General features: G+C 61.5%; 2 protein-coding genes across 2 annotated transcripts; both read left to right on the forward strand.

Moving 5' to 3' along the window:
- Positions 1–15,116: 15,116 nt before the first annotated feature.
- On the forward strand, positions 15,117–39,337 carry LOC142077094 (uncharacterized). The gene is made up of 18 exons (XM_075139286.1): positions 15,117–15,278; positions 17,226–17,285; positions 19,206–19,262; positions 19,503–19,598; positions 22,209–22,265; positions 23,469–23,534; positions 24,420–24,515; positions 26,628–26,693; positions 27,408–27,457; positions 27,548–27,707; positions 28,662–28,766; positions 29,253–29,384; positions 29,631–29,741; positions 30,081–30,146; positions 32,250–32,327; positions 34,344–34,670; positions 37,992–38,084; positions 39,311–39,337. Exons 1-18 carry the CDS (start codon positions 15,117–15,119, stop codon positions 39,335–39,337), a joined length of 1,809 nt encoding a protein of 602 aa, XP_074995387.1.
- Positions 39,338–39,767: 430 nt separating this feature from the next.
- On the forward strand, positions 39,768–57,201 carry LOC142077095 (uncharacterized). The gene is made up of 24 exons (XM_075139287.1): positions 39,768–39,887; positions 40,320–40,376; positions 40,935–41,153; positions 42,429–42,482; positions 42,864–43,001; positions 44,075–44,132; positions 44,422–44,507; positions 44,854–44,861; positions 45,287–45,365; positions 45,745–45,752; positions 45,797–45,857; positions 47,547–47,594; positions 48,423–48,489; positions 48,565–48,620; positions 50,052–50,099; positions 50,850–50,897; positions 53,103–53,150; positions 54,921–55,092; positions 55,195–55,431; positions 55,580–55,768; positions 56,282–56,400; positions 56,499–56,557; positions 56,869–57,017; positions 57,128–57,201. The coding sequence occupies exons 1-24, from the start codon at positions 39,768–39,770 to the stop codon at positions 57,199–57,201; spliced, it is 2,202 nt and encodes a 733-aa protein (XP_074995388.1).
- The last annotated feature ends 14,888 nt before the right edge of the window (positions 57,202–72,089 follow it).

Below are 72,089 nucleotides of genomic sequence, written 5' to 3' on the forward strand. Positions count from 1 at the left end.
TAAAATTAGTGGTTTATTGAACTATAAAACGCTGTTGTAAACAGCCGTGCAGGGAGGGTGGGCTCCAGTGGATTTCTTGGAGAATCCCAGCCCCCAATGTCCACCCTGGGTCAGACCCAGGGGGCAGGGACCCTGCCCATGACACATCCCCCCCCCTCAGTTGCCCGGATGTGCCGTGGTACCTGACATCTGGTGGCCACTGCCAGACCCACACCAGTCAATTGGGGCTGGGTGTGGGGCTGGGGCTGGGGCTGACCTTCCTCATCTTCCTCATCCTTTGCATCGTCCTCACCATCTGCTGGTGCCAGGTGAAAGGGTTGGGGGGGGGATCCATGGGGGGAAAGTTGGGGTTGGCACCAAGCTGGGCTGCCCTCAGATGCACCCCTTCACCCAAACTTGGGGGGCAGCAGCTTTTCCCCATGGGAGTGGGAGGGTTCAACTCCTTAACCCCAGCAAGGGCTGAGACCCCAACGCTGGAGCCCACAAGCTCCAGCATCTCCACCCCCTTCCCCACACCAGTCCCCCCCCACAAGACCCGTGGGCTCACCAGTTCCCGTCTCCACAGCATGACCAGTGAGGAGAGCAGCTGGCTGGGCAGCGGGCGCAACGCCCATGCCACCGGCGTCTACCACGTGAATGGCAGAGGCTGCGCACCCCAGCAAGGTGAGACCCATTGGGGGGGGTGGGGGGCAAAACCTTCCCCTTAGCGGGGAGACCCCCACCCTTGCCAGACCCTCACCCTCCTTCCTCTTCCAGGCCCCCATGGACTGGAAGCCCTACAAGCTTCCTACAAGCCCAACGCTGAGGTGGCAGCACCCACCACACCGGTAGGTGCCCGGGCAGTGCCGGTGCCGCAGCCGGCACCCGTGGATGCCGGGGGGGGGACCCCCCATCCTCACTGCTCCCTCCCCTCTTTGCAGGTGCTGGCAGAAGGTGAAGCATCCCTGTGACTCCAAAAATAGGTGGTGGAGGGTGGTCAAGGCTTCCTTGGTGCCCCACACCGGGCAGGACCCTTGGCACGGGGCGGGGGGCAGCGACCGAAGATCTCGGCCCCTCCGGAGAGGAGAGGTGGGGAATGCCCCCCCCCCGCCCCCAGCATTTCTCATTTTTGGGGCAAAAGTAGGTGGGGTGCGGTTGCCGTGTGAGAGAGGAGGGGTCCCCCCGTGGTCCTGGGGGGCTCCTCGCTGGAGAGGACATCCCTGGGGCTCAATCCAGCCTCACCTGAGCCAGATAATCCTTATCCTGGTGGAAATTACATTGAGTAACATATTTATTTCACCTCTTGAAAAATAACTTGGAAAGACGGGGCTGGGAGGGGGAGAGGGAGGGGAATTCCCGAAGGCAGGTGCCAACGCTGCCGACACACGTGGGGGTCAAGATTTGGGTCTTGGGGGTCCCGGTTGGGGTCTTGGGGGTCGAGATCAGTGTCTTGGGGATCACGGTTGGGGTTTTGGGGGTGAAGGGTTGGGTTTTTGGAGGGGGATTCCCAGGGCCGTGCCACTGGCCAGGGCTGGAAATGAAATCAGGAAGACCCAAGCGTGACCGGAGGAGGAAGAAATTCTACAGAACACTTGTTTGCAAAACACCGGTGGGGAGGAACACCCGGCCGACACCTGCCTGTCCAGAAATACAACACAAATTTATCCCCGGCCACGACAAAATATCATCCTTCCTGCCCGGCATCTCCTCACCCCTCTCGCCACCCCCGGTGCCATGCGGAGAGACTCCGGGTGTTTGTTTTCTGGGTGGGAAAGGGCCCTTCCCCGGTCACTGGTGTGCGTGGGGGGGGTTGGGAAAAGCGGGAGGAGGGGGGGCAAGAATTTGTGGGTAGGTCTTGGGTTGGGGGGGTTGCAGGGGGTCCCCATATTCCCCACTGCTGCTGTGCAATGGGTAGCACTGGGGTGCTGCCCGTACCCATTTCGGGGGGATGCTGAGCCCCCCCCCCCAGCCCGGGGGTTGGCTTTGGCTTCACCCCCGCTCCCCCCCCCTTGAGGAAACGATACCCAACGATGTCGCACCGGTCTCAACGGACACGAGCGGTTTTGGGAGAGCCTTGGCAACTCAACCGCCGCGGTTCATCAAACGGGGTGCGCGGTTCCATCCCTGCCCACCGCGGGGCAAAGGTCTCCTCTTGCCGCTTCTTGCCGGCGCTCTGCCTGCTCCGAGCGCAGTTCGGGCTCTGGAATGCTGCCGGCGTGAGATCGGGAAGGGAAGATGAAGATTTCCATCTTTCCTCTCCCCTTCTTCCTCCTCCTCCTCCCCACAGGCAGAATGAGTGAGTAGGGCTGAGGGGGGGGCTTTCCATGGGTGTTTTGGGGGGGTGCCACAAGGTGGGACGGGAGGTGCCGTCTCCTTCTGGGTTTCTCCATGGGGTGCCCCTGTGAAGGGGCAGCTTCACCCCCCACCCCCCTCCATCCCCTGGCCAAAAAAAACCCCTATCTCCAAGCTCCCATCCCACCCCAGCCACGGGGGTCCACGGGGATGGGTCAGGGGTCCAAGCCAGCCCCCACCATGGGCTGGTGTCCCCAGACGGGTGAAGAATGTCAATGAAGAGCCAACAGGCTGAAAAGACGGGGGTTTTTGAAACAGCACGGCTTTTTTTGGGGGTTTGGGGTTTTTTTGGTTGTTGTTTGGGCGTTCTTTTTTTAATTTGGGTTTTTGGTTTTGGGATTTTTTGAGCTAAAACCAGCTCGATCAAGCTGGGGAATTTTCCAGGGCAAATTTCCTGAGAAAAAAAACTTGATTTGAAGGACACCATCACCATGGTGGGGAGAGGGTCTCCCCATTGCCCTCCCCCCCGTGCCGGGATGACCCATGCTCGATCGAGCGATAACAGCTCAAGGCTGTCACCATCCTTCACCCCCACCCCGGCACGCGCCCCCGGTCCCATGGGGGCACCAGCCCGCACCCCGCTATCGGTGACATGGGCTTCCTTGCACCGCACGTGCTGCCCAACCGTGTGAACCCTTGGGAAAGGAAAGTCTGGGAGGTGCCAGGGGAAAGGAAAGGCCACGGATAAAGTCCAAGTGCATGAGGATCAGCAGTAAACAAAACTTGTTCTGATAAGGGCTTCTTGGCCTGGGGCGCTTTGGGGTGGGAACTGCTGGTGGGATGGGACTGGGGTCACCACCCGAACCTCGGGGATACACAGCACCCATGGCAGCAGTGGATCCAGAGGGAGAAAGAGGAGGAGGAAGTTCTCCCTCTCCCCAGCCCCGAGGAACCCTGTCCTACAGCAACCACTACACACGCCCCACCCTCAACTCCTTCACAGCAACCCCTCAACTCTCTGCGAGAGCTTCTGAAAACACAACACCCACACACACACCCAACACACCCACCAGGTGGTCTCCAAACCCACCAGCTCCAATATGGCCATCAACACCATGGCACCCACCACAGACACCAGAACCTCTGCTCTCTCCACAGCCTATGCCGCGTCTGCAACCTCAACGGCCAACAGCACCTTCACAAGCACTACGCCCACCAGCAGACCTGCAACCACCATGCTCACTGGCACCTCTGCAACTACCACGGCCATCAGCACCTCTGCAACGACCACGGCCAGCGGCACCTTCACAGGCACTACGGCCACCAACAGCCCTGTAACCACCATGCCCACAGCCACCTCTGCAACAACCATGGCCAGCAGCACCTCTGCAAATATCGTGAGCTCCATCACCTCTGCAACCACCGTGGCAACCGGCACCTCTGCACCCACCATGACCACCAACCCCTTAACAAGCTTTAGAACCACCAGCAGGCCAGCAACCACAACGCCCACCAGCGCCTCTGCACCCACCACAGCCACCAGCAACTCTGCACATACCATGAGCACCAGCACCTCTCCAACGACCACGGCCACCAGCACCTCTGCACCCACCATGCCCACCGGCACCTTCACAAGCACTACGCCCACCAGCAGCCCTGCAACCCCCATGCCTACCGGCACCTCTGCAACGACCACGGCCAGCAGCACCTCTGCAAGCACCACGGCCACCAGCACCTTCACAAGCACTATGGCCACCAGCAGCCCTGCAACCACCATGCCCACAGGCACCTCTGCAACGGCTACGGACACCAGCGCCTCTGCACCCACCACAGCCACCAGTATCTCTGCACATACCATGAGCACCAGCAGCTCTGCAACGACCACAGGCACCAGCACCTCTACACCTACCATGCCCACCAGCACCTTCACAAGCATTAGAACCACCAGCAGCCCTGCAACCTCCATGCCCACCAGCGCCTCTGCACCCACCACAGCCACCAGCGTCACTGCACATACCATGAGCACCAGCACCTCTCCAATTACCACAGTCACCAGCACCTCTGCAGCCACCATGCCCACCAGCACCTCTGCAGCCACCATGCCCAGCAGCACCTTAACAAGCATTAGAACCACCAACAGCCCTGCAACCACCGTGCCCAGAGAAACCTCTGCAACGACCACGGACAGCAGCACCTCTGCAACGACCACGGCCAGCAGCACCTCTGCAAGCATCACGGCCACCAGCACCTTCACAAGCACTACGCCCACCAGCAGCCCTCCAACCACCATGCCCACCGGCACCTCTGCAACGACCACGGCCACCAGCGCTTCTGCAGAGACCACGGCCAGCGGCACCTTCACAAGCACTATGGCCACCAGCAGCCCTGCAACAACCATGCCCACAGGCACCTCTGCAACCACTATGGGGACTGGCACCTCTGCACCCACCATGCCCACCAGCACCTTCACAAGCACTATGGCCACCAACAGCCCTGTAACCACCATGCCCACAGCCACCTCTGCAACAACCATGGCCAGCAGCACCTCTGCAAATATCGTGAGCTCCAGCACCTCTGCAACCACCGTGGCAACCGGCACCTCTGCACCCACCATGACCACCAACCCCTTAACAAGCTTTAGAACTACCAGCAGGCCAGCAACCACAACGCCCACCAGCGCCTCTGCACCCACCACAGCCACCAGCAACTCTGCACATACCATGAGCACCAGCACCTCTCCAATTACCACAGCCACCAGCACCTCTGTACCCACCATGCCCACCAGCACCTCTGCACCCACCATGCGCACCAGCACCTTAACAAGCATTAGAACCACCAACAGCCCTGCAACCACCATGCCCACTGGCACCTCTGCAATGACCACGGCCAGCAGCACCTCTGCAACGACCAAGGCCAGCAGCACCTCTGCAAGCATCACGGCCACCAGCACCTTCACAAGCACTACGCCCAACAGCAGCCCTCCAACCACCATGCGCACAGGCACCTCTGCAACGGCTACGGACACCAGCGCTTCTGCACCCACCACAGCCACCAGCATCTCTGCAGATACCATGAGCACCAGCACCTCTCCAATGACCACAGCCACCAGCACTTCTACACCCACCATGCCCACCAGCACCTCTGAACCCACCATGCCCACAGGCACCTCTGGAACGACCATGGCCAGCAGCACCTCTGCAGCGACCACGGCCACCAACAGCCCTGCAACCACAAACCCCACCGGCACCTCTGCAACGGCCACGGACACCAGCGCCTCTGCACCCACCACGGCCACCAGCACCTCTGCACCCACCATGCCCACCAGCACCTTCACAAGCACTACGCCCACCAGCAGCCCTGCAACCTCCATGCCCACCAGCGCCTCTGCACCCACCACAGCCACCAGCATCTCTGCACATACCATGAGCACCAGCACCTCTCCAATTACCACAGCCACCAGCACCTCTGCACCCACCATGCCCACCAGCACCTCTTCACCCACCATGCCCACCAGCACCTTAACAAGCATTAGAACCACCAACAGCCCTGCAACCCCCATGCCCACTGGCACCTCTGCAACGACCACGGCCACCAGCGTTTCTGCGGAGACCACGGCCAGCAGCACCTCTGCAAGCATCACGGCCACCAGCACCTTCACAAGCACTATGGCCACCAGCAGCCCTGCAACCACCATGCGCACAGGCACCTCTGCAACGGCTACGGCCACCAGCGCTTCTGCACCCACCACAGCCACCAGCATCTCTGCAGATACCATGAGCACCAGCACCTCTCCAACGACCACGGCCACCAGCACCCCTGCAACCACCATGCCCACAGGCACATCTACAACGGCCACGGACACCAGCGCCTCTGCAACGACCACGGCCACCAACAGCCCTGCAACCACAAAGCCCACCAGTGCCTCTGCAACGGTCACGGCCAGCAGCACCCCTGCACCCACCACAGCCACCAGCATCACTGCACATACCATGAGCACCAGCACCTCTCCAACGACCACGGCCACCAGCACCTCTGCACCCACCATGCCCACCAGCACCCCTGCAACCACCATGGGCACGAGCACCTCTGCTAGCACCACGGCCACCAGCACCTCTGCACCCACCATGCCCACCAGCACCTTAACAAGCATTAGAACCACCAGCAGCCCTGCAACCTCTATGCTCACCAGCGCCTCTGCACCCACCACAGCCACCAGCATCTCTGCACATACCATGAGCACCAGCACCTCTCCAACGACCACGGCCACCAGCACCTCTGCACCCACCGTGCCCAGCAGCACCTTAACAAGCATTAGAACCACCAACAGCCCTGCAACCACCGTGCCCAGAGAAACCTCTGCAACGACCACGGCCAGCAGCACCTCTGCAACGACCACGGCCAGCAGCACCTCTGCAACGACCACGGCCAGCAGCACCTCTGCAAGCATCACGGCCACCAGCACCTTCACAAGCACTACGCCCACCAGCAGCCCTGCAACCACCATGCCCAACGGCACCTCTGCAACGACCACGGCCACCAGCGCTTCTGCAGAGACCACGGCCAGCGGCACCTTCACAAGCACTATGGCCACCAGCAGCCCTGCAACAACCATGCCCACAGCCACCTCTGCAACAACCATGGCCAGCAGCACCTCTGCAAATATCGTGAGCTCCAGCACCTCTGCAACCACCGTGGCAACCGGCACCTCTGCACCCACCATGACCACCAACCCCTTAACAAGCTTTAGAACCACCAGCAGGCCAGCAACCACAATGCCCACCAGCACCTATGCACCCACCATGCCCACCAGCACCTCTGCACCCACCATGCCCAGCAGCACCTTAACAAGCATTAGAACCACCAACAGCCCTGCAACCACCATGCCCACAGACACCTCTGCAACGACCACGGCCAGCAGCACCTCTGCAAGCATCACGGCCACCAGCACCTTCACAAGCACTGTGCCCACCAGCAGCCCTGCAACCCCCATGCCCACAGGCACCTCTGCAACGTCCACGGCCATCAGCACCTCTGCAACGACCACGGCCAGTGGCACCTTCACAAGCACTATGGCCACCAGCAGCCCTGCAACCACCATGCCCACAGCCACCTCTGCAACCCCTATGGGGACTAGCACCTCTGCATCCACCATGCCCACCAGCACCTTCACAAGCACTATGGCCACCAACAGACCTGTAACCACCATGCCCACAGCCACCTCTGCAACGACCATGGCCAGCAGCACCTCTGCAAATATCGTGAGCTCCAGCACCTCTGCAACCACCGTGGCAACCGGCACCTCTGCACCCACCATGACCACCAGCACCTCTGCACCCACCATGCCCACAGGCACCTCTGCAACGACCATGGCCAGCAGCACCTCTGCAGTGACCACGGCCACCAACAGCCCTGCAACCACAAAGCCCACAGGCACCTCTGCAACGACCATGGACAGCAGCACCTCTGCAGCGACCACGGCCACCAGCAGCTTCACAAGCACTGTGGGCACCAGCAGCCCTGCAACCACCATGCCCACAGGCACCTCTACAACCACTATGGGCACTGGCACCGCTGAAAGCACCACGGCCACCAGCACCTCTGCACCCACCATACCCACCAGTACATTCACAAGCACCGTGCCCACCAGCAGCCCTGCAACCTCCATGCCCACAGGCACCTCTGCAATGACCACGGCCAGCAGCACCACTGCAGCCACCACAGCCACCAGCATCTCTGCACATACCATGAGCACCAGCACCTCTCCAACGACCACCGCCACCAGCACCTCTGCACCCACCATGCCCACCAGCACCCCTGCAACCACCATGAGCACGAGCAGCTCAGAAAGCACCACGGCCACCAGCACCTCTGCACCCACCAAGCCCACCAGCACCTTCACAAGCGCTACGCCCACCAGCAGCTCTGCAACCTCCATGCCCACCAGCACCTCTGCACCCACCACAGCCACCAGCATCACTGCACATACCATGAGCACCAAGACCTCTCCAATTACCACAGCCACCAGCACCTCTGCACCCACCATGCCCACCAGCACCTTAACAAGCATTAGAACCACCAACAGCCCTGCAACCCCCATGCCCACAGACACCTCTGCAACGACCACGGCCACCAGCGCTTCTGCAGAGACCACGGCCAGCAGCATCTCTGCAAGCATCACGGCCACCGGCACCTTCACAAGCACTACGCCCACCAGCAGCCCTGCAACCACCATGCGCACAGACACCTCTGCAACGGCTACGGCCACCAGCGCTTCTGCTCCCACCACAGCCACCAGCATCTCTGCAGATACCATGAGCACCAGCACCTCTCCAACGACCACGGCCACCAGCACCCCTGTAACCACCATGCCCACCGGCACCTCTGCAACGGCCACGGCCACCAGCACCTCTGCATCCACGGTGTCCACAAGACCCTTAACAAGCATTACACCCACCAGCAGCCCTGCAACCACCATGCCCACCGGCACCTCTGCAACGACCACGGCCACCAGCGCTTCTGCAGGGACCACGGCCAGCAGCACCTTCACAAGCACTACGCGCACCAGCAGCCCTGCAACCACCATGCTCACTGGCACCTCTGCAACTACCACGGCCATCAGCACCTCTGCAACGACCACGGCCAGCGGCACCTTCACAGGCACTACGGCCACCAACAGCCCTGCAACCACCATGCCCACAGCCACCTCTGCAACAACCATGGCCAGCAGCACCTCTGCAAATATCGTGAGCTCCATCACCTCTGCAACCACCGTGGCAACCGGCACCTCTGCACCCACCATGACCACCAACCCCTTAACAAGCTTTAGAACCACCAGCAGGCCAGCAACCACAATGCCCACCAGCGCCTCTGCACCCACCACCGCCACCAGCATCTCTGCACATACCATGAGCACCAGCACCTCTCCAATTACCACAGCCACCAGCACCTCTGCACCCACCATGCCCACCAGCACCTTAACAAGCATTAGAACCACCAACAGCCCTGCAACCACCATGCCCACAGACACCTCTGCAACGACCACAGCCACCAGCGCTTCTGCACTCACCACAGCCACCAGCATCTCTGCACATACCATGAGCACCAACACCTCTCCAACGACCACCACCACCAGCACCATTGCAACCACCATGCCCACAGACACCTCTGCAACGACCACAGCCACCAGCACCTCTGCATCCACCATGTCCACAAACCCCTTAACAAGCATTACACCCACCAGCAGCCCTGCAACCACCATGCCCACCGGCACCTCTGCAACGACCACGGCCACCAGCGCTTCTGCAGAGATCACGGCCAGCAGCACCTTCACAAGCACTACGCCCACCAGCAGCCCTGCAACCACCATGCCCACAGGCACCTCTGCAACGGCTAAGGACACCAGCGCCTCTGCACCCACCACAGCCACCAGCATCTCTGCAGATACCATGAGCACCAGCACCTCTGCAACGACCACAGCCACCAGCATTTCTACACCCACCATGCCCACCAACACCTCTGCACCCACCATGCCCACAGGCACCTCTGCAACGACCATGGCCAGCAGCACCTCTGCAGCGACCACGGCCACCAACAGCCCTGCAACCACAAAACCCACCGGCACCTCTGCAACGGCCACGGACACCAGCATTTCTGCAACCAACATGAGCACGAGCACCTCTGAAAGCACCACGGCCACTAGCACCTCTGCACTCACCATGCCCACCAGCAACTTCACAAGCACTGTGCCCACCAGCAGCCCTGCAACCTCCATGCCCTCAGGCACCTCTACAACGGCCACGGCCAGCAGCACCTCTGCAAGCATCACGGCCACCAGCAACTTCACAAGCACTATGGCCACCAGCAGCCCTGCAACCACCATGCCCACCGGCACCTCTGCAACCACTATGGGCACTGGCACCGCTGAAAGCACCACGGCCACCAGCACCTCTGCACCCACCATACCCACCAGTACATTCACAAGCACTGTGCCCACCAGCACCCCTGCAACCCCCATGCCCACAGGCACCTCTGAAACGTCCACGGCCATCAGCACCTCTGCAACGACCACGGCCAGCGGCACCTTCACAAGCACTATGGCCACCAGCAGCTCTGCAACCACCATGCCCACAGGCACCTCTGCAACCCCTATGGGGCCTGGCACCTCTGCACCCACCATGCCCACCAGCACCTTCACAAGCACTACGGCCACCAACAGCCCTGTAACCACCATGCCCACAGCCACCTCTGCAACAGCCATGGCCAGCAGCACCTCTGCAAATATCGTGAGCTCCAGCACCTCTGCAACCACCGTGGCAACCGGCACCTCTGCACCCACCATGCCCACCAGCACCTCTGCACCCACCATGCCCAGCAGCACCTTAACAAGCATTAGAACCACCAACAGCCCTGCAACCACCATGCCCACAGACACCTCTGCAACGACCACGGCCAGCAGCACCTCTGCAAGCATCATGGCTACCAGCACCTTCACAAGCACTACGCCCACCAGCAGCCCTGCGACCACCATGCGCACAGGCACCTCTGCAACGACCACGGCCACCATCGCTTCTGCACCCATCACAGCCACCAGCATCTCTGCACATACAATGAGCACCAGCACCTCTCCAACGACCACCGCCACCAGCACCTCTGCACCCACCATGCCCACCAGCACCTTCACAAGCACTACGCCCACCAGCAGCCCTGCAACCTCCATGCCCACCAGCACCCCTGCACCCACTATTCCCACCAGCACCCCTGCAACCACCATGAGCATGAGCACCTCTGCAAGCAGCACGGCCACCAGCACCTCTGCACCCACCATGCCCACCAGCCCCTTAACAAGCACTACGCCCACCAGCACCCTTGCAACCACCATGCCCACAGGCACCTCTGAAACGACCATGGACAGCAGCACCTCTGCAGCGACCACGGCCACCAGCACCTTCACAAGCACTATGGGCACCAGCAGCCCTGCAACCACCATGCCCACCGGCACCTCTGCAACCACTATGGGCACTGGCACCGCTGAAAGCACCACGGCCACCAGCACCTCTGCACCCACCATACCCACCAGCACCTTCACAAGCACTACGCCCACCAGCAGCCCTGCAACCACCATGCGCACAGGCACCTCTGCAACGGCTAGGGCCACCAGCGCTTCTGCACCCACCACAGCCACCAGCATCTCTGCACATACCATGAGCACCAGCACCTCTCCAACGACCACCGCCACCAGCACCCTTGCAACCACCATGCCCACCGGCACCTCTGCAACGACCACGGCCACCAGCGCTTCTGCAGAGACCACGGCCATCAGCAACTTCACAAGCACTACGCCCACCAGCAGCCCTGAAACCACCATGCCCACAGGCACCTCTGCAACGGCTACGGACACCAGCTCGTCTGCACCCACCACAGCCACCAGCATCTCTGCACATACCATGAGCACCAGCACCTCTGCAACGACCACAGCCACCAGCACTTCTACACCCACCATGCCCACCAGCACCTCTGCACCCACCATGCCCACAGGCACCTCTGCAACGACCATGGCCAGCAGCACCTCTGCAGCGACCACGGCCACCAACAGCCCTGCAACCACAAAGCCCACAGGCACCTCTGCAACGACCATGGACAGCAGCAGCTCTGCAGCGACCACGGCCACCAGGAACTTCACAAGCACTATGGGCACCAGCAGCCCTGCAACCTCTATGCCCACAGGCACCTCTGCAATGACCACGGCCAGCAGCACCACTGCAGCCACCACAGCCACCAGCATCTCTGCACATACCATGAGCACCAGCACCTCTCCAACGACCACTGCCACCAGCACCTCTGCACCCACCATGCCCACCAGCACCTTCACAAGCACTACGCCCACCAGCAGCCCTGCAACCTCCATGCCCACCAGCACCCCTGCACCCACTATTCCCACCAGCACCCCTGCAACCACCATGAGCATGAGCACCTCTGCAAGCAGCACGGCCACCAGCACCTCTGCACCCACCATGCCCACCAGCCCCTTAACAAGCACTACGCCCACCAGCACCCTTGCAACCACCATGCCCACAGGCACCTCTGAAACGACCATGGACAGCAGCACCTCTGCAGCGACCACGGCCACCAGCACCTTCACAAGCACTATGGGCACCAGCAGCCCTGCAACCACCATGCCCACCGGCACCTCTGCAACCACTATGGGCACTGGCACCGCTGAAAGCACCACGGCCACCAGCACCTCTGCACCCACCATACCCACCAGCACCTTCACAAGCACTACGCCCACCAGCAGCCCTGCAACCACCATGCGCACAGGCACCTCTGCAACGGCTACGGACACCAGCGCTTCTGCACCCACCACAGCCACCAGCATCTCTGCACATACCATGAGCACCAGCACCTCTCCAACGACCACCGCCACCAGCACCCGTGCAACCACCATGCCCACCGGCACCTCTGCAACGACCACGGCCACCAGCGCTTCTACACCCACCATGCCCACCAGCACCTCTGCACCCACCATGCCCACAGGCACCTCTGCAACGACCATGGCCAGCAGCACCTCTGCAGCGACCACGGCCACCAACAGCCCTGCAACCACAAAGCCCACAGGCACCTCTGCAACGACCATGGACAGCAGCACCTCTGCAGCGACCACGGCCACCAGGAACTTCACAAGCACTATGGGCACCAGCAGCCCTGCAACCACCATGCCCACCGGCACCTCTGCAACCACTATGGGCACTGGCACCGCTGAAAGCACCACGGCCACCAGCACCTCTGCACCCACCATACCCACCAGCACCTTCACAAGCACTACGCCCACCAGCAGCCCTGCAACCACCATGCGCACAGGCACCTCTGCAACGGCTAGGGCCACCAGCGCTTCTGCACCCACCACAGCCACCAGCATCTCTGCACATACCATGAGCACCAGCACCTCTCCAACGACCACCGCCACCAGCACCCTTGCAACCACCATGCCCACCGGCACCTCTGCAACGACCACGGCCACCAGCGCTTCTGCAGAGACCACGGCCATCAGCAACTTCACAAGCACTACGCCCACCAGCAGCCCTGAAACCACCATGCCCACAGGCACCTCTGCAACGGCTACGGACACCAGCTCGTCTGCACCCACCACAGCCACCAGCATCTCTGCACATACCATGAGCACCAGCACCTCTGCAACGACCACAGCCACCAGCACTTCTACACCCACCATGCCCACCAGCACCTCTGCACCCACCATGCCCACAGGCACCTCTGCAACGACCATGGCCAGCAGCACCTCTGCAGCGACCACGGCCACCAACAGCCCTGCAACCACAAAGCCCACAGGCACCTCTGCAACGACCATGGACAGCAGCAGCTCTGCAGCGACCACGGCCACCAGGAACTTCACAAGCACTATGGGCACCAGCAGCCCTGCAACCACCATGCCCACCGGCACCTCTGCAACCACTATGGGCACTGGCACCTCTGCAAGCACCACGGCCACCAGCACCTCTGCACCCACCATACCCACCAGTACATTCACAAGCACTGTGCCCACCAGCAGCCCTGCAACCTCTATGCCCACAGGCACCTCTGCAATGACCACGGCCAGCAGCACCACTGCAGCCACCACAGCCACCAGCATCTCTGCACATACCATGAGCACCAGCACCTCTCCAACGACCACCGCCACCAGCACCTCTGCACCCACCATGCCCACCAGCACCCCTGCAACCACCATGAGCACGAGCAGCTCAGAAAGCACCACGGCCACCAGCACCTCTGCACCCACCAAGCCCACCAGCACCTTCACAAGCATTAGAACCACCAACAGCCCTGCAACCACCATGCCCACAGACACCTCTGCAACGACCACGGCCACCAGCGCTTCTGCAGAGACCACGGCCAGCAGCACCTCTGCAAGCATCACGGCCACCAGCACCTTCACAAGCACTACGCCCACCAGCAGCCCTGCAACCACCATGCGCACAGGCACCTCTGCAACGGCTACGGACACCAGCTCTTCTGCACCCACCACAGCCACCAGCATCTCTGCACATACCATGAGCACCAGCACCTCTCCAACGACCACGGCCACCAGCACCCCTGCAACCACCATGCCCACAGACACCTCTGCAACGACCACGGCCACCAGCACCTCTGCATCCACCGTGTCCACAAGCCCCTTAACAAGCACTACGCCCACCAGCAGCCCTGCAACCACCATGCCCACAGGCACCTCTGCAACGGCTACGGACACCAGCGCCTCTGCACCCACCACAGCCACCAGCATCTCTGCACATACCATGAGCACCAGCACCTCTCCAACGACCACCGCCACCAGCACTACTACACCAACCATGCCCACCAGCACCTCTGCACCCATCATGCCCACAGGCACCTCTGCAACGACCATGGCCAGCAGCACCTCTGCAGCGACCACGGCCACCAACAGCCCTGCAACCACAAAGCCCACAGGCACCTCTGCAACGACCATGGACAGCAGCACCTCTGCAGCGACCACAGCCATCAGCAGCTTCACAAGCACTATGGGCACCAGCAGCCCTGCAACCACCATGCCCACCGGCACCTCTGCAACCACTATGGGCACTGGCACCGCTGAAAGCACCACGGCCACCAGCACCTCTGCAGCCACCACAGCCACCAGCATCTCTGCACATACCATGAGCACCAGCACCTCTCCAACGACCACCGTCACCAGCACCTCTGCACCCACCATGAGCACGAGCACCTCTGCAAGCACCACGGCCACCAGCACCTCTGCACCCACCATGCCCACCAGCACCTTCACAAGCACTACGCCCACCAGCAGCCCTGCAACCCCCATGCCCACAGGCACCTCTGCAACGTCCACGGCCATCAGCACCTCTGCAATGACCACGGCCAGCGGCACCTTCACAAGCACTATGGCCACCAGCAGCCCTGCAACCACCATGCCCACAGCCACCTCTGCAACAACCATGGCCAGCAGCACCTCTGCAAATATCGTGAGCTCCAACACCTCTGCAACCACCGTGGCAACCGGCACCTCTGCACCCACCATGACCACCAACCCCTTAACAAGCTTTAGAACCACCAGCAGGCCAGCAACCACAACGCCCACCAGCGCCTCTGCACCCACCACCGCCACCAGCATCTCTGCACATACCATGAGCACCAGCACCTCTCCAACGACCACGGCCAGCAGCACCTCTGCACCCACCATGCCCACCAGCACCTTCACAAGCACTACGCCCACCAGCAGCCCTGCAACCTCCATGCCCGCCAGCACCCCTGCACCCACTATTCCCACCAGCACCCCTGCAAGCACCATAAGCATGAGCACCTCTGCAAGCAGCACGGCCACCAGCACCTCTGCACCCACCATGCCCACCAGCCCCTTAACAAGCATTAGAACCTCCAGCAGCCCTGCAATCTCCATGCCCACCAGCACCTTCACAAGCACTACGCCCACCAGCAGCCCAGCAACCACCATGCCCACAGGCACCTCTGCAACGACCATGGACAGCAGCACCTCTGCAGCGACCACGGCCACCAGCACCTTCACAAGCACTATGGGCACCAGCAGCCCTGCAACCACCATGCCCACAGGCACCTCTGCAATGACCATGGCCAGCAGCACCACTGCAGCCACCACAGCCACCAGCATCTCTGCACATACCATGAGCACCAGCACCTCTCCAACGACCACCGCCACCAGCACCTCTGCACCCACCATGCCCACCAGCACCCCTGCAACCACCATGAGCACGAGCACCTCTGCAAGCACCACGGCCACCAGCACCTCTGCACCCACCATGCCCACCAGCACCTTCACAAGCACTACGCCCACCAGCAGCCCTGCAACCTCCATGCCCACCAGCACCTCTGCACCCACCACAGCCACCAGCATCACTGCACATACCATGAGCACCAACACCTCTCCAATTACCACAGCCACCAGCACCTCTGCACCCACCATGCCCACCAGCACCTTAACAAGCATTAGAACCACCAGCAGCCCTGCAACCACCATGCCCACCGGCACCTCTGCAACGACCACGGCCACCTGCGCTTCTGCAGAGACCACGGCGAGCAACACCTTCACAAGCACTACGCCCACTAGCAGCCCTGCAACCACCATGCCCACAGCCACCTCTGCAACGGCTAAGGACACCAGCGCCTCTGCACCCACCACAGCCACCAGCATCTCTGCAGATAACATGAGCACCAGCACCTCTGCAACGACCACAGCCACCAGCACTTCTACACCCACCATGCCCACCAGCACCTCTGCACCCACCATGCCCACAGGCACCTCTGCAACCACTATGGGCACTGGCACCGCTGAAAGCACCACGGCCACCAGCACCTCTGCACCCACCATACCCACCAGCACCTTCACAAGCACTACGCCCACCAGCAGCCCTGCAACCACCATGCGCACAGGCACCTCTGCAACGGCTACGGACACCAGCGCTTCTGCACCCACCACAGCCACCAGCATCTCTGCACATACCATGAGCACCAGCACCTCTGCAACGACCACAGCCACCAGCACTACTACACCAACCATGCCCACCAGCACCTCTGCACCCACCATGCCCACAGGCACCTCTGCAACCACTATGGGCACTGGCACCGCTGAAAGCACCACGGCCACCAGCACCTCTGCACCCACCATACCCACCAGCACCTTCACAAGCACTACGCCCACCAGCAGCCCTGCAACCACCATGCGCACAGGCACCTCTGCAACGGCTACGGACACCAGCGCTTCTGCACCCACCACAGCCACCAGCATCTCTGCACATACCATGAGCACCAGCACCTCTCCAACGACCACCGCCACCAGCACCCTTGCAACCACCATGCCCACCGGCACCTCTGCAACGACCACGGCCACCAGCGCTTCTACACCCACCATGCCCACCAGCACCTCTGCACCCACCATGCCCACAGGCACCTCTGCAACGACCATGGCCAGCAGCACCTCTGCAGCGACCACGGCCACCAACAGCCCTGCAACCACAAAGCCCACAGGCACCTCTGCAACGACCATGGACAGCAGCACCTCTGCAGCGACCACGGCCACCAGGAACTTCACAAGCACTATGGGCACCAGCAGCCCTGCAACCACCATGCCCACCGGCACCTCTGCAACCACTATGGGCACTGGCACCGCTGAAAGCACCACGGCCACCAGCACCTCTGCACCCACCATACCCACCAGTACATTCACAAGCACCGTGCCCACCAGCAGCCCTGCAACCTCTATGCCCACAGGCACCTCTGCAATGACCACGGCCAGCAGCACCACTGCAGCCACCACAGCCACCAGCATCTCTGCACATACCATGAGCACCAGCACCTCTCCAACGACCACCGCCACCAGCACCTCTGCACCCACCATGCCCACCAGCACCCCTGCAACCACCATGAGCACGAGCAGCTCAGAAAGCACCACGGCCACCAGCACCTCTGCACCCACCAAGCCCACCAGCACCTTCACAAGCATTAGAACCACCAACAGCCCTGCAACCACCATGCCCACAGACACCTCTGCAACGACCACGGCCACCAGCGCTTCTGCAGAGACCACGGCCAGCAGCACCTCTGCAAGCATCACGGCCACCAGCACCTTCACAAGCACTACGCCCACCAGCAGCCCTGCAACCACCATGCGCACAGGCACCTCTGCAACGGCTACGGACACCAGCTCTTCTGCACCCACCACAGCCACCAGCATCTCTGCACATACCATGAGCACCAGCACCTCTCCAACGACCACGGCCACCAGCACCCCTGCAACCACCATGCCCACAGACACCTCTGCAACGACCACGGCCACCAGCACCTCTGCATCCACCGTGTCCACAAGCCCCTTAACAAGCACTACGCCCACCAGCAGCCCTGCAACCACCATGCCCACAGGCACCTCTGCAACGGCTACGGACACCAGCGCCTCTGCACCCACCACAGCCACCAGCATCTCTGCACATACCATGAGCACCAGCACCTCTCCAACGACCACCGCCACCAGCACTACTACACCAACCATGCCCACCAGCACCTCTGCACCCATCATGCCCACAGGCACCTCTGCAACGACCATGGCCAGCAGCACCTCTGCAGCGACCACGGCCACCAACAGCCCTGCAACCACAAAGCCCACAGGCACCTCTGCAACGACCATGGACAGCAGCACCTCTGCAGCGACCACAGCCATCAGCAGCTTCACAAGCACTATGGGCACCAGCAGCCCTGCAACCACCATGCCCACCGGCACCTCTGCAACCACTATGGGCACTGGCACCGCTGAAAGCACCACGGCCACCAGCACCTCTGCAGCCACCACAGCCACCAGCATCTCTGCACATACCATGAGCACCAGCACCTCTCCAACGACCACCGTCACCAGCACCTCTGCACCCACCATGAGCACGAGCACCTCTGCAAGCACCACGGCCACCAGCACCTCTGCACCCACCATGCCCACCAGCACCTTCACAAGCACTACGCCCACCAGCAGCCCTGCAACCCCCATGCCCACAGGCACCTCTGCAACGTCCACGGCCATCAGCACCTCTGCAATGACCACGGCCAGCGGCACCTTCACAAGCACTATGGGCACCAGCAGCCCTGCAACCACCATGCCCACAGCCACCTCTGCAACAACCATGGCCAGCAGCACCTCTGCAAATATCGTGAGCTCCAACACCTCTGCAACCACCGTGGCAACCGGCACCTCTGCACCCACCATGACCACCAACCCCTTAACAAGCTTTAGAACCACCAGCAGGCCAGCAACCACAACGCCCACCAGCGCCTCTGCACCCACCACCGCCACCAGCATCTCTGCACATACCATGAGCACCAGCACCTCTCCAACGACCACGGCCAGCAGCACCTCTGCACCCACCATGCCCACCAGCACCTTCACAAGCACTACGCCCACCAGCAGCCCTGCAACCTCCATGCCCGCCAGCACCCCTGCACCCACTATACCCACCAGCACCCCTGCAAGCACCATAAGCATGAGCACCTCTGCAAGCAGCACGGCCACCAGCACCTCTGCACCCACCATGCCCACCAGCCCCTTAACAAGCATTAGAACCTCCAGCAGCCCTGCAATCTCCATGCCCACCAGCACCTTCACAAGCACTACGCCCACCAGCAGCCCAGCAACCACCATGCCCACAGGCACCTCTGCAACGACCATGGACAGCAGCACCTCTGCAGCGACCACGGCCACCAGCACCTTCACAAGCACTATGGGCACCAGCAGCCCTGCAACCTCCATGCCCACCAGCACCTCTGCACCCACCACAGCCACCAGCATCACTGCACATACCATGAGCACCAACACCTCTCCAATTACCACAGCCACCAGCACCTCTGCACCCACCATGCCCACCAGCACCTTAACAAGCATTAGAACCACCAGCAGCCCTGCAACCACCATGCCCACCGGCACCTCTGCAACGACCACGGCCACCAGCGCTTCTGCAGAGACCACGGCGAGCAACACCTTCACAAGCACTACGCCCACTAGCAGCCCTGCAACCACCATGCCCACAGCCACCTCTGCAACGGCTACGGACACCAGCGCCTCTGCACCCACCACAGCCACCAGCATCTCTGCAGATAACATGAGCACCAGCACCTCTGCAACGACCACAGCCACCAGCACTTCTACACCCACCATGCCCACCAGCACCTCTGCACCCACCATGCCCACCGGCACCTCTGCAACCACTATGGGCACAGGCACCGCTGAAAGCACCACGGCCACCAGCACCTCTGCACCCACCATACCCACCAGTACATTCACAAGCACTGTGCCCACCAGCAGCCCTGCAACCTCCATGCCCACAGGCACCTCTGCAACGACCACGGCCAGCGGCACCTTCACAAGCACTATGGCCACCAGCAGCCCGGCAACCACCATGCCCACAGCCACCTCTGCAACCCCTATGGGGACTAGCACCTCTGCATCCACCATGCCCACCAGCACCTTCACAAGCACTATGGGCAGCAGCAGCCCTGCAACCACCATGCCCACAGCCACCTCTGCAACAACCATGGCCAGCAGCACCTCTGCAAATATCGTGAGCTCCAGCACCTCTGCAACCACCGTGGCAACCGGCACCTCTGCACCCACCATGACCACCAACCCCTTAACAAGCTTTAGAACCACCAGCAGGCCAGCAACCACAATGCCCACCAGCGCCTCTGCACCCACCACAGACACCAGCACCTCTCCAATTACCACAGCCACCAGCACCTCTGCACCCACCATGCCCACCAGCACCTCTGCACCCACCATGCCCACCAGCACCTTAACAAGCATTAGAACCACCAACAGCCCTGCAACCACCATGCCCACAGACACCTCTGCAATGACCGCGGCCAGCAGCACCTCTGCAAGCATCACGGCCACCAGCACCTTCACAAGCACTACGCCCACCAGCACCCTTGCAACCACAATGCCCACAGACACCTCTGCAACGACCACGGCCACCAGCACTTCTACACCCACCATGCCCACCAGCACCTCTGCACCCACCATGCCCACAGGCACCTCTGCAACGACCATGGCCAGCAGCACCTCTGCAGTGACCACGGCCACCAACAGCCCTGCAACCACAAAGCCCACAGGCACCTCTGCAACGACCATGGACAGCAGCAGCTCTGCAGCGACCACGGCCACCAGGAACTTCACAAGCACTATGGGCACCAGCAGCCCTGCAACCACCATGCCCACCGGCACCTCTGCAACCACTATGGGCACTGGCACCGCTGAAAGCACCACGGCCACCAGCACCTCTGCACCCACCATACCCACCAGTACCTTCACAAGCACTGTGCCCACCAGCAGCCCTGCAACCCCCATGCCCACAGGCACCTCTGCAATGACCACGGTCAGCAGCACCACTGCAGCCACCACAGACACCAGCATCTCTGCACATACCATGAGCACCAGCACCTCTCCAACGACCACCGCCACCAGCACCTCTGCACCCACCATGCCCACCAGCACCCCTGCAACCACCATGAGCACGAGCAGCTCAGAAAGCACCACGGCCACCAGCACCTCTGCACCCACTATGCCCAGCAGCACCTTCACAAGCATTACAACCACCAACAGCCCTGCAACCACCATGCCCACAGACACCTCTGCAACGACCACGGCCACCAGCGCTTCTGCACCCACCATGCCCACCAGCCCCTTAACAAGCACTACGCCCACCAGCACCCTTGCAACCACCATGCCCACAAGCACCTCTGAAACGACCATGGACAGCAGCACCTCTGCAGCGACCACGGCCACCAGCACCTTCACAAGCACTATGGGCACCAGCAGCCCTGCAACCACCATGCCCACAAGCACCTCTGAAACGACCATGGACAGCAGCACCTCTGCAGCGACCACGGCCACCAGCACCTTCACAAGCACTATGGGCACCAGCAGCCCTGCAACCACCATGCCCACCGGCACCTCTGCAACCACTATGGGCACTGGCACCGCTGAAAGCACCACGGCCACCAGCACCTCTGCACCCACCATACCCACCAGCACCTTCACAAGCACTACGCCCACCAGCAGCCCTGCAACCACCATGCGCACAGGCACCTCTGCAACGGCTAGGGCCACCAGCGCTTCTGCACCCACCACAGCCACCAGCATCTCTGCACATACCATGAGCACCAGCACCTCTCCAACGACCACCGCCACCAGCACCCTTGCAACCACCATGCCCACCGGCACCTCTGCAACGACCACGGCCACCAGCGCTTCTGCAGAGACCACGGCCATCAGCAACTTCACAAGCACTACGCCCACCAGCAGCCCTGAAACCACCATGCCCACAGGCACCTCTGCAACGGCTACGGACACCAGCTCGTCTGCACCCACCACAGCCACCAGCATCTCTGCACATACCATGAGCACCAGCACCTCTGCAACGACCACAGCCACCAGCACTTCTACACCCACCATGCCCACCAGCACCTCTGCACCCACCATGCCCACAGGCACCTCTGCAACGACCATGGCCAGCAGCACCTCTGCAGCGACCACGGCCACCAACAGCCCTGCAACCACAAAGCCCACAGGCACCTCTGCAACGACCATGGACAGCAGCACCTCTGCAGCGACCACGGCCACCAGGAACTTCACAAGCACTATGGGCACCAGCAGCCCTGCAACCACCATGCCCACCGGCACCTCTGCAACCACTATGGGCACAGGCACCGCTGAAAGCACCACGGCCACCAGCACCTCTGCACCCACCATACCCACCAGTACATTCACAAGCACTGTGCCCACCAGCAGCCCTGCAACCTCTATGCCCACAGGCACCTCTGCAATGACCACGGCCAGCAGCACCACTGCAGCCACCACAGCCACCAGCATCTCTGCACATACCATGAGCACCAGCACCTCTCCAACGACCACCGCTACCAGCACCTCTGCACCCACCATGCCCACCAGCACCCCTGCAACCACCATGAGCACGAGCACCTCTGCAAGCACCACGGCCACCAGCACCTCTGCACCCACCATGCCCACCAGCACCTTCACAAGCACTACGCCCACCAGCAGCCCTGCAACCTCCATGCCCACCAGCACCTCTGCACCCACCACAGCCACCAGCATCACTGCACATACCATGAGCACCAACACCTCTCCAATTACCACAGCCACCAGCACCTCTGCACCCACCATGCCCACCAGCACCTTAACAAGCATTAGAACCACCAACAGCCCTGCAACCACCATGCCCAGAGAAACCTCTGCAACGACCACGGCCACCAGCGCTTCTGCACTCACCACAGCCACCAGCATCTCTGCACATACCATGAGCACCAGCACCTCTCCAACGACCACCGCCACCAGCACCCTTGCAACCACCATGCCCACAGACACCTCTGCAACGACCACAGCCTCCAGCACCTCTGCATCCACCATGTCCACAAACCCCTTAACAAGCATTACACCCACCAGCAGCCCTGCAACCACCATGCCCACCGGCACCTCTGCAACGACCACGGCCACCAGCACTTCTGCAGAGACCACGGCGAGCAGCACCTTCACAAGCACTACGCCCACCAGCAGCCCTGCAACCACCATGCCCACAGCCACCTCTGCAACGGCTACGGACACCAGCGCCTCTGCACCCACCACAGCCACCAGCATCTCTGCAGATAACATGAGCACCAGCACCTCTGCAACGACCACAGCCACCAGCACTTCTACACCCACCATGCCCACCAGCACCTCTGCACCCACCATGCCCACAGGCACCTCTGCAACGACCATGGCCAGCAGCACCTCTGCAGCGACCATGGCCACCAACAGCCCTGCAACCACAAACGCCACCGGCACCTCTACAACGGCCACGGCCAGCAGCACCTCTGCAAGCATCACGGCCACCAGCAACTTCACAAGCACTATGGGCACCAGCAGCCCTGCAACCACCATGCCCACCGGCACCTCTGCAACCACTATGGGCACAGGCACCGCTGAAAGCACCACGGCCACCAGCACCTCTGCACCCACCATACCCACCAGTACATTCACAAGCACTGTGCCCACCAGCAGCCCTGCAACCCCCATGCCCACAGGCACCTCTGCAACGTCCACGGCCATCAGCACCTCTGCAACGACCACGGCCAGCGGCACCTTCACAAGCACTATGGCCACCAGCAGCTCTGCAACCACCATGCCCACAGGCACCTCTGCAACCCCTATGGGGCCTGGCACCTCTGCACCCACCATGCCCACCAGCACCTTCACAAGCACTATGGCCACCAACAGCCCTGTAACCACCATGCCCACAGGCACCTCTGCAACAGCCATGGCCAGCAGCACCTCTGCAAATATCGTGAGCTCCAGCACCTCTGCAACCACCGTGGCAACCGGCACCTCTGCACCCACCATGCCCACCAGCACCTCTGCACCCACCATGCCCAGCAGCACCTTAACAAGCATTAGAACCACCAACAGCCCTGCAACCACCATGCCCACAGACACCGGTGCAACGACCACGGCCAGCAGCACCTCTGCAAGCATCATGGCTACCAGCACCTTCACAAGCACTACGCCCACCAGCAGCCCTGCAACCACCATGCGCACAGGCACCTCTGCAACGACCACGGCCACCATCGCTTCTGCACCCATCACAGCCACCAGCATCTCTGCACATACCATGAGCACCAGCACCTCTCCAACGACCACCGCCACCAGCACCTCTGCACCCACCATGCCCACCAGCACCTTCACAAGCACTACGCCCACCAGCAGCCCTGCAACCTCCATGCCCACCAGCACCCCTGCACCCACTATTCCCACCAGCACCCCTGCAACCACCATGAGCATGAGCACCTCTGCAAGCAGCACGGCCACCAGCACCTCTGCACCCACCATGCCCACCAGCCCCTTAACAAGCACTACGCCCACCAGCACCCTTGCAACCACCATGCCCACAGGCACCTCTGAAACGACCATGGACAGCAGCACCTCTGCAGCGACCACGGCCACCAGCACCTTCACAAGCACTATGGGCACCAGCAGCCCTGCAACCACCATGCCCACCGGCACCTCTGCAACCACTATGGGCACTGGCACCGCTGAAAGCACCACGGCCACCAGCACCTCTGCACCCACCATACCCACCAGCACCTTCACAAGCACTACGCCCACCAGCAGCCCTGCAACCACCATGCGCACAGGCACCTCTGCAACGGCTAGGGCCACCAGCGCTTCTGCACCCACCACAGCCACCAGCATCTCTGCACATACCATGAGCACCAGCACCTCTCCAACGACCACCGCCACCAGCACCCTTGCAACCACCATGCCCACCGGCACCTCTGCAATGACCACGGCCACCAGCGCTTCTGCAGAGACCACGGCCATCAGCAACTTCACAAGCACTACGCCCACCAGCAGCCCTGAAACCACCATGCCCACAGGCACCTCTGCAACGGCTACGGACACCAGCTCGTCTGCACCCACCACAGCCACCAGCATCTCTGCACATACCATGAGCACCAGCACCTCTGCAACGACCACAGCCACCAGCACTTCTACACCCACCATGCCCACCAGCACCTCTGCACCCACCATGCCCACAGGCACCTCTGCAACGACCATGGCCAGCAGCACCTCTGCAGCGACCACGGCCACCAACAGCCCTGCAACCACAAAGCCCACAGGCACCTCTGAAACGACCATGGACAGCAGCACCTCTACAGCGACCACGGCCACCAGCACCTTCACAAGCACTATGGGCACCAGCAGCCCTGCAACCACCATGCCCACCGGCACCTCTGCAACCACTATGGGCACTGGCACCGCTGAAAGCACCACGGCCACCAGCACCTCTGCACCCACCATACCCACCAGTACATTCACAAGCACCGTGCCCACCAGCAGCCCTGCAACCTCTATGCCCACAGGCACCTCTGCAATGACCACGGCCAGCAGCACCACTGCAGCCACCACAGACACCAGCATCTCTGCACATACCATGAGCACCAGCACCTCTCCAACGACCACCGCCACCAGCACCTCTGCACCCACCATGCCCACCAGCACCTTCACAAGCACTACGCCCACCAGCAGCCCTGCAACCTCCATGCCCACCAGCACCCCTGCACCCACTATTCCCACCAGCACCCCTGCAACCACCATGAGCATGAGCACCTCTGCAAGCAGCACGGCCACCAGCACCTCTGCACCCACCATGCCCACCAGCCCCTTAACAAGCACTACGCCCACCAGCACCCTTGCAACCACCATGCCCACAGGCACCTCTGAAACGACCATGGACAGCAGCACCTCTGCAGCGACCACGGCCACCAGCACCTTCACAAGCACTATGGGCACCAGCAGCCCTGCAACCACCATGCCCACCAGCACCTCTGCAACCACTATGGGCACTGGCAACGCTGAAAGCACCACGGCCACCAGCACCTCTGCACCCACCATACCCACCAGCACCTTCACAAGCACTACGCCCACCAGCAGCCCTGCAACCACCATGCGCACAGGCACCTCTGCAACGGCTAGGGCCACCAGCGCTTCTGCACCCACCACAGCCACCAGCATCTCTGCACATACCATGAGCACCAGCACCTCTCCAACGACCACCGCCACCAGCACCCTTGCAACCACCATGCCCACCGGCACCTCTGCAACGACCACGGCCACCAGCGCTTCTGCAGAGACCACGGCCATCAGCAACTTCACAAGCACTACGCCCACCAGCAGCCCTGAAACCACCATGCCCACAGGCACCTCTGCAACGGCTACGGACACCAGCTCGTCTGCACCCACCACAGCCACCAGCATCTCTGCACATACCATGAGCACCAGCACCTCTGCAACGACCACAGCCACCAGCACTTCTACACCCACCATGCCCACCAGCACCTCTGCACCCACCATGCCCACAGGCACCTCTGCAACGACCATGGCCAGCAGCACCTCTGCAGCGACCACGGCCACCAACAGCCCTGCAACCACAAAGCCCACAGGCACCTCTGCAACGACCATGGACAGCAGCAGCTCTGCAGCGACCACGGCCACCAGGAACTTCACAAGCACTATGGGCACCAGCAGCCCTGCAACCACCATGCCCACCGGCACCTCTGCAACCACTATGGGCACTGGCACCGCTGAAAGTACCACGGCCACCAGCACCTCTGCACCCACCATACCCACCAGTACATTCACAAGCACCGTGCCCACCAGCAGCCCTGCAACCTCTATGCCCACAGGCACCTCTGCAATGACCACGGCCAGCAGCACCACTGCAGCCACCACAGCCACCAGCATCTCTGCACATACCATGAGCACCAGCACCTCTCCAACGACCACCGCCACCAGCACCTCTGCACCCACCATGCCCACCAGCACCCCTGCAACCACCATGAGCATGAGCAGCTCAGAAAGCACCACGGCCACCAGCACCTCTGCACCCACCAAGCCCACCAGCACCTTCACAAGCATTAGAACCACCAACAGCCCTGCAACCACCATGCCCACAGACACCTCTGCAACGACCACGGCCACCAGCGCTTCTGCAGAGACCACGGCCAGCAGCACCTCTGCAAGCATCACGGCCACCAGCACCTTCACAAGCACTACGCCCACCAGCAGCCCTGCAACCACCATGCGCACAGGCACCTCTGCAACGGCTACGGACACCAGCTCTTCTGCACCCACCACAGCCACCAGCATCTCTGCACATACCATGAGCACCAGCACCTCTCCAACGACCACGGCCACCAGCACCCCTGCAACCACCATGCCCACAGACACCTCTGCAACGACCACGGCCACCAGCACCTCTGCATCCACCGTGTCCACAAGCCCCTTAACAAGCACTACGCCCACCAGCAGCCCTGCAACCACCATGCCCACAGGCACCTCTGCAACGGCTACGGACACCAGCGCCTCTGCACCCACCACAGCCACCAGCATCTCTGCACATACCATGAGCACCAGCACCTCTCCAACGACCACCGCCACCAGCACTACTACACCAACCATGCCCACCAGCACCTCTGCACCCATCATGCCCACAGGCACCTCTGCAACGACCATGGCCAGCAGCACCTCTGCAGCGACCACGGCCACCAACAGCCCTGCAACCACAAAGCCCACAGGCACCTCTGCAACGACCATGGACAGCAGCACCTCTGCAGCGACCACAGCCATCAGCAGCTTCACAAGCACTATGGGCACCAGCAGCCCTGCAACCACCATGCCCACCGGCACCTCTGCAACCACTATGGGCACTGGCACCGCTGAAAGCACCACGGCCACCAGCACCTCTGCAGCCACCACAGCCACCAGCATCTCTGCACATACCATGAGCACCAGCACCTCTCCAACGACCACCGTCACCAGCACCTCTGCACCCACCATGAGCACGAGCACCTCTGCAAGCACCACGGCCACCAGCACCTCTGCACCCACCATGCCCACCAGCACCTTCACAAGCACTACGCCCACCAGCAGCCCTGCAACCCCCATGCCCACAGGCACCTCTGCAACGTCCACGGCCATCAGCACCTCTGCAACGACCACGGCCAGCGGCACCTTCACAAGCACTATGGCCACCAGCAGCCCTGCAACCACCATGCCCACAGCCACCTCTGCAACAACCATGGCCAGCAGCACCTCTGCAAATATCGTGAGCTCCAGCACCTCTGCAACCACCGTGGCAACCGGCACCTCTGCACCCACCATGACCACCAACCCCTTAACAAGCTTTAGAACCACCAGCAGGCCAGCAACCACAACGCCCACCAGCGCCTCTGCACCCACCACCGCCACCAGCATCTCTGCACATACCATGAGCACCAGCACCTCTCCAACGACCACGGCCATCAGCACCTCTGCACCCACCATGCCCACCAGCACGTTCACAAGCACTACGCCCACCAGCAGCCCTGCAACCTCCATGCCCGCCAGCACCCCTGCACCCACTATTCCCACCAGCACCCCTGCAACCACCATGAGCATGAGCACCTCTGCAAGCAGCACGGCCACCAGCACCTCTGCACCCACCATGCCCACCAGCCCCTTAACAAGCATTAGAACCTCCAGCAGCCCTGCAACCTCCATGCCCACCAGCACCTTCACAAGCACTACGCCCACCAGCAGCCCTGCAACCACCATGCCCACAGGCACCTCTGCAACGACCATGGACAGCAGCACCTCTGCAGCGACCACGGCCACCAGCACCTTCACAAGCACTATGGGCACCAGCAGCCCTGCAACCCCCATGCCCACAGGCACCTCTGCAATGACCATGGCCAGCAGCACCACTGCAGCCACCACAGCCACCAGCATCTCTGCACATACCATGAGCACCAGCACCTCTCCAACGACCACCGCCACCAGCACCTCTGCACCCACCATGCCCACCAGCACCCCTGCAACCACCATGAGCACGAGCACCTCTGCAAGCACCACGGCCACCAGCACCTCTGCACCCACCATGCCCACCAGCACCTTCACAAGCACTACGCCCACCAGCAGCCCTGCAACCTCCATGCCCACCAGCACCTCTGCACCCACCACAGCCACCAGCATCACTGCACATACCATGAGCACCAACACCTCTCCAATTACCACAGCCACCAGCACCTCTGCACCCACCATGCCCACCAGCACCTTAACAAGCATTAGAACCACCAACAGCCCTGCAACCACCATGCCCAGAGAAACCTCTGCAACGACCACGGCCACCAGCGCTTCTGCACTCACCACAGCCACCAGCATCTCTGCACATACCATGAGCACCAGCACCTCTCCAACGACCACCGCCACCAGCACCCTTGCAACCACCATGCCCACAGACACCTCTGCAACGACCACAGCCTCCAGCACCTCTGCATCCACCATGTCCACAAACCCCTTAACAAGCATTACACCCACCAGCAGCCCTGCAACCACCATGCCCACCGGCACCTCTGCAACGACCACGGCCACCAGCACTTCTGCAGAGACCACGGCGAGCAGCACCTTCACAAGCACTACGCCCACCAGCAGCCCTGCAACCACCATGCCCACAGCCACCTCTGCAACGGCTACGGACACCAGCGCCTCTGCACCCACCACAGCCACCAGCATCTCTGCAGATAACATGAGCACCAGCACCTCTGCAACGACCACAGCCACCAGCACTTCTACACCCACCATGCCCACCAGCACCTCTGCACCCACCATGCCCACAGGCACCTCTGCAACGACCATGGCCAGCAGCACCTCTGCAGCGACCATGGCCACCAACAGCCCTGCAACCACAAACCCCACCGGCACCTCTACAACGGCCACGGCCAGCAGCACCTCTGCAAGCATCACGGCCACCAGCAACTTCACAAGCACTATGGGCACCAGCAGCCCTGCAACCACCATGCCCACCGGCACCTCTGCAACCACTATGGGCACAGGCACCGCTGAAAGCACCACGGCCACCAGCACCTCTGCACCCACCATACCCACCAGTACATTCACAAGCACTGTGCCCACCAGCAGCCCTGCAACCCCCATGCCCACAGGCACCTCTGCAACGTCCACGGCCATCAGCACCTCTGCAACGACCACGGCCAGCGGCACCTTCACAAGCACTATGGCCACCAGCAGCTCTGCAACCACCATGCCCACAGCCACCTCTGCAACCCCTATGGGGCCTGGCACCTCTGCACCCACCATGCCCACCAGCACCTTCACAAGCACTATGGCCACCAACAGCCCTGTAACCACCATGCCCACAGCCACCTCTGCAACAGCCATGGCCAGCAGCACCTCTGCAAATATCGTGAGCTCCAGCACCTCTGCAACCACCGTGGCAACCGGCACCTCTGCACCCACCATGCCCAGCAGCACCTTAACAAGCATTAGAACCACCAACAACCCTGCAACCACCATGCCCACAGACACCTCTGCAACGACCACGGCCAGCAGCACCTCTGCAAGCATCATGGCTACCAGCACCTTCACAAGCACTACGCCCACCAGCAGCCCTGCAACCACCATGCGCACAGGCACCTCTGCAACGACCACGGCCACCATCGCTTCTGCACCCATCACAGCCACCAGCATCTCTGCACATACCATGAGCACCAGCACCTCTCCGACGACCACCGCCACCAGCACCTCTGCACCCACCATGCCCACCAGCACCTTCACAAGCACTACGCCCACCAGCAGCCCTGCAACCTCCATGCCCACCAGCACCCCTGCACCCACTATTCCCACCAGCACCCCTGCAACCACCATGAGCATGAGCACCTCTGCAAGCAGCACGGCCACCAGCACCTCTGCACCCACCATGCCCACCAGCCCCTTAACAAGCACTACGCCCACCAGCACCCTTGCAACCACCATGCCCACAGGCACCTCTGAAACGACCATGGACAGCAGCACCTCTGCAGCGACCACGGCCACCAGCACCTTCACAAGCACTATGGGCACCAGCAGCCCTGCAACCACCATGCCCACCGGCACCTCTGCAACCACTATGGGCACTGGCACCGCTGAAAGCACCACGGCCACCAGCACCTCTGCACCCACCATACCCACCAGCACCTTCACAAGCACTACGCCCACCAGCAGCCCTGCAACCACCATGCGCACAGGCACCTCTGCAACGGCTAGGGCCACCAGCGCTTCTGCACCCACCACAGCCACCAGCATCTCTGCACATACCATGAGCACCAGCACCTCTCCAACGACCACCGCCACCAGCACCCTTGCAACCACCATGCCCACCGGCACCTCTGCAACGACCACGGCCACCAGCGCTTCTGCAGAGACCACGGCCATCAGCAACTTCACAAGCACTACGCCCACCAGCAGCCCTGAAACCACCATGCCCACAGGCACCTCTGCAACGGCTACGGACACCAGCTCGTCTGCACCCACCACAGCCACCAGCATCTCTGCACATACCATGAGCACCAGCACCTCTGCAACGACCACAGCCACCAGCACTTCTACACCCACCATGCCCACCAGCACCTCTGCACCCACCATGCCCACAGGCACCTCTGCAACGACCATGGCCAGCAGCACCTCTGCAGCGACCACGGCCACCAACAGCCCTGCAACCACAAAGCCCACAGGCACCTCTGCAACGACCATGGACAGCAGCACCTCTGCAGCGACCACGGCCACCAGGAACTTCACAAGCACTATGGGCACCAGCAGCCCTGCAACCACCATGCCCACCGGCACCTCTGCAACCACTATGGGCACTGGCACCGCTGAAAGCACCACGGCCACCAGCACCTCTGCACCCACCATACCCACCAGTACATTCACAAGCACCGTGCCCACCAGCAGCCCTGCAACCTCCAGGCCCACAGGCACCTCTGCAATGACCACGGCCAGCAGCACCACTGCAGCCACCACAGCCACCAGCATCTCTGCACATACCATGAGCACCAGCACCTCTCCAACGACCACCGCCACCAGCACCTCTGCACCCACCATGCCCACCAGCACCCCTGCAACCACCATGAGCAGGAGCAGCTCAGAAAGCACCACGGCCACCAGCACCTCTGCACCCACCAAGCCCACCAGCACCTTCACAAGCATTAGAACCACCAACAGCCCTGCAACCACCATGCCCACAGACACCTCTGCAACGACCACGGCCACCAGCGCTTCTGCAGAGACCACGGCCAGCAGCACCTCTGCAAGCACCACGGCCACCAGCACCTCTGCACCCACCATACCCACCAGCACCTTCACAAGCACTACGCCCACCAGCAGCCCTGCAACCACCATGCGCACAGGCACCTCTGCAACGGCTACGGACACCAGCTCTTCTGCACCCACCACAGCCACCAGCATCTCTGCACATACCATGAGCACCAGCACCTCTCCAACGACCACGGCCACCAGCACCCCTGCAACCACCATGCCCACAGACACCTCTGCAACGACCACGGCCACCAGCACCTCTGCATCCACCGTGTCCACAAGCCCCTTAACAAGCACTACGCCCACCAGCAGCCCTGCAACCACCATGCCCACAGGCACCTCTGCAACGGCTACGGACACCAGCGCCTCTGCACCCACCACAGCCACCAGCATCTCTGCACATACCATGAGCACCAGCACCTCTCCAACGACCACCGCCACCAGCACTACTACACCAACCATGCCCACCAGCACCTCTGCACCCATCATGCCCACAGGCACCTCTGCAACGACCATGGCCAGCAGCACCTCTGCAGCGACCACGGCCACCAACAGCCCTGCAACCACAAAGCCCACAGGCACCTCTGCAACGACCATGGACAGCAGCACCTCTGCAGCGACCACAGCCATCAGCAGCTTCACAAGCACTATGGGCACCAGCAGCCCTGCAACCACCATGCCCACCGGCACCTCTGCAACCACTATGGGCACTGGCACCGCTGAAAGCACCACGGCCACCAGCACCTCTGCAGCCACCACAGCCACCAGCATCTCTGCACATACCATGAGCACCAGCACCTCTCCAACGACCACCGTCACCAGCACCTCTGCACCCACCATGAGCACGAGCACCTCTGCAAGCACCACGGCCACCAGCACCTCTGCACCCACCATGCCCACCAGCACCTTCACAAGCACTACGCCCACCAGCAGCCCTGCAACCTCCATGCCCACCAGCACCTCTGCACCCACCACAGCCACCAGCATCTCTGCAGATACCATGAGCACCAGCACCTCTCCAATTACCAGAACCACCAGCACCTTAACAAGCATTAGAACCACCAACAGCCCTGCAACCACCATGCCCACAGGCACCTCTGCAACGGCTACGGCCACCAGCGCTTCTGCACCCACCACAGCCACCAGCATCTCTGCACATACCATGAGCACCAGCACCTCTGCAACGACCACAGCCACCAGCACTTCTACACCCACCATGCCCACCAGCACCTCTGCACCCACCATGCCCACAGGCACCTCTGCAACGACCATGGCCAGCAGCACCACTGCAGCGACCACGGCCACCAACAGCCCTGCAACCACAAACCCCACCGGCACCTCTGCAACGATCATGGCCAGCAGCACCTCTGCAGCGACCATGGCCACCAACAGCCCTGCAACCACAAACCCCACCGGCACCTCTGCAACGGCCACGGACACCAGCGCCTCTGCACCCACCACAGCCACCAGCATCTCTGCAACCAACATGAGCACGAGCACCTCTGAAAGCACCACGGCCACCAGCACCTCTGCACCCACCAAGCCCACCAGCACCTTCACAAGCACTATGGCCACCAACAGCCCTGTAACCACCATGCCCACAGCCACCTCTGCAACAGCCATGGCCAGCAGCACCTCTGCAAATATCGTGAGCTCCAGCACCTCTGCAACCACCGTGGCAACCGGCACCTCTGCACCCACCATGCCCACCAGCACCTCTGCACCCACCATGCCCAGCAGCACCTTAACAAGCATTAGAACCACCAACAGCCCTGCAACCACCATGCCCACAGACACCTCTGCAACGACCACGGCCAGCAGCACCTCTGCAAGCATCATGGCTACCAGCACCTTCACAAGCACTACGCCCACCAGCAGTCCTGCAACCACCATGCGCACAGGCACCTCTGCAACGACCACGGCCACCATCGCTTCTGCACCCATCACAGCCACCAGCATCTCTGCACATACCATGAGCACCAGCACCTCTCCAACGACCACCGCCACCAGCACCTCTGCACCCACCATGCCCACCAGCACCTTCACAAGCACTACGCCCACCAGCAGCCCTGCAACCTCCATGCCCACCAGCACCCCTGCACCCACTATTCCCACCAGCACCCCTGCAACCACCATGAGCATGAGCACCTCTGCAAGCAGCACGGCCACCAGCACCTCTGCACCCACCATGCCCACCAGCACCTTCACAAGCACTACGCCCACCAGCAGCCCTGCAACCACCATGCCCACAGGCACCTCTGCAACGACCATGGACAGCAGCACCTCTGCAGCGACCACGGCCACCAGCACCTTCACAAGCACTATGGGCACCAGCAGCCCTGCAACCCCCATGCCCACAGGCACCTCTGCAATGACCATGGCCAGCAGCACCACTGCAGCCACCACAGCCACCAGCATCTCTGCACATACCATGAGCACCAGCACCTCTCCAACGACCACCGCCACCAGCACCTCTGCACCCACCATGCCCACCAGCACCCCTGCAACCACCATGAGCACGAGCACCTCTGCAAGCACCACGGCCACCAGCACCTCTGCACCCACCATGCCCACCAGCACCTTCACAAGCACTACGCCCACCAGCAGCCCTGCAACCTCCATGCCCACCAGCACCTCTGCACCCACCACAGCCACCAGCATCACTGCACATACCATGAGCACCAACACCTCTCCAATTACCACAGCCACCAGCACCTCTGCACCCACCATGCCCACCAGCACCTTAACAAGCATTAGAACCACCAACAGCCCTGCAACCACCATGCCCAGAGAAACCTCTGCAACGACCACGGCCACCAGCGCTTCTGCACTCACCACAGCCACCAGCATCTCTGCACATACCATGAGCACCAGCACCTCTCCAACGACCACCGCCACCAGCACCCTTGCAACCACCATGCCCACAGACACCTCTGCAACGACCACAGCCTCCAGCACCTCTGCATCCACCATGTCCACAAACCCCTTAACAAGCATTACACCCACCAGCAGCCCTGCAACCACCATGCCCACCGGCACCTCTGCAACGACCACGGCCACCAGCACTTCTGCAGAGACCACGGCCATCAGCAACTTCACAAGCACTACGCCCACCAGCAGCCCTGCAACCACCATGCCCACAGCCACCTCTGCAACGGCTACGGACACCAGCGCCTCTGCACCCACCACAGCCACCAGCATCTCTGCAGATAACATGAGCACCAGCACCTCTGCAACGACCACAGCCACCAGCACTTCTACACCCACCATGCCCACCAGCACCTCTGCACCCACCATGCCCACAGGCACCTCTGCAACGACCATGGCCAGCAGCACCTCTGCAGCGACCATGGCCACCAACAGCCCTGCAACCACAAACCCCACCGGCACCTCTACAACGGCCACGGCCAGCAGCACCTCTGCAAGCATCACGGCCACCAGCAACTTCACAAGCACTATGGGCACCAGCAGCCCTGCAACCACCATGCCCACCGGCACCTCTGCAACCACTATGGGCACAGGCACCGCTGAAAGCACCACGGCCACCAGCACCTCTGCACCCACCATACCCACCAGTACATTCACAAGCACTGTGCCCACCAGCAGCCCTGCAACCCCCATGCCCACAGGCACCTCTGCAACGTCCACGGCCATCAGCACCTCTGCAACGACCACGGCCAGCGGCACCTTCACAAGCACTATGGCCACCAGCAGCTCTGCAACCACCATGCCCACAGCCACCTCTGCAACCCCTATGGGGCCTGGCACCTCTGCACCCACCATGCCCACCAGCACCTTCACAAGCACTATGGCCACCAACAGCCCTGTAACCACCATGCCCACAGCCACCTCTGCAACAGCCATGGCCAGCAGCACCTCTGCAAATATCGTGAGCTCCAGCACCTCTGCAACCACCGTGGCAACCGGCACCTCTGCACCCACCATGCCCAGCAGCACCTTAACAAGCATTAGAACCACCAACAGCCCTGCAACCACCATGCCCACAGACACCTCTGCAACGACCACGGCCAGCAGCACCTCTGCAAGCATCATGGCTACCAGCACCTTCACAAGCACTACGCCCACCAGCAGCCCTGCAACCACCATGCGCACAGGCACCTCTGCAACGACCACGGCCACCATCGCTTCTGCACCCATCACAGCCACCAGCATCTCTGCACATACCATGAGCACCAGCACCTCTCCGACGACCACCGCCACCAGCACCTCTGCACCCACCATGCCCACCAGCACCTTCACAAGCACTACGCCCACCAGCAGCCCTGCAACCTCCATGCCCACCAGCACCCCTGCACCCACTATTCCCACCAGCACCCCTGCAACCACCATGAGCATGAGCACCTCTGCAAGCAGCACGGCCACCAGCACCTCTGCACCCACCATGCCCACCAGCCCCTTAACAAGCACTACGCCCACCAGCACCCTTGCAACCACCATGCCCACAGGCACCTCTGAAACGACCATGGACAGCAGCACCTCTGCAGCGACCACGGCCACCAGCACCTTCACAAGCACTATGGGCACCAGCAGCCCTGCAACCACCATGCCCACCGGCACCTCTGCAACCACTATGGGCACTGGCACCGCTGAAAGCACCACGGCCACCAGCACCTCTGCACCCACCATACCCACCAGCACCTTCACAAGCACTACGCCCACCAGCAGCCCTGCAACCACCATGCGCACAGGCACCTCTGCAACGGCTAGGGCCACCAGCGCTTCTGCACCCACCACAGCCACCAGCATCTCTGCACATACCATGAGCACCAGCACCTCTCCAACGACCACCGCCACCAGCACCCTTGCAACCACCATGCCCACCGGCACCTCTGCAACGACCACGGCCACCAGCGCTTCTGCAGAGACCACGGCCATCAGCAACTTCACAAGCACTACGCCCACCAGCAGCCCTGAAACCACCATGCCCACAGGCACCTCTGCAACGGCTACGGACACCAGCTCGTCTGCACCCACCACAGCCACCAGCATCTCTGCACATACCATGAGCACCAGCACCTCTGCAACGACCACAGCCACCAGCACTTCTACACCCACCATGCCCACCAGCACCTCTGCACCCACCATGCCCACAGGCACCTCTGCAACGACCATGGCCAGCAGCACCTCTGCAGCGACCACGGCCACCAACAGCCCTGCAACCACAAAGCCCACAGGCACCTCTGCAACGACCATGGACAGCAGCACCTCTGCAGCGACCACGGCCACCAGGAACTTCACAAGCACTATGGGCACCAGCAGCCCTGCAACCACCATGCCCACCGGCACCTCTGCAACCACTATGGGCACTGGCACCGCTGAAAGCACCACGGCCACCAGCACCTCTGCACCCACCATACCCACCAGTACATTCACAAGCACCGTGCCCACCAGCAGCCCTGCAACCTCCATGCCCACAGGCACCTCTGCAATGACCACGGCCAGCAGCACCACTGCAGCCACCACAGCCACCAGCATCTCTGCACATACCATGAGCACCAGCACCTCTCCAACGACCACCGCCACCAGCACCTCTGCACCCACCATGCCCACCAGCACCCCTGCAACCACCATGAGCACGAGCAGCTCAGAAAGCACCACGGCCACCAGCACCTCTGCACCCACCAAGCCCACCAGCACCTTCACAAGCATTAGAACCACCAACAGCCCTGCAACCACCATGCCCACAGACACCTCTGCAACGACCACGGCCACCAGCGCTTCTGCAGAGACCACGGCCAGCAGCACCTCTGCAAGCACCACGGCCACCAGCACCTCTGCACCCACCATACCCACCAGCACCTTCACAAGCACTACGCCCACCAGCAGCCCTGCAACCACCATGCGCACAGGCACCTCTGCAACGGCTACGGACACCAGCTCTTCTGCACCCACCACAGCCACCAGCATCTCTGCACATACCATGAGCACCAGCACCTCTCCAACGACCACGGCCACCAGCACCCCTGCAACCACCATGCCCACAGACACCTCTGCAACGACCACGGCCACCAGCACCTCTGCATCCACCGTGTCCACAAGCCCCTTAACAAGCACTACGCCCACCAGCAGCCCTGCAACCACCATGCCCACAGGCACCTCTGCAACGGCTACGGACACCAGCGCCTCTGCACCCACCACAGCCACCAGCATCTCTGCACATACCATGAGCACCAGCACCTCTCCAACGACCACCGCCACCAGCACTACTACACCAACCATGCCCACCAGCACCTCTGCACCCATCATGCCCACAGGCACCTCTGCAACGACCATGGCCAGCAGCACCTCTGCAGCGACCACGGCCACCAACAGCCCTGCAACCACAAAGCCCACAGGCACCTCTGCAACGACCATGGACAGCAGCACCTCTGCAGCGACCACAGCCATCAGCAGCTTCACAAGCACTATGGGCACCAGCAGCCCTGCAACCACCATGCCCACCGGCACCTCTGCAACCACTATGGGCACTGGCACCGCTGAAAGCACCACGGCCACCAGCACCTCTGCAGCCACCACAGCCACCAGCATCTCTGCACATACCATGAGCACCAGCACCTCTCCAACGACCACCGTCACCAGCACCTCTGCACCCACCATGAGCACGAGCACCTCTGCAAGCACCACGGCCACCAGCACCTCTGCACCCACCATGCCCACCAGCACCTTCACAAGCACTACGCCCACCAGCAGCCCTGCAACCTCCATGCCCACCAGCACCTCTGCACCCACCACAGCCACCAGCATCTCTGCAGATACCATGAGCACCAGCACCTCTCCAATTACCAGAACCACCAGCACCTTAACAAGCATTAGAACCACCAACAGCCCTGCAACCACCATGCCCACAGGCACCTCTGCAACGGCTACGGCCACCAGCGCTTCTGCACCCACCACAGCCACCAGCATCTCTGCACATACCATGAGCACCAGCACCTCTGCAACGACCACAGCCACCAGCACTTCTACACCCACCATGCCCACCAGCACCTCTGCACCCACCATGCCCACAGGCACCTCTGCAACGACCATGGCCAGCAGCACCACTGCAGCGACCACGGCCACCAACAGCCCTGCAACCACAAACCCCACCGGCACCTCTGCAACGATCATGGCCAGCAGCACCTCTGCAGCGACCATGGCCACCAACAGCCCTGCAACCACAAACCCCACCGGCACCTCTGCAACGGCCACGGACACCAGCGCCTCTGCACCCACCACAGCCACCAGCATCTCTGCAACCAACATGAGCACGAGCACCTCTGAAAGCACCACGGCCACCAGCACCTCTGCACCCACCAAGCCCACCAGCACCTTCACAAGCACTATGGCCACCAACAGCCCTGTAACCACCATGCCCACAGCCACCTCTGCAACAGCCATGGCCAGCAGCACCTCTGCAAATATCGTGAGCTCCAGCACCTCTGCAACCACCGTGGCAACCGGCACCTCTGCACCCACCATGCCCACCAGCACCTCTGCACCCACCATGCCCAGCAGCACCTTAACAAGCATTAGAACCACCAACAGCCCTGCAACCACCATGCCCACAGACACCTCTGCAACGACCACGGCCAGCAGCACCTCTGCAAGCATCATGGCTACCAGCACCTTCACAAGCACTACGCCCACCAGCAGTCCTGCAACCACCATGCGCACAGGCACCTCTGCAACGACCACGGCCACCATCGCTTCTGCACCCATCACAGCCACCAGCATCTCTGCACATACCATGAGCACCAGCACCTCTCCAACGACCACCGCCACCAGCACCTCTGCACCCACCATGCCCACCAGCACCTTCACAAGCACTACGCCCACCAGCAGCCCTGCAACCTCCATGCCCACCAGCACCCCTGCACCCACTATTCCCACCAGCACCCCTGCAACCACCATGAGCATGAGCACCTCTGCAAGCAGCACGGCCACCAGCACCTCTGCACCCACCATGCCCACCAGCCCCTTAACAAGCACTACGCCCACCAGCACCCTTGCAACCACCATGCCCACAGGCACCTCTGAAACGACCATGGACAGCAGCACCTCTGCAGCGACCACGGCCACCAGCACCTTCACAAGCACTATGGGCACCAGCAGCCCTGCAACCACCATGCCCACCGGCACCTCTGCAACCACTATGGGCACTGGCACCGCTGAAAGCACCACGGCCACCAGCACCTCTGCACCCACCATACCCACCAGCACCTTCACAAGCACTACGCCCACCAGCAGCCCTGCAACCACCATGCGCACAGGCACCTCTGCAACGGCTAGGGCCACCAGCGCTTCTGCACCCACCACAGCCACCAGCATCTCTGCACATACCATGAGCACCAGCACCTCTCCAACGACCACCGCCACCAGCACCCTTGCAACCACCATGCCCACCGGCACCTCTGCAACGACCACGGCCACCAGCGCTTCTGCAGAGACCACGGCCATCAGCAACTTCACAAGCACTACGCCCACCAGCAGCCCTGAAACCACCATGCCCACAGGCACCTCTGCAACGGCTACGGACACCAGCTCGTCTGCACCCACCACAGCCACCAGCATCTCTGCACATACCATGAGCACCAGCACCTCTGCAACGACCACAGCCACCAGCACTTCTACACCCACCATGCCCACCAGCACCTCTGCACCCACCATGCCCACAGGCACCTCTGCAACGACCATGGCCAGCAGCACCTCTGCAGCGACCACGGCCACCAACAGCCCTGCAACCACAAAGCCCACAGGCACCTCTGCAACGACCATGGACAGCAGCAGCTCTGCAGCGACCACGGCCACCAGGAACTTCACAAGCACTATGGGCACCAGCAGCCCTGCAACCACCATGCCCACCGGCACCTCTGCAACCACTATGGGCACTGGCACCGCTGAAAGCACCACGGCCACCAGCACCTCTGCACCCACCATACCCACCAGTACATTCACAAGCACCGTGCCCACCAGCAGCCCGGCAACCTCCATGCCCACAGGCACCTCTGCAATGACCACGGCCAGCAGCACCACTGCAGCCACCACAGCCACCAGCATCTCTGCACATACCATGAGCACCAGCACCTCTCCAACGACCACCGCCACCAGCACCTCTGCACCCACCATGCCCACCAGCACCCCTGCAACCACCATGAGCACGAGCAGCTCAGAAAGCACCACGGCCACCAGCACCTCTGCACCCACCAAGCCCACCAGCACCTTCACAAGCATTAGAACCACCAACAGCCCTGCAACCACCATGCCCACAGACACCTCTGCAACGACCACGGCCACCAGCGCTTCTGCAGAGACCACGGCCAGCAGCACCTCTGCAAGCATCACGGCCACCAGCACCTTCACAAGCACTATGGCCACCAGCAGCCCTGCAACCACCATGCGCACAGGCACCTCTGCAACGGCTACGGACACCAGCGCCTCTGCACCCACCACAGCCACCAGCATCTCTGCACATACCATGAGCACCAGCACCTCTCCAACGACCACCGCCACCAGCACTACTACACCAACCATGCCCACCAGCACCTCTGCACCCATCATGCCCACAGGCACCTCTGCAACGACCATGGCCAGCAGCACCTCTGCAGCGACCACGGCCACCAACAGCCCTGCAACCACAAAGCCCACAGGCACCTCTGCAACGACCATGGACAGCAGCACCTCTGCAGCGACCACAGCCATCAGCAGCTTCACAAGCACTATGGGCACCAGCAGCCCTGCAACCACCATGCCCACCGGCACCTCTGCAACCACTATGGGCACTGGCACCGCTGAAAGCACCACGGCCACCAGCACCTCTGCAGCCACCACAGCCACCAGCATCTCTGCACATACCATGAGCACCAGCACCTCTCCAACGACCACCGTCACCAGCACCTCTGCACCCACCATGAGCACGAGCACCTCTGCAAGCACCACGGCCACCAGCACCTCTGCACCCACCATGCCCACCAGCACCTTCACAAGCACTACGCCCACCAACAGCCCTGCAAACCCCATGCCCACAGGCACCTCTGCAACGTCCACGGCCATCAGCACCTCTGCAACGACCACGGCCAGCGGCACCTTCACAAGCACTATGGCCACCAGCAGCCCTGCAACCACCATGCCCACAGCCACCTCTGCAACAACCATGGCCAGCAGCACCTCTGCAAATATCGTGAGCTCCAGCACCTCTGCAACCACCGTGGCAACCGGCACCTCTGCACCCACCATGACCACCAACCCCTTAACAAGCTTTAGAACCACCAGCAGGCCAGCAACCACAACGCCCACCAGCGCCTCTGCACCCACCACCGCCACCAGCATCTCTGCACATACCATGAGCACCAGCACCTCTCCAACGACCACGGCCAGCAGCACCTCTGCACCCACCATGCCCACCAGCACCTTCACAAGCACTACGCCCACCAGCAGCCCTGCAACCTCCATGAGCATGAGCACCTCTGCAAGCAGCACGGCCACCAGCACCTCTGCACCCACCATGCCCACCAGCCCCTTAACAAGCATTAGAACCTCCAGCAGCCCTGCAACCTCCATGCCCACCAGCACCTTCACAAGCACTACGCCCACCAGCAGCCCTGCAACCACCATGCCCACAGGCACCTCTGCAACGACCATGGACAGCAGCACCTCTGCAGCGACCACGGCCACCAGCACCTTCACAAGCACTATGGGCACCAGCAGCCCTGCAACCCCCATGCCCACAGGCACCTCTGCAATGACCATGGCCAGCAGCACCACTGCAGCCACCACAGCCACCAGCATCTCTGCACATACCATGAGCACCAGCACCTCTCCAACGACCACCGCCACCAGCACCTCTGCACCCACCATGCCCACCAGCACCCCTGCAACCACCATGAGCACGAGCACCTCTGCAAGCACCACGGCCACCAGCACCTCTGCACCCACCATGCCCACCAGCACCTTCACAAGCACTACGCCCACCAGCAGCCCTGCAACCTCCATGCCCACCAGCACCTCTGCACCCACCACAGCCACCAGCATCACTGCACATACCATGAGCACCAACACCTCTCCAATTACCACAGCCACCAGCACCTCTGCACCCACCATGCCCACCAGCACCTTAACAAGCATTAGAACCACCAACAGCCCTGCAACCACCATGCCCAGAGAAACCTCTGCAACGACCACGGCCACCAGCGCTTCTGCACTCACCACAGCCACCAGCATCTCTGCACATACCATGAGCACCAGCACCTCTCCAACGACCACCGCCACCAGCACCCTTGCAACCACCATGCCCACCGGCACCTCTGCAACGACCACGGCCACCAGCGCTTCTGCAGAGACCACGGCGAGCAGCACCTTCACAAGCACTACGCCCACCAGCAGCCCTGCAACCACCATGCCCACCGGCACCTCTGCAACGACCACGGCCACCAGCGCTTCTGCAGAGACCACGGCGAGCAACACCTTCACAAGCACTATGCCCACCAGCACCTCTGCACCCACCATGCCCACAGGCACCTCTGCAACAACCATGGCCAGCAGCACCTCTGCAGCGACCACGGCCACCAACAGCCCTGCAACCACAAACCCCACCGGCACCTCTACAACGGCCACGGCCAGCAGCACCTCTGCAAGCATCACGGCCACCAGCAACTTCACAAGCACTATGGCCACCAGCAGCCCTGCAACCACCATGCCCACCGGCACCTCTGCAACCACTATGGGCACAGGCACCGCTGAAAGCACCACGGCCACCAGCACCTCTGCACCCACCATACCCACCAGTACATTCACAAGCACTGTGCCCACCAGCAGCCCTGCAACCTCCATGCCCACAGGCACCTCTGCAACGACCACGGCCAGCGGCACCTTCACAAGCACTATGGCCACCAGCAGCCCGGCAACCACCATGCCCACAGCCACCTCTGCAACCCCTATGGGGACTGGCACCTCTGCATCCACCATGCCCACCAGCACCTTCACAAGCACTATGGGCAGCAGCAGCCCTGCAACCACCATGCCCACAGCCACCTCTGCAACAACCATGGCCAGCAGCACCTCTGCAAATATCGTGAGCTCCAGCACCTCTGCAACCACCGTGGCAACCGGCACCTCTGCACCCACCATGACCACCAACCCCTTAACAAGCTTTAGAACCACCAGCAGGCCAGCAACCACAATGCCCACCAGCGCCTCTGCACCCACCACAGACACCAGCACCTCTCCAATTACCACAGCCACCAGCACCTCTGCACCCACCATGCCCACCAGCACCTCTGCACCCACCATGCCCACCAGCACCTTAACAAGCATTAGAACCACCAACAGCCCTGTAACCACCATGCCCACAGACACCTCTGCAATGACCGCGGCCAGCAGCACCTCTGCAAGCATCACGGCCACCAGCACCTTCACAAGCACTACGCCCACCAGCACCCTTGCAACCACAATGCCCACAGACACCTCTGCAACGACCACGGCCACCAGCACTTCTACACCCACCATGCCCACCAGCACCTCTGCACCCACCATGCCCACAGGCACCTCTGCAACGACCATGGCCAGCAGCACCTCTGCAGTGACCACGGCCACCAACAGCCCTGCAACCACAAAGCCCACAGGCACCTCTGCAACGACCATGGACAGAAGCACCTCTGCAGCAACCAAGGCCAGCAGCATCTTCACAAGCACTATGGGCACCAGCAGCCCTGCAACCACCATGCCCACCAGCACCTCTGCAACCACCATGAGCACGAGCAGCTCAGAAAGCACCACGGCCACCAGCACCTCTGCACCCACTATGCCCAGCAGCACCTTCACAAGCACTACGCCCACCAGCAGCCCTGCAACCTCCATGCCCACCAGCACCTCTGCACCCACCACAGCCACCAGCATCTCTGCAGATACCATGAGCACCAGCACCTCTCCAATTACCAGAACCACCAGCACCTTAACAAGCATTAGAACCACCAACAGCCCTGCAACCACCATGCCCACAGGCACCTCTGCAACGGCTACGGCCACCAGCGCTTCTGCACCCACCACAGCCACCAGCATCTCTGCACATACCATGAGCACCAGCACCTCTCCAACGACCACCGCCACCAGCACCCCTGCAACCACCACGCCCACCGGCACCTCTGCAACGACCACGGCCACCAGCGCTTCTGCAGAGACCACGGCCAGCAGCACCTTCACAAGCACTACGCCCACCAGCAGCCCTGCAACCCCCATGCCCACAGGCAGCTCTGTAACGTCCACGGCCATCAGCACCTCTACAACGACCACGGCCAGCGGAACCTTCACAAGCACTATGGCCACCAACAGCCCTGTAACCACCATGCCCACAGCCACCTCTGCAACAACCATGGCCAGCAGCACCTCTGCAAATATCGTGAGCTCCAGCGCCTCTGCAACCACCGTGGCAACCGGCACCTCTGCACCCACCATGACCACCAACCCCTTAACAAGCTTTAGAACCACCAGCAGGCCAGCAACCACAATGCCCACCAGCGCCTCTGCACCCACCACAGCCACCAGCAACTCTGCACATACCATGAGCACCAGCACCTCTCCGACGACCACGGCCAGCAGCACCTCTGCACCCACCATGCCCACCAGCACCTTCACAAGCACTACGCCCACCAGCAGCCCTGCAACCTCCATGCCCACCAGCACCCCTGCAACCACCATGAGCATGAGCACCTCTGCAAGCAGCACGGCCACCAGCACCTCTGCACCCACCATGCCCACCAGCACCTTCACAAGCATTAGAACCTCCAGCAGCCCTGCAACCTCCATGCCCACCAGCACCTTCACAAGCACTACGCCCACCAGCAGCCCTGCAACCACCATGCCCACAGGCACCTCTGCAACGACCATGGACAGCAGCACCTCTGCAGCGACCACGGCCACCAGCACCTTCACAAGCACTATGGGCACCAGCAGCCCTGCAACCCCCATGCCCACAGGCACCTCTGCAATGACCATGGCCAGCAGCACCACTGCAGCCACCACAGCCACCAGCATCTCTGCACATACCATGAGCACGAGCACCTCTCCAACGACCACCGCCACCAGCACCTCTGCACCCACCATGCCCACCAGCACCCCTGCAACCACCATGAGCACGAGCACCTCTGCAAGCACCACGGCCACCAGCACCTCTGCACCCACCATGCCCACCAGCACCTTCACAAGCACTACGCCCACCAGCAGCCCTGCAACCTCCATGCCCACCAGCACCTCTGCACCCACCACAGCCACCAGCATCACTGCACATACCATGAGCACCAACACCTCTCCAATTACCACAGCCACCAGCACCTCTGCACCCACCATGCCCACCAGCACCTTAACAAGCATTAGAACCACCAACCCTGCAACCACCATGCCCAGAGAAACCTCTGCAACGACCACGGCCACCAGCGCCTCTGCACCCACCACAGCCACCAGCATCTCTGCACATACCATGAGCACCAGCACCTCTGCAACGACCACAGCCACCAGCACTTCTACACCCACCATGCCCACCAGCACCTCTGCACCCACCATGCCCACAGGCACCTCTGCAACGACCATGGCCAGCAGCACCTCTGCAGCGACCATGGCCACCAACAGCCCTGCAACCACAAACCCCACCGGCACCTCTACAACGGCCACGGCCAGCAGCACCTCTGCAAGCATCACGGCCACCAGCAACTTCACAAGCACTATGGGCACCAGCAGCCCTGCAACCACCATGCCCACCGGCACCTCTGCAACCACTATGGGCACAGGCACCGCTGAAAGCACCACGGCCACCAGCACCTCTGCACCCACCATACCCACCAGTACATTCACAAGCACTGTGCCCACCAGCAGCCCTGCAACCCCCATGCCCACAGGCACCTCTGCAACGTCCACGGCCATCAGCACCTCTGCAACGACCACGGCCAGCGGCACCTTCACAAGCACTATGGCCACCAGCAGCTCTGCAACCACCATGCCCACAGCCACCTCTGCAACCCCTATGGGGCCTGGCACCTCTGCACCCACCATGCCCACCAGCACCTTCACAAGCACTATGGCCACCAACAGCCCTGTAACCACCATGCCCACAGCCACCTCTGCAACAGCCATGGCCAGCAGCACCTCTGCAAATATCGTGAGCTCCAGCACCTCTGCAACCACCGTGGCAACCGGCACCTCTGCACCCACCATGCCCACCAGCACCTCTGCACCCACCATGCCCAGCAGCACCTTAACAAGCATTAGAACCACCAACAGCCCTGCAACCACCATGCCCACAGACACCGGTGCAACGACCACGGCCAGCAGCACCTCTGCAAGCATCATGGCTACCAGCACCTTCACAAGCACTACGCCCACCAGCAGTCCTGCAACCACCATGCGCACAGGCACCTCTGCAACGACCACGGCCACCATCGCTTCTGCACCCATCACAGCCACCAGCATCTCTGCACATACCATGAGCACCAGCACCTCTCCAACGACCACCGCCACCAGCACCTCTGCACCCACCATGCCCACCAGCACCTTCACAAGCACTACGCCCACCAGCAGCCCTGCAACCTCCATGCCCACCAGCACCCCTGCACCCACTATTCCCACCAGCACCCCTGCAACCACCATGAGCATGAGCACCTCTGCAAGCAGCACGGCCACCAGCACCTCTGCACCCACCATGCCCACCAGCCCCTTAACAAGCACTACGCCCACCAGCACCCTTGCAACCACCATGCCCACAGGCACCTCTGAAACGACCATGGACAGCAGCACCTCTGCAGCGACCACGGCCACCAGCACCTTCACAAGCACTATGGGCACCAGCAGCCCTGCAACCACCATGCCCACCGGCACCTCTGCAACCACTATGGGCACTGGCACCGCTGAAAGCACCACGGCCACCAGCACCTCTGCACCCACCATACCCACCAGCACCTTCACAAGCACTACGCCCACCAGCAGCCCTGCAACCACCATGCGCACAGGCACCTCTGCAACGGCTAGGGCCACCAGCGCTTCTGCACCCACCACAGCCACCAGCATCTCTGCACATACCATGAGCACCAGCACCTCTCCAACGACCACCGCCACCAGCACCCTTGCAACCACCATGCCCACCGGCACCTCTGCAACGACCACGGCCACCAGCGCTTCTGCAGAGACCACGGCCATCAGCAACTTCACAAGCACTACGCCCACCAGCAGCCCTGCAACCACCATGCCCACAGGCACCTCTGCAACGGCTACGGACACCAGCTCGTCTGCACCCACCACAGCCACCAGCATCTCTGCACATACCATGAGCACCAGCACCTCTGCAACGACCACAGCCACCAGCACTTCTACACCCACCATGCCCACCAGCACCTCTGCACCCATCATGCCCACAGGCACCTCTGCAACGACCATGGCCAGCAGCACCTCTGCAGCGACCACGGCCACCAACAGCCCTGCAACCACAAAGCCCACAGGCACCTCTGCAACGACCATGGACAGCAGCAGCTCTGCAGCGACCACGGCCACCAGGAACTTCACAAGCACTATGGGCACCAGCAGCCCTGCAACCACCATGCCCACCGGCACCTCTGCAACCACTATGGGCACTGGCACCGCTGAAAGCACCACGGCCACCAGCACCTCTGCACCCACCATACCCACCAGTACATTCACAAGCACCGTGCCCACCAGCAGCCCTGCAACCTCCATGCCCACAGGCACCTCTGCAATGACCACGGCCAGCAGCACCACTGCAGCCACCACAGCCACCAGCATCTCTGCACATACCATGAGCACCAGCACCTCTCCAACGACCACCGCCACCAGCACCTCTGCACCCACCATGCCCACCAGCACCCCTGCAACCACCATGAGCACGAGCAGCTCAGAAAGCACCACGGCCACCAGCACCTCTGCACCCACCAAGCCCACCAGCACCTTCACAAGCATTAGAACCACCAACAGCCCTGCAACCACCATGCCCACAGACACCTCTGCAACGACCACGGCCACCAGCGCTTCTGCAGAGACCACGGCCAGCAGCACCTCTGCAAGCATCACGGCCACCAGCACCTTCACAAGCACTACGCCCACCAGCAGCCCTGCAACCACCATGCGCACAGGCACCTCTGCAACGGCTACGGACACCAGCTCTTCTGCACCCACCACAGCCACCAGCATCTCTGCACATACCATGAGCACCAGCACCTCTCCAACGACCACGGCCACCAGCACCCCTGCAACCACCATGCCCACAGACACCTCTGCAACGACCACGGCCACCAGCACCTCTGCATCCACCGTGTCCACAAGCCCCTTAACAAGCACTACGCCCACCAGCAGCCCTGCAACCACCATGCCCACAGGCACCTCTGCAACGGCTACGGACACCAGCGCCTCTGCACCCACCACAGCCACCAGCATCTCTGCACATACCATGAGCACCAGCACCTCTCCAACGACCACCGCCACCAGCACTACTACACCAACCATGCCCACCAGCACCTCTGCACCCATCATGCCCACAGGCACCTCTGCAACGACCATGGCCAGCAGCACCTCTGCAGCGACCACGGCCACCAACAGCCCTGCAACCACAAAGCCCACAGGCACCTCTGCAACGACCATGGACAGCAGCACCTCTGCAGCGACCACAGCCATCAGCAGCTTCACAAGCACTATGGGCACCAGCAGCCCTGCAACCACCATGCCCACCGGCACCTCTGCAACCACTATGGGCACTGGCACCGCTGAAAGCACCACGGCCACCAGCACCTCTGCACCCACCATGCCCACCAGCACCTTCACAAGCACTACGCCCACCAGCAGCCCTGCAACCCCCATGCCCACAGGCACCTCTGCAACGTCCACGGCCATCAGCACCTCTGCAACGACCACGGCCAGCGGCACCTTCACAAGCACTATGGCCACCAGCAGCCCTGCAACCACCATGCCCACAGCCACCTCTGCAACAACCATGGCCAGCAGCACCTCTGCAAATATCGTGAGCTCCAGCACCTCTGCAACCACCGTGGCAACCGGCACCTCTGCACCCACCATGACCACCAACCCCTTAACAAGCTTTAGAACCACCAGCAGGCCAGCAACCACAACGCCCACCAGCGCCTCTGCACCCACCACCGCCACCAGCATCTCTGCACATACCATGAGCACCAGCACCTCTCCAACGACCACGGCCAGCAGCACCTCTGCACCCACCATGCCCACCAGCACCTTCACAAGCACTACGCCCACCAGCAGCCCTGCAACCTCCATGCCCGCCAGCACCCCTGCACCCACTATTCCCACCAGCACCCCTGCAACCACCATGAGCATGAGCACCTCTGCAAGCAGCACGGCCACCAGCACCTCTGCACCCACCATGCCCACCAGCACCTTCACAAGCACTACGCCCACCAGCAGCCCTGCAACCACCATGCCCACAGGCACCTCTGCAACGACCATGGACAGCAGCACCTCTGCAGCGACCACGGCCACCAGCACCTTCACAAGCACTATGGGCACCAGCAGCCCTGCAACCCCCATGCCCACAGGCACCTCTGCAATGACCATGGCCAGCAGCACCACTGCAGCCACCACAGCCACCAGCATCTCTGCACATACCATGAGCACCAGCACCTCTCCAACGACCATCGCCACCAGCACCTCTGCACCCACCATGCCCACCAGCACCCCTGCAACCACCATGAGCACGAGCACCTCTGCAAGCACCACGGCCACCAGCACCTCTGCACCCACCATGCCCACCAGCACCTTCACAAGCACTGTGCCCACCAGCAGCCCTGCAACCTCCATGCCCACCAGCACCTCTGCACCCACCACAGCCACCAGCATCTCTGCACATACCATGAGCACCAACACCTCTCCAATTACCACAGCCACCAGCACCTCTGCACCCACCATGCCCACCAGCACCTTAACAAGCATTAGAACCACCAACAGCCCTGCAACCACCATGCCCAGAGAAACCTCTGCAACGACCACGGCCACCAGCGCTTCTGCACTCACCACAGCCACCAGCATCTCTGCACATACCATGAGCACCAGCACCTCTGCAACGACCACAGCCACCAGCACTTCTACACCCACCATGCCCACCAGCACCTCTGCACCCACCATGCCCACAGGCACCTCTGCAACAACCATGGCCAGCAGCACCTCTGCAGCGACCACGGCCACCAACAGCCCTGCAACCACAAACCCCACCGGCACCTCTACAACGGCCACGGCCAGCAGCACCTCTGCAAGCATCACGGCCACCAGGAACTTCACAAGCACTATGGCCACCAGCAGCCCTGCAACCACCATGCCCACCGGCACCTCTGCAACCACTATGGGCACAGGCACCGCTGAAAGCACCACGGCCACCAGCACCTCTGCACCCACCATACCCACCAGTACATTCACAAGCACTGTGCCCACCAGCAGCCCTGCAACCTCCATGCCCACAGGCACCTCTGCAACGACCACGGCCAGCGGCACCTTCACAAGCACTATGGCCACCAGCAGCCCGGCAACCACCATGCCCACAGCCACCTCTGCAACCCCTATGGGGACTGGCACCTCTGCATCCACCATGCCCACCAGCACCTTCACAAGCACTATGGGCAGCAGCAGCCCTGCAACCACCATGCCCACAGCCACCTCTGCAACAACCATGGCCAGCAGCACCTCTGCAAATATCGTGAGCTCCAGCACCTCTGCAACCACCGTGGCAACCGGCACCTCTGCACCCACCATGACCACCAACCCCTTAACAAGCTTTAGAACCACCAGCAGGCCAGCAACCACAATGCCCACCAGCGCCTCTGCACCCACCACAGACACCAGCACCTCTCCAATTACCACAGCCACCAGCACCTCTGCACCCACCATGCCCACCAGCACCTCTGCACCCACCATGCCCACCAGCACCTTAACAAGCATTAGAACCACCAACAGCCCTGCAACCACCATGCCCACAGACACCTCTGCAATGACCGCGGCCAGCAGCACCTCTGCAAGCATCACGGCCACCAGCACCTTCACAAGCACTACGCCCACCAGCACCCTTGCAACCACAATGCCCACAGACACCTCTGCAACGACCACGGCCACCAGCACTTCTACACCCACCATGCCCACCAGCACCTCTGCACCCACCATGCCCACAGGCACCTCTGCAACGACCATGGCCAGCAGCACCTCTGCAGTGACCACGGCCACCAACAGCCCTGCAACCACAAAGCCCACAGGCACCTCTGCAACGACCATGGACAGCAGCACCTCTGCAGCGACCACGGCCACCAGCATCTTCACAAGCACTATGGGCACCAGCAGCCCTGCAACCACCATGCCCACCGGCACCTCTGCAACCACTATGGGCACTGGCACCGCTGAAAGCACCACGGCCACCAGCACCTCTGCACCCACCATACCCACCAGTACCTTCACAAGCACTGTGCCCACCAGCAGCCCTGCAACCCCCATGCCCACAGGCACCTCTGCAATGACCACGGTCAGCAGCACCACTGCAGCCACCACAGACACCAGCATCTCTGCACATACCATGAGCACCAGCACCTCTCCAACGACCACCGCCACCAGCACCTCTGCACCCACCATGCCCACCAGCACCCCTGCAACCACCATGAGCACGAGCAGCTCAGAAAGCACCACGGCCACCAGCACCTCTGCACCCACTATGCCCAGCAGCACCTTCACAAGCACTACGCCCACCAGCAGCCCTGCAACCTCCATGCCCACCAGCACCTCTGCACCCACCACAGCCACCAGCAACTCTGCACATACCATGAGCACCAGCACCTCTCCAACGACGATGGCCACCAGCACCTCTGCACCCACCATGCCCACCAGCACCCCTGCAACCACCATGCCCACCGGCACCTCTGCAATGACCACGGCCACCAGCGCTTATGCAGAGACCACGGCCAGCAGCACCTTCACAAGCACTATGGCCACCAGCAGCCCTGCAACCACCATGCCCACAGCCACCTCTGCAACGACCACGGCCAGCAACACCTCTGCAACGACCACGGCCAGCAGCACCTCTGCAAGCACCACGGCCAGCAGCACCTTCACAAGCACTACGCCCAACAACAGCCCTGCAACCACCATGCCCACAGGCACCTCTACAACGGCTACGGACACCAGCGCTTCTGCACCCACCACAGCCACCAGCATCTCTGCAGATACCATGAGCACCAGCACCTCTGCAACGACCACAGCCACCAGTACCTCTACACCCACCATGCCCACCAGCACCTCTACACCCACAATGCCCACCACCCCGAAAACAAGCATTACAACCACCAGCAGCCCTGCACCCACCATGCCCACAGGCACCTCTGCAACGACCATGGCCAGCAGCACCTCTGCAACGACCACGGCCACCAGCAACTTCACAAGCACTATGGCCACCAGCACCTCTGCACCCACCATGCCCACCAGCAACTTCACAAGCACTATGGCCACCAGCAGCCCTGCAACCACCATGCCCACCGGCACCTCTGCAACGACTATGGGCACTGGCACCTTTGAAAGCACCACGGCCACCAGCACCTTCACAAGCACTACGCCCACCAGCAGCCCTGCAACCACCTTGCCCACAGGCACCTCTGTAACTACCACGGCCATCAGCACCTCTGCAATGACCACGGCCAGCGGCACCTTCACAAGCACTATGGCCACCAGCAGCCCTGTAACCACCGTGCCCACAGCCACCTCTGCAACAACCATGGCCAGCAGCACCTCTGCAAATATCGTGAGCTCCAGCACCTCTGCAACCACCGTGGCAACCAGCACCTCTGCACCCACCATGACCACCAACCCCTTAACAAGCTTTAGAACTACCAGCAGGCCAGCAACCACAATGCCCACCAGCGCCTCTGCAGCCACCACAGCCACCAGCATCTCTGCACATACCATGAGCACCAGCACCTCTCCAACGACCACGGCCACCAGCACCTCTGCACCCACCATGCCCACCAGCACCCCTTCAACCACCATGCCCACCGGCACCTCTGCAATGACCACGGCCACCAGCGCTTCTGCAGAGACCACAGCCAGCAGCACCTTCACAAGCACTACGCCCACCAGCAGCCCTGCAACCACCATGCCCACAGGCACCTCTGCAACGGCTACGGACACCAGCGCCTCTGCACCCACCACAGCCACCAGCATCTCTGCAGATACCATGAGCACCAGCACCTCTGCAACGACCACAGCCACCAGCACCTCTACACCCACCATGCCCACTAGCACCTCTGTAACCACCACGGCCACCAGTAGCTCCCTTCACACTGCTGAAACGAGCACCTTCCCAACCACTATGCTAACCAACGCCTCTAGAACCACCACGACACTCTCCAGCACGTCTTTGCCCACCACCAAGAGAACCACCTCTATTACTATTCCTGACACCAGCACCCCTGCATCCTCAACAGCTACCAGCACCTCTGCACCCATAACGATGGCCTCCAGCACCTCTTTACCCACCACCATCACTACCAGCTCTGTAACCACCACTGATACCAGCACCTTCACAGACACCATGCCCACCAGCAGCACAATTGTCCCCACCTGGACATCGGGGAACACGGAGGAATCAGGGGACACGTCAGCCACCACTGAGCCAACCACCACCATAAGCATGTTGAGCTCTACAGCCACTGCTGACATCACCAGCCCTACTAGCTCTAGAACTACCACATCAGGCACCACAACACCAGTGACCACCCCCACCACCATCCCTACCCCTTCAACCACCACCCCCACCACCATCCCTACCCCTTCAACCACTCCCACCACCATTCCTATCACCACGACCACCCCCACCACCGTCTCCACCACCACGACCACGACCACCACCACCACAACCACCACTACAGCCACCACCAATCCAGGTGAGTCGTCCTCCTTGGTGGCACCACCTAACCACGTCCCTACTCCCTGACCTCCCACCATGCCCCGAGCATTCTCCAGGTGCCTTCGCACTCCTGGGGTTTCTCCGGGCTGCGTCACAGCACCCATGTCCTGGGGTGTCTCTTCCAGGTCAATGCCAGAACGGGGCCACGTGGGATGGCACCAAGTGCACGTGTCCTGACGGGTACTACGGTGTCCACTGTGAGATAGCCATCTGCCAGAATGGTGGCACCTGGGCCAATGGACTTTGCCAATGCCCCGAAGATTTCCATGGCTTTGAGTGCCAGTTCTTCAAGGAGATCATCGAGGTCAAAAATGGTAGGGAGCCACCCCAAGCTGTGCTACGCCACACCGGGGCTGCCATGGGAGACCACCAAGCTGGGACCTGGGCTGAGGTCACCTCAGGGGGACCAGCCTGGGGATGGGGCCACCATGGAGGGACTGACCTGGGACTGGGGCCACCATGAGGGACTGACCTGGGACTGGGGTTGGGGTCACCAGTGAGGGACCAACCTGGGAATGGGGCCACCAGTGAGGAACCAACCTGGGAATGGGGCCACCAGTGAGGGACTGACTCGGGCCACCATGAGGGACCGACCTGGGACTGGGGTCACCAGTGAGGGACCAACCTGGGAATGGGGCCACCAGTGAGGGACTGACTTGGGACTGGGGCCACCATGGAGGGACTGACCTGGGACTGGGGTTGGGGTCACCAGTGAGGGACCAACCTGGGAATGGGGCCACCATGGAGGGATCGACCTGGGCCCCTGACCAAGGGCACCAGGGGTGGGTCGGGTCTATTGCTTATGGGTCTCCTTCTGCTTGGTGAAGTGACGGTGAATGCAACAGTGGAGATGACAACGAAGGTCTACAACAGGAATTTCACAGAAGAACTCAGAAATCAGGCCTCTGCAGCTTTCAAGGACTTTGAGGAGGAATTCAAGGAGCAGGTCAGGGCGCAGCGATGCCGGGAGCGTCCCCATGCTGGGCAGCACCCTTGGGTGGGGCTGGTGCCCGGATCACCCCACGGCTTCTCTTTGTCTTCCAGATGAGGGAGATTTACAAGAATATAGAGGGCTACCAAGATGTGGTGATCCACGAACTGACGTGAGTGCCCTCCGGGGGTGGGTGGTGTGTCCTCCTGGGGTGCTGACCCCCTCCATCTGCTCCAGCAGGGTGATTTGGGGTGAAGGGACCCACAGGGGTCAGTGTGAGGGGATGCTCTCCAAGGATGGGGCATCCACATCCCTCCAAGCCATGTTCTGTCCCTGGGGCTCCTCCAGGATGGTCCAGCCCCATGTAACGGTGGCCACGCTGTCCCTCCACACTGGGACCCCAAACTGGTCCCAGCTGGGTCCCCTGCAGTGTGGGACCGCAGCCCAGCCCTGCCAAGCCACCGGTGCCCCTTCTCCTTGCAGAGAGGGCAGCATCGTGGTGAACTACACGGTCCTCCTGAAGGTGCTCGCCAGCACCACAGTCAACGAGACGGTGAAGAACATCTCCCAGAACCTCGTCAGCGCTGTCAAGAACTACACCAGCTGCAATGAAAGCTGTCAAGGAAGCAGCTGTGAGTGAAGCTAGAGGTCACCCCCCACCCATCAGTTGGCACCAGGGCAAGGTCCTGGCTGGGGGGTTGAGCCCGAGGCCACCCGCCAGCAGCTGCTCTCTCCATCCCAGGTTCTTTCTGTTTCAACGCTACGTTCACCAACGTCACCAACTTCGGGGTGCAGGAGGTTGAAACAAGTAAGTGAGCCCACAGGACATTCGTCCCCACCCCAGGACAGCCCAAACCACGCCCCCGCACCCCCTGAGCCCTCCGCCTCCACCCTTAGGTCTGTGCGACAGCCTCATCCCGGAGGGTTTCACGTCCTACTACTCCCCGCTCGTCACCGCCACCGGCGTCCTCTGCATCACCAGATGTGACAAACGATCTGCCGACCCTTACCCCTGCGTCCACGGCACGTGCAACGTGGCACGCACGGGACCACAGTGCGAGTAAGCGCCCCGTTGTGCTTCCCCCTCCTCCCCCCAAAACTGGTGCCCCCCCGGGGTTGGGGTGCATCGCTCTCACGGCCTGGACATCCCCACCAGGTGCTCGGAGCAGGCGGCGTTCTGGTACCAAGACAGCGCCTGCAGCTCACGGGTCAGCAAGGTGGGGGTGGCCGTAGGGGTACCGGTGGCCGTGCTGGTCATGACCATCGCCATCTTCACCATCTTGCTGGTGCGGGCTCGGAGGCCGAAGGAAGAGGACAGGCAAGTGCATCGCCGTGGGGTGCGGGGGTTCCGTGGGGACCGTGCCTGCTTCTCATCCATCTCCATCCCATCACACAGGGACAAACTGGCCTCCAGTTTGGAGCTGTATTGCAGCGCAGATGAGAGCTGGACCAGATGCCAGGGCTTCGCCACCAGCAACCCGGCAGCTACGTGGGAAGGTAACGGGGGTGGTGGGGGGCTGGGTGGCAGCGGGCTGGGGGGGCTGCGGCAGCCGGGGAGCCACTGGGGGTCCATGCCACCTCTCCTTTCACCCCGCAGCCTTGGAGAACCCCAGCACCATCAACATCAACCTGGAGAGGGTGGACACCTCGCAGAAGGTGGGTGCCACGTCCCCAGAGCCTTGACACTGTCCCCCCACTCGCTGTGGTGGGGACAACCCCCCCCATCTCACCCCCATCTCTCCTTCCTCCCCAGATCCACATCCAGCGACCGTCCCACATCGTCATCCCCTGAGCGGAGCCACCCAAGAGCCAGTGGCGAGCGGAGGGGGACATGGGGACACGGGGGTGGGGGTCTCGGGATGGCAAGCACCAGGAAATCCACCATCCTCTTCCTCCCTGTTTACAGCAGCACTATTTATAGTTGAATAAACCACTAATTTTATTGTCACCCGCCCGTTTCTGCACAGTCGGGGACTCACAAGGTGGTCCCATGCCCCGTGGGGGGGATGTGGGCTTGGCTGAAGGATGGGGCTGGTGGTGGGATGCAAATCACGCCCAAACCTGCCCCCAAAACAGAAAGAGAAAACGTTTGTGGTGAGTTAATTGCTGAGTGAGCAATTAGGAATCGCCATCGGATCACCCCAAAGCCCCCCCCACAGTGCTGGGGCAGACTCCATCCCCACAGCGATGCCCACGGTGGGGGGGGGTGGTGGGTGGAAATCAGCATCCTGGTGCCCCCCACCCTGCCACGCATCAGAGCTGCATCTCCAGCCTCGGGACCTGGACCTGCCGGGGGGTCAGGGGGGAAACAGAGTGGGTGTCAGCAGGAATTGGGGTGTCCCCACTGCCCTGTGTCCCACCACGGTGAGTGGGTTGGGGGGAACTCACCAGTGCTGACGTGTCCACGGAGTCAAGGTTGTCCTTGTTCCACCCCTGCTTCATCGCCTTCTGGGTGCTGGAGACACCAGGGGTGGGGGATGCGTGTGGGGTCACCACCAGTGGGTCCATCCCTTGCCTGCACCCACTGGCTCCTCCACCTCCTCCCTGCAAAGGACCAAGGTCCCCCCCACCCCTGGCCTTTATCCAGGATGAGGAACATCTTGCATCCCACGCTTAAAAAAAAGTGAAATCAAGGACTCAACGAGATCTCCCACCCCAGGGAGGCCAATGGGGCCAGATCCCCCAAACCCACCACCACCACCACCTCCTCCTCTCCCCCATCACCTGTAAAACGATCTGGTCCTCTGAGCTCAGAAGAGGAAGATGGTGAGGATGGCGACCTCTGGTCGTGGCCAGAACCCCCACAGCCAAGCCCAACCCCACCACCAGCTTGCTGACCCGGGTCTTGCAGCCATCACCTTGGTACCAGTAGAAATCAGTCTCATAGCAGCTGTGGGGAAGGAATAAGGGGGTGAATGCAAAGCTGGGACCCCCCAGGAGCACCCCCCCAACCCCCTTTTTTGCAAACTCAAGCCCTGCTTGGAAAAAGACCCTGCTCTCATCACGACAGCTTCCAGCACCTCTGCACCCACCACGATGGTCTCCAGCACCTCTTTGCCTACCACCGACACAACCACCTATGTTACCACTACTGATGCCAGCTCTCCTGCACGGCCACCAGCACCTTCACAACCACCTTACTCACCAGCATCTCTGCAACCATTGTGCCCACCAACCCCTCTAGCAAGCCCCACGGCCACCAGCACCTCTGCAGCCATCGAAGACACCATTAGCTCTGCACCAACACTTCTTACCAGCACCTCCACACCAACCACAACTGCCTCCAGTAATGCTTTGCCAAAAACGTGGGCAGAGGTGATGACTGCAGCGTGTACCGACCACCCTGGCTGAGGCAGGACCAGGGCCCATGCAGGAGGAACCAGATAGGAAGAGTAGGAGCTGGGATCAGAGATAGATCTCAAGGTTGATCACCCTCAAGAGAACTCAAACAAACTGGGCTGAGCTTAAATACAGCTCCTGGGCCAATGAGCAGAAGGTGGAGGGCTCAGGTGAGGCTGGTCAGGGCAATTAAGGCTCGTTAGTGCCCTAAGGAGCTCAAGTGTGTGATGCCCAGCAGTAATGGTGAGGAGTTAGTGGTGGGGTTAATGCCTGTGTCCAGAGGAGTAGAGAGATGTCTAGATAAGCTCCTGGCTGCTTGCCATGGCTGGAGGAAGTTTCTCTTGGCTCCTTTGCAACAAAGCCTAAAGCCGTTGGAAATATTGGGGTCCCTCCTGCCAGGAAGGGGTTGTCTCCCCCTGTCTTCTTCATGTCCTGGTCTTGACTTGCATCCCTCCCTTCCCCAAAAGTGACAAACGGGACAGTGCAGGTGGTGCTGCGGGTCATCAACCAGGAGCTGACCGATGGCCTCCAAAACACCAGCTCTTCCGCCTGCTCGGAGTTTGTCAAGAACCTCATGAAGCAGGTAAAGGGGAACACGGGGAAGGGGCTGGCCCTACCTGGGGTCATGATGTGCCTGGTTGCGCATCCAAATGCATCCCAAGGGTGTTGCAAGCGCTGGGGGTTTCTCTGCATGATCTTCTCTGGGTACACTGGGGTGTGTTTGCGGAGGGACACCCAAGATGAGGGAAATCCAGGAGGAGAGGAAGGGAACGGGGCCCCCATATCCCCCCTGGAGACCTCTTCTCTTCCAGATGAACATGGTCTTCGGCAACATTCAGAGCTACAAGGGGAACCAGGTCCTGTGCCTGATGTGAGTGCTGGGCGGCTGGTCAATAGGGAGAAGGTATTGGGGTGCACCAATGGCTCCACTCCCCAGGAGCTGGGGTAATCCCTTGGGAAAAGGGCATTTGCAATGGGATGGTGGTACTGGCACCACGGCGATTGCTGCAAGACCCGGGTCAGCAAGCTGGTGGTGGGGTTGGGCTTGGCTGTGGGGGTTCTGGCCACGATGGTCGCTGTCCTCACCATCTTCCTCTTCCGAGCTCAGAGGACCAGATCGTTTTACAGGTGATGGGGGAGAGGAGGAGGTGGTGGTGGTGGGTTTGGGGGATCTGGCCCCATTGGCCTCCCTGGGGTGGGAGATCTCGTTGAGTCCTTGATTTCACTTTTTTTAAGCGTGGGATGCAAGATGTTCCTCATCCTGGATAAAGGCCAGGGGTGGGGGGGACCTTGGTCCTTTGCAGGGAGGAGGTGGAGGAGCCAGTGGGTGCAGGCAAGGGATGGACCCACTGGTGGTGACCCCACATGCATCCCCCACCCCTGGTGTCTCCAGCACCCAGAAGGTGATGAAGCAGGGGTGGAACAAGGATATGGCCAAGATGTGGAGCCTCCCAGGAAGCTTCACCTTCTGGAACCATGGTGGGTGTGGGGTGGGGGGTCCCTGGTGACCCCATGGGGTTGGGAGAGCCAGCTTGTGCCCCCCATCCCCACCCCAAACATTCCTGCTGAACCCCCTCATCCCACAGGCACCCAGCTCGAGGACAACATTTAGGTCAACCTTGACTCCGTGGACATGTCAGCACCGGTGAGTTCCCCGCAACCCACTCACCGTGGTGGGACACAGGGCAGTGGGGACACCCCAATTCCTGCTGATACCCACTCTATTTCCCCCCTAACCCCCCCCTCCACATCCCAGCAGGTCCAGGTCCCGAGGCTGGAGATGTTCTTGATGCAGCTCTGGGCCGTGGCAGGGTGGGGGGCACCAGGATGCTGATTTCCACCCACCACCACCCCCCACCGTGGGCATCGCTGCGGGGATGGGGTCTGCCCCAGCACTGTGGGAGAGCCCGGACCCTCTTCATGAGGGGCTTTGACCCCATATCAGGGGTCCTCATCCTGTTCTTATGAGCACTTTTAGGGTCGTGACCCCACTTTTAGGGTAGTGACCTCACTAATTGTCATCACCGGACAGGTCATGACCTCACATCCATTGGCACTTTTGGGACATGACCCCACCTCCAGGGTCGTGTCCCCACTTCCCTCCCTCCCCAAAACTCACTTAAAGTGTAAGGATCGCCCCCCCTTAAAACTGGGGCTGGACCCCCTCTTTCTTCCCAGTAAAGACACTGGAAAGGCTCTGGTGACACTGGTTTGTACTGGGACAACCCCAATATAGACTTGGGGAAGAGGCCATTACCACTCCTTTTGCAGCCCTTTTTCAGGGTGACACCCCCCACGCCACCCCCCCACCCACCCAGGACCCTCACCCTACTGCCCACAGGACGCTGTTCCCCACGGGGGACCCTCCTACCCCACACCACAACCTGCCAGGTAGGACTGGGGCCACACCCCCAAGGTATTTTCAGCAGCACTTGGACTTTGTCCCTCCTGACACCTCCCAGCTGCCAGGTAAGGTGGAAAAAAAAAAAAAAAATTGCTAATTTTAGCACTCGGGGGCAGGGCGGGGCACGAATTGCCCAAGCGATGGCATGTGAGCTTGGGCACGCTTCCACCTTTCCCACCTGACTGTGGGAACAGCGGTGACCTCGGGGTGACAACCCCCAAGGATACCTGCATGGGGTGGAGGCGATGCTCAGATGGGTGACCCCAGACCCCATTTCCTTCCTTGCATGTCCTACCATGCATGGGTGGTACCCCCTTGGGACCCCCCTGGATGATCTCACCATCCATGGGTGGTACCACTCTGGGACGCCCTCGATGATCCCACCATCCATGCATGGTACCACCTTGGGACCCCCTCGATGATCCCACCATCCAAGAGTGGTACCCCCTTGGGACCCGCCTCGATGATCCCACCATCCAAGGGTGGTACCCCCTTGGACCCCCCTCGATGATCCCACCATCCATGGGTGGTACCACCTTGAGATCCCGTTGATGATCCCACCATCCATGGGTGGTACCCCCTTGGGACCCCTTCAATGTCCCCCCCAAAAGCCACCACAGCTGCCCTCCACTCCACAGCCCTTTGTCCCCTCCCCGTGGGGTGGGTGGGAAGGAGGCGTGGATGAACCTCCGGGCTGATATTTAAGCCCAGGGGTGGGGACAAGGACAAATTCTCCCATGTGCGTCACCCATTGGACTTGCACCTCGGGGTGATCCGATGACGATTCCTAATTGCTCACTCAGCAATTAACTCACCACAAACGTTTTCTCTTTCTGTTTTGGGGGCAGGTTTGGGCGTGATTTGCATCCCACCACCAGCCCCATCCTTCAGCCAAGCCCACATCCCCCCCACGGGGCACGGGACCACCTTGTGAGTCCCCGACTGTGCGGAAACGGGCGGGTGACAATAAAATTAGTGGTTTATTGAACTATAAAAAGTGCTGCTGTAAACAGGGAGGAAGAGGGTGGTGGATTTCCCGGTGCTTGCCATCCTGAAATCCCCACCCCCGTGTCCCCATGTCCCCCTCCGCTCGCCGCTAGCTCTTGGGTGGCTCCGCTCAGGGGATGACGATGTGGGACGGTCGCTGGATGTGGATCTGGGGAGGAAGGAGAGATGGGGGTGAGATGGGGGGGGTTGTCCCCACCACAGCGAGTGGGGGGACAGTGTCAAGGCTCTGGGGACGTGGCACCCACCTTCTGCGAGGTGTCCACCCTCTCCAGGTTGATGTTGACGGTGCTGGGGTTCTCCAAGGCTGCAGGGTGAAAGGAGAGGTGGCATGGACCCCCAGTGGCTCCCCGGCTGCCGCAGCCCCCCCAACCCACTGCCACCCAGCCCCCCACCACCCCCGTTACCTTCCCACGTAGCTGCCTGGTTGCTGGTGGCGAAGCCCTGGGAGCCGGTCCAGCTCTCATCTGCACTGCAATACATCTCCAAACTGGAGGCCAGTTTGTCCCTGTGTGATGGGATGGAGATGGATGAGAAGCAGGCACGGTCCCCACGGAACCCCCGCACCCCACGGCGATGCACTTGCCTGTCCTCTTCCTTCGGCCTCCGAGCCCGCACCAGCAAGACGGTGAAGGTGGCGATGGCCACGACCAGCACGGCCACCGGTACCCCTACGGCCACCCCCACCTTGCTGACCCGTGAGCTGCAGGCGCTGTCTTGGTACCAGAACGCCGCCTGCTCCGAGCACCTGGTGGGGATGTCCAGGCCGTGAGAGCGATGCACCCCAACCCCGGGGGGGCACCAGTTTTGGGGGGAGGGGAAGCACAACGGGGCGCTTACTCGCACTGTGGTCCCGTGCGTGCCACGTTGCACGTGCCGTGGACGCAGGGGTAAGGGTCGGCAGATCGTTTGTCACATCTGGTGATGCAGAGGACGCCGGTGGCGGTGACGAGCGGGGAGTAGTAGGACGTGAAACCCTCCGGGATGAGGCTGTCGCACAGACCTAAGGGTGGAGGCGGAGGGCTCAGGGGGTGCGGGGGCGTGGTTTGGGGTGTCCTGGGGTGGGGACGAATGTCCTGTGGGCTCACTTACTTGTTTCAACCTCCTGCACCCCAAAGTTGGTGACTTTGGTGAACGTAGCGTTGAAACAGAAAGAACCTGGGATGGAGAGAGCAGCTGCTGGCGGGTGGCCTCGGGCTCAGCCCCCCAGCCAGGACCTTGCCCTGGTGCCAACTGATGTGGGGGGGGTGACCTCTAGCTTCACTCACAGCTGCTTCCTTGACAGCTTTCATTGCAGCTGGTGTAGTTCTTGACAGCGCTGACGAGGTTCTGGGAGATGTTCTTCACCGTCTCGTTGACTGTGGTGCTGGCGAGCACCTTCAGGAGGACCGTGTAGTTCACCACGATGCTGCCCTCTCTGCAAGGAGAAGGGGCACCGGTGGCTTGGCAGGGCTGGGCTGTGGTCCCACACTGCAGGGGACCCAGTTGGGACCAGTTTGGGGTCCCAGTGTGGAGGGACAGCGTGGCCACCATTCAATGGGGCTGGACCATCCTGGAGGAGCCCCAGGGACAGAACATGGCTTGGAGGGATGTGGATGCCCCATCCTTGGAGAGCATCCCCTCACACTGACCCCTGTGGGTCCCTTCACCCCAAATCACCCTGCTGGAGCAGATGGAGGGGGTCAGCACCCCAGGAGGACACACCACCCACCCCCGGGGGGCACTCACGTCAGTTCGTGGATCACCACATCTTGGTAGCCCTCTATATTCTTGTAAATCTCCCTCATCTGGAAGACAAAGAGAAGCCGTGGGGTGATCCGGGCACCAGCCCCACCCAAGGGTGCTGCCCAGCATGGGGACGCCACCGGCATCGCTGCGCCCTGACCTGCTCCTTGAATTCCTCCTCAAAGTCCTTGAAAGCTGCAGAGGCCTGATTTCTGAGTTCTTCTGTGAAATTCCTGTTGTAGATCTTCGTTGTCATCTCCACTGTTGCATTCACCGTCACTTCACCAAGCAGAAGGAGACCCATAAGCAATAGACCCGACCCACCCCTGGTGCCCTTGGTCAGGGGCCCAGGTCGATCCCTCCATGGTGGCCCCATTCCCAGCTTGTTCCCTCACTGGTGACCCCAACCCCAGTCCCAGGTCAGTCCCTCCATGGTGGCCCCAGTCCCAAGTTAGTCCCTCCATGGTGGCCCCATTCCCAGGTTGGTTGCTCACTGGTGGCCCCATTCCCAGGTTGGTCCCTCACTGGTGACCCCAACCCCAGTCCCAGGTCGGTCCCTCATGGTGGCCCCAGTCCCGGGTCAGTCCCTCCATGGAGGCCCCATCCCCAGGCTGGTCCCCCTGAGGTGACCTCAGCCCAGGTCCCAGCTTGGTGGTCTCCCATGGCAGCCCCGGTGTGGCGTAGCACAGCTTGGGGTGGCTCCCTACCATTTTTGACCTCGATGATCTCCTTGAAGAACTGGCACTCAAAGCCATGGAAATCTTCGGGGCATTGGCAAAGCCCGTTGGCCCAGGTGCCACCATTTTGGCACATGGCTATCTCACAGTGGACACCGTAGTACCCGTCAGGACACAGGCACTTGGTGCCATCCCACGTGGCCCCGTTCTGGCATTGACCTGGAAGAGACACCCCAGGACATGGGTGCTGTGACGCAGCCCGGAGAAACCCCAGGAGTGCGAAGGCACCTGGAGAATGCTCGGGGCATGGTGGGAGGTCAGGAGTAGGGACGTGGTTAGGTGGTGCCACCAAGGAGGACGACTCACCTGGACTGGTGGTGGCTGTAGTGGTGGTGGTGGTGGTGGGGGTGGTCGTGGTGGTAGGGATGGTGGTGGGGGTGGTCATAATGGGAGGGTGGGTGGTGTTGGTGGTTGTGTTGGTTGTAGAATTGCTGGTTGCCATCGTGGTGGTTCGAGAGGTGCCGGTGGCCGTGGTGGTTCCAGACTTGCTGGTGGACATGGAGGTTCCAGACATGCTGTTGGGCATGGTGGTTGTAGAAGTGTTGGTGGGCATGGTTGTTGCAGAAGCATTGGTGGTTGTGGTGGTGGTAGAACTGCTGGTGGGCATGGTGGTTGTAGAGATGCCGGTCACCATTGTGGTGGTTCCAGATGTGCTGGTGGCTGTGGTGGTTGCAGAGGTGTTGATGGTTGTGGTGGTTGCAGAAGTGTTGGTGGGCATGGTGGTTGTAGAGATGCTGGTCACCATCATGGAGGTTCCAGAAGTGCTGGTGGTGGCCGTGGAGGCTCCAGATGTGCTGGTGGGCATGGTGGTTGTAGAGATGTTGGTCGCCGCTGTGGTGGTTCCAAAGGTGCTGTTGGCCATGGTGGTTCCAGATGTGCTGGTGGACGTGGAGGTTCCAGACATGCTGGTGGGCATGGTGGTTGCAGAGGGGCTGGTGGCTGTGGTAGTTTCAGACGTGCTGGTGGGCATGGTGGTTGTAGAGATGCTGGTTGCCATCGTGGTGGTTCCAGAGATGCTGGTGACCATGGCGGTTCCAGATGTGCTGGTGGACGTGGAGGCTCCAGACGTGCTGGTGGGCGTGGTGGTTGCAGAGGGGCTGGTGGCTCTGGTGGTTTCAGACCCGCTGGTGGCCATGGTGGTTGCAGAGTTGCTGGTGGTTCTGGTGGTTGTAGAAGTGCTGACGGGCGTGGTGGTTGTAGAGATGTTGATCGCTGTCGTGGTGGTTCCAGAGGTGCTAGTGGCCATGGTGGTTCCAGAGGTGCTGGTGGACGTGGAGGTTCCAGACATGCTGGTGGGCGTGGTGGTTGCAGAGGGGCTGGTGGCTGTGGTAGTTTCAGACCCGCTGGTGGGCATGGTGGTTGCAGAGGGGCTGGTGGTTCTGGTGGTTGTAGAAGTGCTGACGGGCGTGGTGGTTGTAGAGATGCTGATCGCTGTCGTGGTGGTTCCAGAGATGCTGGTGACCATGGCGGTTCCAGATGTGCTGGTGGACATGGAGGCTCCAGACGTGCTGGTGGGCGTGGTGGTTGTAGAGGGGCTGGTGGCTCTGGTGGTTTCAGACCCGCTGGTGGCCATGGAGGTTGCAGAGTTGCTGGTGGTTCTGGTGGTTGTAGAAGTGCTGACGGGCGTGGTGGTTGTAGAGATGCTGATCGCTGTCGTGGTGGTTCCAGAGATGCTGGTGACCATGGCGGTTCCAGATGTGCTGGTGGACGTGGAGGCTCCAGACGTGCTGGTGGGCGCGGTGGTTGCAGAGGGGCTGGTGGTTCTGGTGGTTGTAGAAGTGCTGACGGGCGTGGTGGTTGTAGAGATGTTGATCGCTGTCGTGGTGGTTCTAGAGGTGCTAGTGGCCATGGTGGTTCCAGAGGTGCTGGTGGACATGGAGGCTCCAGACGTGCTGGTGGGCGTGGTGGTTGTAGAGGGGCTGGTGGCTCTGGTGGTTTCAGACCCGCTGGTGGCCATGGAGGTTGCAGAGGGGCTGGTGGTTCTGGTGGTTGTAGAAGTGCTGACGGGCGTGGTGGTTGTAGAGATGCTGATCGCTGTCGTGGTGGTTCCAGAGATGCTGGTGACCATGGCGGTTCCAGATGTGCTGGTGGACGTGGAGGCTCCAGACGTGCTGGTGGGCGTGGTGGTTGTAGAGGGGCTGGTGGCTCTGGTGGTAGTAGAAGTGCTGACGGGCATGGTGGTTGTAGAGATGCTGATCGCTGTCGTGGTGGTTCTAGAGGTGCTAGTGGCCATGGTGGTTCCAGAGGTGCTGGTGGACATGGAGGCTCCAGACGTGCTGGTGGACGTGGTGGTTGCAGAGGTGATAAAAAGACCTGGAGGAAAAGGAGGAAAAGGAGGAAAAGGACCCGGAGGAAAAGGACCTGGGGGTGCTGGGTGACAGCTGGCTGAACATGAGCCGGCAGTGTGCCCAGGTGGCCAAGAAGGCCAATGGCATCCTGGCCTGTATCAGAAGTCGTGTGGCCAGCAGGAGCAGGGAGGTGATCGTGCCCCTGTACTGGGCACTGGTGAGGCCGCACCTCGAATCCTGTGTTCAGTTTTGGGCCCCTCACCACAAGAAGGACATGGAGGTGCTGGAGCGTGTCCAGAGGAGGGCAACGAAGCTGGTGAAGGGCCTGGAGCACAAGTCTGATGGGGAGCGGCTGAGGGAGCTGGGGGTGTTCAGCCTGGAGAAGAGGAGGCTGAGGGGAGACCTCATCGCGCTCTACAACTCCCTGACAGGAGGTTGTAGCGAGGTGGGGGTCGGTCTCTTCTCCCAAGTAACAGCGATAGGACAAGAGGAAATGGCCTCAAGTTGCGCCAGGGGAGGTTTAGATTGGACATTAGGAGAAATTTCTTTACTGAAAGAGTGGTCAGGCCTTGGAACAGGCTGCCCAGGGCAGTGGTGGAGTCACCATCCCTGGAGGTATCTAAAAGACGTGTAGATGAGGCCCTTAGGGACATGGTGTAGTGGGCATGGGGGTGTTGGGTTGACGGTTGGACTCGATGATCTTAGAGGTCTTTTCCAACCTGTATGATTCTGTGATTCTATAATGGCTTTGGTGGGTGCAGGGGTTTTGGTGGCCATATTGGAGCTGGTGGGTTTTGGAGACCACCTGGTGGGTGTGGTGGGTGTGTGTGTGGGTGTTGTGTTTTCAGAAGCTCTCGCAGAGAGTTGAGGGGTTGCTGTGAAGGAGTTGAGGGTGGGGCGTGTGTAGTGGTTGCTGTAGGACAGGGTTCCTCGGGGCTGGGGAGAGGGAGAACTTCCTCCTCCTCTTTCTCCCTCTGGATCCACTGCTGCCATGGGTGCTGTGTATCCCCGAGGTTCGGGTGGTGACCCCAGTCCCATCCCACCAGCAGTTCCCACCCCAAAGCGCCCCAGGCCAAGAAGCCCTTATCAGAACAAGTTTTGTTTACTGCTGATCCTCATGCACTTGGACTTTATCCGTGGCCTTTCCTTTCCCCTGGCACCTCCCAGACTTTCCTTTCCCAAGGGTTCACACGGTTGGGCAACACGTGCGGTGCAAGGAAGCCCATGTCACCGATAGCGGGGTGCGGGCTGGTGCCCCCATGGGACCGGGGGCGCGTGCCGGGGTGGGGGTGAAGGATGGTGACAGCCTTGAGCTGTTATTGCTCGATCGAGCATGGGTCATCCCGGCACGGGGGGGAGGGCAATGGGGAGACCCTCTCCCCACCATGGTGATGGTGTCCTTCAAATCAAGTTTTTTTTCTCAGGAAATTTGCCCTGGAAAATTCCCCAGCTTGATCGAGCTGGTTTTAGCTCAAAAAATCCCAAAACCAAAAACCCAAATTAAAAAAAAGAACACCCAAACAACAAAAAAACCCCGACCCCCCCCCCAAAAAAAAAAAAGCCGTGCTGTTTCAAAAAGCCCGATTTTTCCAACCCATTTGCTCTTGATTGATGTTCTCCAGCTGCGGCCGTGCTGCTTTTCTCCTAAATGAGCCTCCCTTATGCAATCAACTCACCGTCTTCCCTGCTCTTAACGAGGTTTAAAAGCTCTGGAACACGCCAGCCGCTGTGTTTGGCGGGGGGGGGGTAGGAATACGGGCAGGGGGTAGATTGGCATCGGCGGACGCCGGCTGCGGTGCAGCGGTTGGAGGAGGGGAGGCTGGGGGTGGATCACCAGTAAAAAGCTGGAAAAGGAGCCGGGTGGGAGGGTGGTGGTGATTGGGGTGGGGGGGGGCAGCTGTTGGGTTGGGGGGGGGGTTGTTGGGGGGAGTACGTTGGCTGGAGCTGCAGCCGCGTTCCGGTGGTGGGACCGGACAAGGTTGTGGATAGGCACCGAGCGTCACCCGTTTGGGGACAGCAACCCATGGGGGGGGGGGCATGGCTTGGACCCCTGTGGACCCCCGTGGCTGGGGTGGGATGGGAGCTTGGAGAGAGGGGGGGGGTTTTGGCCAGGGGATGGAGAGGGGTGGGGGGTGAAGCTGCCCCTTCACAGGGGCACCCCACGGAGAAACCCAGAAGGAGACGACACCTCCCGTCCCACCTTGTGGCACCCCCCCAAAACACCCAAGGAAAGCCCCCCCTCAGCCCTACTCACTCATTCTGCCTGTGGGGAGGAGGAGGAGGAAGAAGGGGAGAGGAAAGATGGAAATCTTCATCTTCCCTTCCCGATCCCACGCCGGCAGCATTCCAGAGCCCGAACTGCGCTCGGAGCAGGCAGAGCGCCGGCAAGAAGCGGCAAGAGGAGACCTTTGCCCCGCGGTGGGCAGGGATGGAACCGCGCACCCCGTTTGATGAACCGCGGCGGTTGAGTTGCCAAGGCTCTCCCAAAACCGCTTCTGGGTGTTGACACCCGTTGCGACATCGTTGGGTATCGTTTCCTCAAGGGGGGGGGAGCGGGGGTGAAGCCAAAGCCAACCCCCAGGCTGGGGGGGGGGGCTCAGCATCCCCCCGAAATGGGTACGGGCAGCACCCCAGTGCTACCCATTGCACAGCAGCAGTGGGGAATATGGGGACCCCCTGCAACCCCCCCAACCCAAGACCTACCCACAAATTCTTGCCCCCCCTCCTCCTGCTTTTCCCAACCCCCCCCACGCACACCAGTGACCGGGGAAGGACCCTTTCCCACCCAGAAAACAAACACCCGGAGTCTCTCCGCATGGCACCGGGGGTGGCAAGAGGGGTGAGGAGATGCCGGGCAGGAAGGATGATATTTTGTCGTGGCCGGGGATAAATTTGTGTTGTATTTCTGGACGGGCAGGTGTCGGCCGGGTGTTCCTCCCCACCGGTGTTTTGCAAACAAGTGTTCTGTAGAATTTCTTCCTCCTCCGGTCACGCTTGGGTCTTCCTGATTTCATTTCCAGCCCTGGCCAGTGGCACGGCCCTGGGAATCCCCCTCCAAAAACCCAACCCTTCACCCCCAAAACCCCAACCGTGATCCCCAAGACACTGATCTCGACCCCCAAGACCCCAACCGGGACCCCCAAGACCCAAATCTTGACCCCCACGTGTGTCGGCAGCGTTGGCACCTGCCTTCGGGAATTCCCCTCCCTCTCCCCCTCCCAGCCCCGTCTTTCCAAGTTATTTTTCAAGAGGTGAAATAAATATGTTACTCAATGTAATTTCCACCAGGATAAGGATTATCTGGCTCAGGTGAGGCTGGACTGAGCCCCAGGGATGTCCTCTCCAGCGAGGAGCCCCCCAGGACCACGGGGGGACCCCTCCTCTCTCACACGGCAACCGCACCCCACCTACTTTAGCCCCAAAAATGAGAAATGCTGGGGGGGCGGGGGGGGGGCATTCCCCACCTCCCCTCTCTGGAGGGGCCGAGATCTTCGGTCGCTGCCCCCCACCCCAGTGCCAAGGGTCCTGCCCGGTGTGGGGCACCAAGGAAGCCTTGACCACCCTCCACCACCTATTTTTGGAGTCACAGGGATGCTTCACCTTCTGCCAGCACCTGCAAAGAGGGGAGGGAGCAGTGAGGATGGGGGGTCCCCCCCCCGGCATCCACGGGTGCCGGCTGCGGCACCGGCACTGCCCGGGCACCTACCGGTGTGGTGGGTGCTGCCACCTCAGCGTTGGGCTTGTAGGAAGCTTGTAGGGCTTCCAGTCCATGGGGGCCTGGAAGAGGAAGGAGGGTGAGGGTCTGGCAAGGGTGGGGGTCTCCCCACTAAGGGGAAGGTTTTGCCCCCCACCCCCTCAATGGGTCTCACCTTGCTGGGGTGCGCAGCCTCTGCCATTCACGTGGTAGACGCCGGTGGCATGGGCGTTGCGCCCGCTGCCCAGCCAGCTGCTCTCCTCACCGGTCATGCTGTGGAGATGGGAACTGGTGAGCCCACGGGTCTTGTGGGGGGGGACTGGTGTGGGGAAGGGGGTGGAGATGCTGGAGCTTGTGGGCTCCAGCGTTGGGGTCTCAGCCCTTGCTGGGGTTAAGGAGTTGAACCCTCCCACTCCCATGGGGAAAAGCTGCTGCCCCCCAAGTTTGGGTGAAGGGGCGCATCTGAGGGCAGCCCAGCTTGGTGCCAACCCCAACTTTCCTCCCTTGACCCC

The sequence above is a fragment of the Calonectris borealis genome, unplaced genomic scaffold (genome assembly GCF_964195595.1).
Source record: "Calonectris borealis unplaced genomic scaffold, bCalBor7.hap1.2 HAP1_SCAFFOLD_152, whole genome shotgun sequence".
NCBI lineage: Eukaryota > Metazoa > Chordata > Aves > Procellariiformes > Procellariidae > Calonectris > Calonectris borealis.

Coding starts and splice junctions, on each gene's coding strand:
- LOC142077094 (XM_075139286.1), top strand. CDS start 15,117: ATGCCCACAGGCACCTCTGCAACGTCCACGGCCATCAGCACCTCTGCA. Junction 24,516..26,627: donor GCACCTCTCCAACGACCACC/GCCACCAGCACC, acceptor ACCACAGCCACC/AGCATCTCTGCACATACCAT. Junction 26,694..27,407: donor CAGCCACCAGCACTTCTACA/CCCACCATGCCC, acceptor AGCATCACGGCC/ACCAGCACCTTCACAAGCAC.
- LOC142077095 (XM_075139287.1), top strand. CDS start 39,768: ATGAGCACGAGCACCTCTGAAAGCACCACGGCCACCAGCACCTCTGCA. Junction 48,490..48,564: donor CAGCCCTGCAACCACCATGC/GCACAGGCACCT, acceptor TCTCTGCACATA/CCATGAGCACCAGCACCTCT. Junction 56,401..56,498: donor AGGAGGAATTCAAGGAGCAG/GTCAGGGCGCAG, acceptor TTTGTCTTCCAG/ATGAGGGAGATTTACAAGAA.